The 72,089-nt window shown below is 38.4% G+C and overlaps 1 long non-coding RNA gene across 1 annotated transcript; it reads right to left on the bottom strand.

Annotated features, from left to right (window-relative positions):
- Window positions 1-13,905: 13,905 nt before the first annotated feature.
- On the bottom strand, window positions 13,906-50,108 carry LOC134520188 (uncharacterized). The gene is made up of 3 exons (XR_010072371.1): window positions 49,988-50,108; window positions 32,149-32,226; window positions 13,906-14,024 (listed from the first exon to the last, which is right to left on the bottom strand). It is a non-coding gene; the product is annotated as an uncharacterized LOC134520188 (long non-coding RNA).
- Between the last annotated feature and the right edge of the window lie 21,981 nt (window positions 50,109-72,089).

The following is a 72,089-nucleotide window of genomic DNA, read 5'->3' as shown; positions in this document are numbered from 1 at the left end:
TGAGCTACTTGCACTCCCCATCTCGGTTGCCTGACCCCTCTCTGCAGTTTCACCTCTCTCCTCCTCCTGCAGGCTTTTCATAGCTCTCACTCACAGCTCAGCAATTTTCTCTGAGGCCTGAGCCAAGGTTAAGTACCAGAGCAGGGCTTTGTGTCCTTGGCTTTGCATCCCTCCTGCAGGGAGGAAGGTTTGACAGAGGTTACCGCGTGAGAGAGCCACAGTTTTCACTTCAGCAAGAGGTACAGTAAGAAACGCCACAGGGAAGCGCGGACAGGAGCCATATGGTTGGAGAAGTCAGGGTATAAATCATATCTATTACACTAAAATAGCTCAAGGAAATATGTTTTAGCTTTAATGGTAAATGACTGAGAAAGTTGAATTATATGCTAAAACCATGTAAATGTTTACTAGAACATTAAGAGGAAATATTTTTTCCCCAATTGATATTTTCAAAAAAGCATTACCCAGACACAGATTCTTTGCTCATATTATGAACATGCTGATTTTGAAGGTACTTAGTCCAAAAAAAAAAAAAAAGTTGAACACTGTACTATTATTCTGAATAACTAGAAATAGATACACAGCGATGAGCTTTTTTTAGAAGTGTTGGGAGGACAATCTAGTAATTTGGCAAGAAATAAGTCCTGGTGCTTGGACTGTGAGATCAGAGGTTTCTCATTTCTGCAGGGAAGCAGAGTCTCTGCCACGTATTTGGTTGCTAATATTGTCCCTTAAAGATAAGTGTTAATAAGTGACAATAAACAAAACAGTACCTCAGTGACATATTTTTTCTTTAACCCTTTCCTAACACGTTTTTTTTTTTACTTTTTTTAATTGGTGAAGGTAAGTTTGCTTTGTTTTTATTTTCCCTATATTAAAGATCAACAGCAAATAATGGAAATTTTGCAGCAGAAAAATTCCACATTAAAGACTGAAACTTAAACAGATACTGTAACCAAGCCGAGGACACTTGGTTACAAATGGTCTGCAAAAGGATAATGTGTTTTTATTTTATCTACACAGATTAATCTGACTGGAGAAGGTTGGAGGGACTGCACATACAGGACTGTGCAGAGCAACTGTGGTCTGTTCTTCAGGTTAGAACAGGCGTGCAAATAAATGATTTACCTCAAGGAGGAGCAGAAGTTGTAAGGAAGATTAAGGGCAGCAAAACCCAGTGGGCTGAAGGGCTTTGGGGGTTTCGGCCCTTCCTGCCCCATAGAGGCAAGAGGCAGCTGCTTCCAGGGCTGTGCAGGCTAAACACAACCCCCCGATATGTATATACAGACATGGTATGGACAAGTCTGGACACAAATGGATTAACAGAAGCAGGAGGACAGTACCTTTATAAGAACCCACAGAAACCACATGCAGCAAAAATAAGGACTTGTGCTCAGGCAAAAGGTTCTTTCGCTAGTATCTCCTGGGCTTTAAGTCCCTTCACACCTGTGGTCCAGACCACTTTGCCTACCCCACAGCTAGTCTGGCACGGGGGCCACTAGCATACCACTTGCACGCAGATAACAGAAGACACTCAAGATAAAATAGCTAGAGTTTGGTAAGAATACAGGCTGACTACAGTGAGCAGGTGCAGCCTTGGTAAGGCCAGGGTCCTGCTTACAAGCAAACCTCCCTTTTCGTGCCCTGCTTCTCTCTATTTTCCAGTGGTTGCTCCTCCCCAAACCACTTTGGTCACTCCCGTTCCTTCCCTTTTGCCCTTTTCACAGAATGGCTGAGGTTGGAAGTGACCTCTGGAAGTCATCTGGTCCAAGTGCCCCTGCTCAAGCTGCAGTAGGATTTTTGAGCTCTATTTAGAGGGCGAGTGGAGAGACTTCACTCTGGTCTGCTGCAGGTACAACAAAGTGCCTTCGCAGTTGCACATCTTCAGCGACTGTTTCCTCAGCTGCCCTCTAAAGCAGTATGGAGAAAAACATTGCCCTCTCCTACCTGTTTTGCTTGTTTGAAGAGCCTCCAGGAACAGAAAGTGGACATATGTGCGCCTCTTTGGGCTAGCGAAATTGCAGTGTTAAAAAGTGGACATGGAAGCTGCTTACTTTTCAATCAGAAATTCGAAGACATCGTTGCACTTACCTCACTCTCCCCTATGGGGAGGGAAAAAACAATTGTTAGTGCTTTGAAATTCCACATGAATTCATTTCAGTTTTGTCTTTATGGCCCTCTGAAAAATAATTCAAAGAGAGCAGGGAGAGAAGGTTTTACTTTTACGGTTCTTCTATATATCTAAACTGACATGAATGGTAAGTGGCATAGCTATGATTAGAATGAAGAGTATGGGAGATAGGGTCATCATAAAGTATTTATAACGGCAAGTTGTATATTTTCGCTGTCAGAGAAGAATGGATGGGAAAGCAGTAAAGCTGAATTAAGTTAAAAATATGAAATGTCAGTTGGTGTTGGGAATACTTGATGCCGGCTTGCTTTGAATAAACAAAAGGAAGGACAAAAGCGTTTGAGAAGAAAACATCATAGTTCCTTTCTTTCCAGTCACTTCAGTGAATTTTTCTGAATTAAAAGTTACACATTTTGACCTCTATTTTTCTGGTGCTTCAGATGATCTACTAAAGTTCACATATGCTAAATAAGTGTTTCAGACTAGACATAAGGGAGACTTTTTTAGGATGAGGGTGACGAAGCACTGGAACTGGTTGCCCAGCGTGCTGGTAGATGCCCCATCCCTGGACACATTCAGGTTGGACAAGGCTCTGAGCAACCTGAGGTGTTTGAAGATGTCCCTGCCCATTGCAGCGGGTCGGACTAGATGACCATTAAAGGTCCCTACCAACCCAAACTATTCTACGATTCTACTGAAACACTAGATGTTGGAAATGAGAAAAAGTGAACATAAACTTTAAATGCTACATGAAATATTTTTATGTGTTAAAAGATTAGAGAGTAGATGAAAAACCATGATTAAAATGTTTTAAGCGCTGGAGCAAAGAGTTCTGCAAGATCTTAAAATATTTTACTATTTCAAGTGTAAGCAGCTATGCAGCAACATATGCTACATATCCTAAAGAACCGGGCCTTAGTTAATATCTTAACCGGTTTTTTAGAGCTGCTTCTATGAGCCATGTAGACTTTCTCATTTTTAAAATATACTGTCCATTTTTCTTTAGAATATTTCTTTAGGAAAATATTTTTATTTTTTAGGGAGGAAGTATTTTGGAAAATACAAATATAACCAAACTTGCGTTGCTGCAGGGACTTTGCTTCCCCTTCCATGCTAGTGATGCAGGCCGTGACTGTGCAAGGGAAGATCTGGAGGCAAGTGATTGGCAGAATCTCCAGATGACTGTAATTTGTTGTAAATTACAAGGTATTCTGGGGACAACAGGAACAGGGATAGTAGGGCATATGAACTAATGTATGCTGCCTGGCAGACCCTAAAAGGATTGGCTGTATTTTGTCTTTTCTGGTAGAACTAAAATTTATCTTGAAAACAACTGGCGAGTAGTGCTAGCTGAGGTTTTTCGAAATACAGCGTATGTATACGTGTATGCACATGCATGTGGGTCTGTGGGCATGGGAAGGAGATGCTTCTGAGACACAGTTTTCCTGATTTCACTCTCTACCAGCTCTCCCTGAAATTGCAGGGGGCACAGGCACAGCAGTAAGTTAAAAATAAAGTCATGGATCTGGGAGAATGCGGAGACTTATCAATTTAATTACCTTGAAAGAACTTTTCAAATAAATAACTGCATTCTCAACAATACGCAGTTAGTTATTTGCTAAGGTTTGTAACAAAGGCTTTATAGACTGTATGTCAATTGGTCATTCCAAGCTTCCCAGAATAATGCAGGAAGTATGAATATAAATATTACAATTTTCTGGTTATAAAACAAATTATCTCAGGAGTTTCCCAAATATTTTTTTTTTAAAAATAATATTTTGATAATCAGGAAAGATACGCTCACGTTGATCGCTCGTACACACATGATTTTGCCAATTACTGTGAAACTGCTAAGGAAGCGCTAAGCAAGTGTGAAAATATTTGCAGGCTGAGAACGGAAGCGATTCACAACAGAATGGCTGTAGCAAAATTCTGGAGAAGGACTGAGGTAAAAGTGTTTTGGGAATCATATTCAGATTTTTTGAAAATATGTAAATCAGCAACCATAATGTAGAATCAGCTATGATACACTGTAGCCTATATCACAAATACACTGCCAGATATTATTCTGTTGGCATCCCAGCTGTCACTTCCAGTAGGCTAAAATGCCAGTTTTGATTAAAAGCTCTATCTGATACAGTTCAGGGGAAACATAAATGATGAAAACTCTTTCTAAACTTTGAGCATTCTGTTTGACAGATGCAACAGTAAGTGACAGTTTCCTCCCAAGGGGGTTAACACAGGATATGGCATTGGCCATAGTGTTACACTGTGAATATATTCTGGTTTTAATTGCTGTTATTTTATTATACTACTAGGGATTAGACAATCTATGTAGTTGGAAAAAGTGTATCCTTTGGACAAACTAAGTATTTTCCATTAACAGCAGTAAATCCCTTCATAAAGATAAAATTACAATGAAATCAATTACATCCGGAACTTGTCGGGAATGTCCGCTCATATTCCCTAAAATATTTTATATGTGTCTTCTGACTTCATTTTCTTGGAAAAAAACCCCATTCATTTGAAAGAGAAAGCTTTGTGGCCAGGCAGAGAAAATGCTGAAAGGGAGCACACAACAGCTAGGTTTGACACTTAATACTGGCACCGAGCACGGAATTTCATCCTCCTGTGCCTTCTGCCTCTTCAATCTATTCCCTCTCTTGTCTGTTTAGCCTGCAAACTCTTTGGGGCTGGGCGTGACGCTGGATCTCTTGTACTGTGGAATTCACCCAAAGCTTAGTCCTCACTACTGAATTTTGTCTTGGCTTGACCTCCAAAATTGAGAAACAATTTGTGTTATCAAGAATGTTCAGAATCCTGTTTCAGGAAATTTCTTTTGGCAAAAGTCTCTTTTTCATGAGTGCTTAAAAAAAAAAAAAAAAGGAAAGAAAAGAAAAATAAAAAGAAGAAAAAAGTTTCCTTTACTTGGCTTTTATTTATTTTTCTGCTCCAGTGATGCTCCTGGAGCTCATTTACTTCCTCTCGTACTCCCAAGAGGGTGCCTGCTCTTTCTCTCAGATGCACAAATCCATATTCCTTCAGCAGTTGGGGGCCAGATCTTGCATCTATCGCTCTTCATGGAGAAGGCTCAGATAAGATTCGTGCATTGTCAGGCAGCCGTATATTTTGTGGAGGCTCCTGCTGTTTCAACTACTGTGTTCTATAAAACACCCTGATTGTTTCTTAGCTTTTTTCTGAACAATGCCATTGACAGCCAGGATTCCACTGAGGAGTTTTGCACAAACTCTCATCATACACTTTATTACTATTTATAAGCATAACTGATGGTGTTCTTGCTGGAGAACAAATATTACTGGAAGATTTATTGTGACGAAACTGGAATTTTGCTGTTAGTTGCTAGAGATAGAGGGGTATAAGCATTTACTAGTCTTATACGTAATGGATTATTTGATTCCCCAATCACAGCAGCGGAATCTGAGCCAGTGCTTAAGAAATTGTGGAAAAATTTCCGATGGTCTTTGATGGTCTTTTGTTGGAGCCCGAAGAAGAAAACTATGTTTACAGAAAGTCAAGAAATTATAGGATTATTTTTTAATTAATTGTGACACTCCAAATGTTAAGTCATTACCTTTTCAGTTGATGTTCAGTCAAACATCCTCATGTTAATAATATTAAATAAAATAAATGCGGGACACATTGAGATTGAGCTAGATGAATCAGCGCTAATATGGTTTGAATTTGCATTTTTTTTTTGCTTTATTTATTCAACACCGCAATGAAATTTTAATGGAATTTGCCCTTCAAAAGGGCAAATCCAGACTAACACTGTTAATGGTAGTACAGAATTATGATTCAAAAAGTCGCTTAATTTTTTCTTGTTTATTACCACATAGTGTTTTCATGTGAGATAATTTTTTTATTAATGACCTAATTGACCTATTGTCAAAAAAACCCCCCCAACCACTCAAGACACCCAACACAGGAAAATCATCCCAACACGTTTCTAATCAGACCATGTTAAAACATGTAGTTGCTATTAAAGCACAGGATTAGCTGTGTTAATTCTTCGTACGGTACACCTTTTTATAATCTGCTTGTGGTATAAGGTTATAATGAAGGTTTTAAAACTTTGTCCTGTAGGTTTTGTCAGCTCCATGTAGCTCATCATAACGCAGCAACTGCAGTCTAATGAGAGTGGAGAATTGTAATTCCCTTGTGCACCAGTCTGGGGAATAGGTCTTATTCCATGTTACTGGTTGTTCAGCACATGCTGCAGAAATTTATTGTAAGGAAGAGATGCACAGTCCATCTGAATACACCTGCCGGCAGTGGGACACCTCATGGTAGTCTCAATTTGATGCTGAAGCTACCACGACAAAAGGACTGCGAAGGTATTCCTGCAAGTAGCCCATCCAGTTGGCAAAGAAAAATTATCTTCCCTAGTTCATTCTGTGGATCACAAATTCTCAGGTTTGTCTCATGGATATTCTGGCTGGAAAGGAATGCAAGCAGCTCTGCGAGGAACCTGATGCCATTGCTCATGTAGGACACTGAGGTCTAAAATTGTTCAAAACCCAAATTTGTTTACAGTTACAGGGGAAAAGGCCATTTGGCAGAAGAAGCCTGTACTTTAAGGTTTATTAATCTCAGCCTCCCCCTTAATTCTTCTCTGCATCCTTCAATTAATTCCATGTACAAATAACCAGCTGTCTTGAACTCATTTATTATATTTGCTTTAATGGCTTTATGGAATCACTTTAGGTGTATTAACTGAAGGGAGTAAGTGTGAACACTTGAAGAATGTCATGCTGTTTTGGCCACGGAAAGCTGTTATTTTAATGGAAGTCTTGTGGTTATAGCCACATGAATCACAGTCACAGCACAGTGATACCTTTTAAACAAACAGATGTATCTTCATCTCCTGGCTGGAGGACAGATTAGCTTTTTTGTGTTTTAATTTTTTTAATACAAAGATTGCACTTCATCCCAGTTGAAATAATCTCCATCTACAACATGAGAACCATTAGTTACAAGCTTATTAATTGATTATCTCACTAATTAAAGTATGATTGCTGTTGTACGGCTTCAAATTAATTTTGAACTACTTGAATTGAAAAAAAAAATACACACAGATTACATCTATTGCAATTTTGAATACAAATATAATAGCAAGAGATATGAACGACAATTACCAGTTTAATTAGCATCTCAGCACAGAAATTAAGGTAGATATAGCACATTACGTATCAAAATGTTCATGTTTGGTGTTTTGGTAAGCGTATGAATTATCCAGGATAATTGTCACTGTAGGAAGAAGATGGCTACAGGAAATCTGGTCTCCATATCGCTGTGCTGTCAGTTGTTCACTTGTTTGCTTCACTGCACTGAGCTAAATGCCTATGTGTGCAGAATCTTAATACATACTTATTAATTATTTTTGGATTCGGCCGTAGGAGCAAACTACAGCTTTCTTATTAAAATGCTTTCTCTAAAGAAGATACTCGCAATAATCTGACTGTACTAGGGCTGCTCCCAAAAGAAATGAAAAAAAAAAAAAGAACAATTTACTTGAGTACTGAGATACGCTCCTGTTTAAATTTTAAAACTATTTTCTCTTCCTCTCTCCCAAGCAAACGTGCTAATAGGGATGAGCTGTGACATTATAGGATCTCCGATGCTGAACTTTGCCGGTATATGCGTATTTAAAGCAAAGTCCTAGTACCTAAAAGAAATGAATTGCTAATTCTGTACATGGCAGACCTTCCTTTAAACAACCGTCCTGGAGGTTGGAGGAAGGACTTGGTGTAACCTCTCTGAGCTTACAAGCTCCGTGTTGCTTAAATCCTGCACTGCTTATCATCTTCAGAAATACAGAGAATTTTATGGAAGACATTTTTTTTTCTGACATTTAGGTTGACGATTCCCATTCTGGGTTTTCTGGGCGGGGACTTGAGTGCGAATATTTTAACAGAAGACGTGTTAGTGAGGAGGGGCGCAGCAGTCAGTGGTGCACAACCATACCATACACCACACCGTAAGGGTTAAGGTACCGGTGCAGCGCCCGTGCTTGGCAGTCGCACACGCAGCCTCATTCACGTGAGCCATCAGGGAAAAGAGTTGAGGGGCAAATGGTCTGGAGGGCAGCCGCAATACGCTGCAGGCAAGCTGGAGGCACGATGGAGCCAGCATTGGTTTGGGATGTCTTTGGTTTCTAACAAGATCCCCAAAAGTTGGTGGTCCTTTATCAGACAGTGTCATCCCTATGTCTCATCTCTCTAATGAGTAATTTTTCTTTCCACCTTTCCTCCCTGTTCTGTCTACTAGGGTGGCAAAGTCCAAGACCCCAGACTGGGAGCTGCGATGAGGCTTTGTTTCTGCTGCAGCTTTCTTAGCGCTGCTGTAATACAAATATAACAGTATTTCTAATGCTGCAACTTAATTTTACATATGCTGCCATTCAGTTCTTGCAAACTTAAAAATATATGAAGACCATTAAAAAACTTGAAAAATATGTATCCAATTGTAGCGTATCTATATCCAGTTTTAGGAAGGTTTTTGGAAGATATTTATTAGGCCGTTAGTTATGTTTTAGTTTTTCCTATGCCAAAGCTATCAGTTCAGTTCTTTTCAAATCAAACCTGTGTAAATATACAAGTTACTACTGGTAATCCAGCGAAACACCTTAGTGAGTATCTTCAGAAAAGAAAGTGCGTCAGCGTTCAGACAGTCATTAATCTAATGAAGCATTTGATAATTGCAGACAGTCAAAGTGTGAGTCTATAGCTATTCCCTTTAATACTAAAAATCCCCAGATACTGAACCATCATATATATAATTATATAACTGAATGCTTATGTAAATTCAATAGACTGTTTTGTAAATCTTCTGGTCTCAGAAGGTTACAGATTGATGATATTTGGTACTAAGTTCTCAGATCAGCACTTACAAGGCATTTCTTAAATCTTTCTTGCCACTTTCTGTCTAGTCAATTGGAAAAATCTGTCCTGAGAGTAATTGAAAATTGCCCCAGATTGTCATTGAGTGATTTGCAGAAATATCCTTTGATTATAGTCCCAGTCAGTTTTATATTATATTGGCCCTCATGCTGCACTGAGGAAAAATAAATAACTCGTCAGCTGTGGGCAACCAGATAATTGGTGTAGTTTATTCAAAAAAATTACATCTATTTCTGTAGGCGATCTTCTGCAAGGTTAAAAAAAATCAATACCACAAATCATGTTTCAATGGAAGTATGACAGCCTTACAAAGTCTGCGAAACTGTATCCAAATGTTTATTTTCTTCAGCAGTATAACTTTTCTGCAGGAGGTAAAAACAGCACTTTGTACATTCTTATGCTCTCCCCCTCCCATCTTATAAAAAATAAAATAAATAAATAAAATATGAATACTGTTTTAAGATAACTAACCTTGCAAATGTTGGATACGTATGTCCTGCCCTTTGTATACGTAGTTCATACGTCCTACTCGTCCTCAATAGCCCAACAAGACTTTTGTTCTGGATTTGCTGGGTAGTAACAAGGCACATCATCACTGAGATAGACCCGTTTTGGGATGCTGTAGAAGGCATTGGACAATCAGACTGACATAGTTCTCTCCGCTATTGACAAACTTCAACGCCGAGAATAATCTAATTGGTCTGAGGTTCTTAAAGGCACATACGCGCCAAAGGAACTTGTTGATTTGGGGACCTATTAAAATCAGTGCCTCCTGAATCCTCTAAGTCTCCTGAGTATCAACACATTTGAAGTGCCAGCATCAAGAAAACAGTTTTTACTCCTAATTTAAGTATTAGATTTGCCCAATGGCTGATAGTTGTGAAATAATTTTCTAGATGTTCTATAACCATTCGATGTGAGGAGATATACTGAAAAATATTATTGTGGGGAAAAAACAACAACAAAAAGGATAATGAAACCCTGACAGAAAAAAAAAATAATTGTAATATCAGGTTCTCAGGCAGACAAAAGCATTAGTGAGAACAGAAGCCTAAAGTTGCCCATTATTCAGATCTGTGTTGCATGTGTAGCAGGAAATATCTTCAGAAAAAAAAAATATCTCACAGCTACAGCTCAAAACATCCTTCAGATGAAGGAGCAGCGAACCAAGGAAGCGGAGGTCTTGCAGGTCCAGTCTCAGGCAAGCCAGCTGCTTCAAAGTGACAAATGCAGCTAGATGCTAATGGCATTGTTTAGAATTAAATGGGAAAACATTAATATTTCTCTTGGGACAACTTTCAGTATTCCAGCAGGAAACTTTAAGGCAAGATCTGGCATATAAAATGCTGGTAGAAAGACAGATAGTTTACTCTTAAAAGAAATAAATCCTGCGCCACTTCAGTCTCTTTTTTTAGCATCCGGCATTCACCAGATGCTAGTACTGAAAATCTGCCCTAGCATTTCGTAGGCTCGCTTTGGCTTTCTTTTGAAATTGTCACAGGAATGTATGCAAAAAGCCCATTTTAGCCTGCACAAATTGCTGTAGCTTCTATTTTTGATATATTCTGAAATCTGGTTTGTCCTGCCACATATAAGTACACAAATCACCAGATAAAGATGTACACCTTCGGAAAAAAATCCAGTCTAAAAATAAATTTATTATAACAGAAGAGTTACTTATAATCAAATTTAATTGTTAGTATTAATATGTTAATGTGAATTGGTATCTTGCTTTATTTAGTATCATAAGGCACTGATGGGACTGGATGACAATAAGGGGAATGTCCTGAAGATTTTCCCTTTTCAGTTTGGTGGTAAAAATCTCTCGAAATAAATTTAAATAACAATGACAAAACAAACATACTTTTGTTATTTGATACAGCCCATGGTGTCTTGGGAAGTAATAATAAACAAATTAAACTCTGAGGCAATAATTATAAATAAGCCCAGCACTTGGATATTATAAAAGAAAGCAAACGTCTGAGGTTTTTTTAAGGAAAAATTGCATATATCTGAAGGAATTACAAGTGATGATTGAATAAATTAGCATAAATGTGCTAAATATATTTGGGGGAAAGGGGGTGTTAAAATCCTTAGGGAACTACAAACTGGAGAAGACATTTAAGACTAGAAGAACCACCAAATCCTGAACTTCCAGCCTAGAAGAACAAACTGGTTGTTGAGTATGACCAAGCAATTGCAGGTGTTGCTGCCCAATTCTCAAACTTCAAATATCTACTTCGTAAATGTGAAACTGTTTATTACTTACATTCACTTTCCACAAAGATAGACATGGTAATTACAAAACTGGAAGAACTGCTCAGACTTCTGGATATGAGGGCTTTTACCTGCAGAACGTTTTTTTTATAACCCTGACAAATGCATGTCAGAATGCTGACAAGTATATTGTGAAATAATTAACTTCTTAATGTCTTCAGTCTTTCTCCATTCTTCTTCCCAATAGTTTAACTGTCCCAGGTCATGGAAAACCTGTGGGTGCCTTCAGGAGAAATGCCTTGCACTTCTGTCCTCGGGGAGCTAGATAGGTGCAGTCCCATTCCTAACTTTCCCTTATATAATGCATATATTAGGACTTTCAGTGTCCCTGAGGTAATACCAGAAATGTGACCAACCATTGCACGTAACCTTCCATGGAGGGAAGAAGGAGGTAAGTCATAAGGTCTTCTATTAAATCAAATAATGCCTTTTAATAAGCTGTTTTCTGTGGCTTGCGATGGTGCAGTTAGCAAAGTTCTCTGCAGTAGCTGTCCTCTACAGACACGTCTTGTCTCACCTGTGTGAAATTTAATTAGTAGGGTGTCATCAGTAATCACAGAGTGAAGTGGCTCTTGATTCTATGTAGCTTGTGTACTCCAGAAGCAGGAAATGTATTCTGTCTGCAACCTCGGCCTTTACAAAGACATCCTCCAGTGCCTATTTCCTGACAATGATGAAACATTATCAGTTCTTTATGGGATTTTTGCTGCTGCTTTTTTTTTTTTTTTTTTCACATCTGAGAAGATGCCTTTAGAGAGAAACAAAAGCTCAATATGAGAAAAATTATGAGGATTCTCACAAGAATGGTGGATACTATAGAGAATGAATGTTGGTTTAGGCTTTGGGGCAGGGAAGTCAGACTTCCACATGGATATGGAACACTTAAGGCTGTTTTGGAAAAAGCTGTCATTCTAACTAGAGTATTGGAAGAAGCAGGAGAAAAAGAATTGGGCCTTGCTCACTAAAGATGGGGTTTTGCTGACAGTCTCTTTGAGCGTAAGAAGTTCCCTCTGAGACAACGCAGAAATCCACATTTCTGGGAAACTGGCAGGAACGGAACTCGCAGACTAGACACTGCTGCAGCAGCTGAGAAGAAAGCCTGGACTAACATGAAAAAAAAGCCCCAAACTTGTGGAAGTTTTGCTTAACCTCGATGAAATCCTGGTGTTTAGGGAAGCACAGAATTATGCCTTATTGAGCAGACTAATTCAGGTATGTCTATGGGTGCACAGAATACAAAATTACCTTAAAAACTTCTAAAAATACATGAATTTACTTCTTGCCATATCAGTGAAGAAATAGCCAGAGATTTACCTGTCATCTTCTGGTTTTGAAGTATGATGTCCTTCTAAATAGGACGTGTTTCCATTCATTATTTAATTAAAGTAAAAATTGAATAAGAGATCGAGAAATTAATAAAACCAGAAAAAAAAATTGTAATAAGGATTGCACAGGAAAGAGTTCAGAAGCATGTATTTCTCCTTCTCTAATTGCATTTGTTTTGTCTGACCTATTTCTCAGCAAATGCTCTACTCTTGAACAGTTCTGCTGGAGAAGATGGCTAAACTGCGAGAGGTATTTCTTAAATAAAACCCCATTAAATACTTACTATGTGACCCAGCAACCTGGATCTGAAAGAGGAGGTTCATTTCTCTTTTTGTTATGATGTGGCAGACATACCTCAATAATTTTGAATCACATTCTAAGCTGATGGGTAAGTAAACAATAGGAGAATTAGTCCTATAAAGCCTAAACAAAAGCTCAACATTTCCAGCAGCTGGAGTACAACAGCTTCTGCTGCTTTTTCCTTTGCTATCACAGTCACTGTTATAATTTGCTGGCAAGGACCGGGGTAAGTACATTGCAGCCAACATCCTCCCCGTAGGCATTAAGCAGTTTACCTGAATGATGTACATCGCTTCTGCCAGCTTAAGGCCTTGAGCCTTGAAATATTTTTCCTTAACGTTTGGTCCCTTGCACAAACGCGCGATATGCTCGCAGCTGCACCAGAAAGCCATCTCCCCCACAGCTGGGGCCAAGAAGTAACAGCTGTGCCAAGTGGCACGTATCGTGAACAATTAGGCAAAGGGATCACGTTATTTAAAGCCTTCATCCCCTCGGATGCGCAGCCATCAGAAAATAATGAAATGCCTTCCCACCAAAGGAAAGTGTATCTTGCAGTCTGATTAAGCAGATGAGTTGGTTTAGGAACAGGTTGCGGTGGCATTCACCTCCCCAGCACTGATATCTGTTGTAAAGCTGGATGTGTGCTCCAGCTGCCTCTGAGAAGAAATCCACTCCTAAAACCTTCACTGGGACAGAGAAGAAACAAAAAGGAGAGGTTAAGCTGTTCTCATGACCTTTCCAACCCAAAGTTTAAGACAAATGGAGATAGCGTGGGAGAGTAAATATCTCTGTAGCTCCCAATCTCTACATGCACAGAAGATTTTTTTTTTTTTTTAAATTATTGACAACTTTTGAAACACTCTTCACCTAGGCTACCAGTTCAGCAGCTTCATCAACAACTGATTTAATAGAAGGATGAACATTATCGAATGGATATTCACTGCAAATGGTCCTTACCAGAATCTCACCAAATCCTCAGATGTCGACCTAGAAAGTCCTGTGCTGGAGGTCAGGGGCAGGTCTGGAGGAAGGGATCCTGATCCTCAGGTCACTTTGCTGAGGTACCCTGGCTGTGAAGGCAGAAGTAAGCCATGGGTGGGGAGCACGAGCAAGGTGACTGCAGACAAATAGGCAGGACAGTGGCAGACAGCTAAAAGATACTTGAAAATACAAGCTACCGTGTAAGCACTGACGGCTATTTTCTAGGCATAGGTATTCTGTTCAGTTTGAGGATTTGATTTGTACAACTGTATTTCAACAAATGAATAGCTGAAAGGAAACATCAGTTCAGAACAGTAAAGTTTTCATATTAATAGTTATCTTAATAATAATAATAAATAAATAATAATAATGATGATGATAATGTGCCAGATACACTTGTCATGGCTAATATTGTATTCCAGCCCAACCAACCATTAAAACTGGCAACTGTTAATAATGGAAAAATAAAAAAAGGTAAAACTGTGGAGAAGTAGGAAGCTGAAAGGAATACACAGGTGCTTACTGGGAGAGCTGTTATGCATGTACATTGTCCTCTAAATCTATAGTTACGAACAACATTTGGCTGTATCTTGGATTGTATAGTACTTGACACCAATCCCACATAGTATTAAGTACATGCTTCATGTAAAGTGCAGGAGTAGAATCATAGAATCATTGAGGTTGGAAAAGACCCTTGGGATCATCGAGTCCAACCATCAACTCCACTCTACAAAGTTCTCCCTTACACCATATCCCTTAACACCACATCTAAACGAGTCTTAAACACATTCAGGGATGGTGACTCCACCACCTCCCTGGGCAGCCTATTCCAGTGTCTAACCACTCTTTCTGTGAAGAATTTTTTCCTAATGTCCAGCCTAAACCTACCCGGCTGCAGCTTGAAGCCATTCCCTCTTGTTCTATCGCTAATTACCTGTGAGAAGAGACAGCACCAACCTCTCTCCAATGTCCTTTCAAGTAGTTGTAGAGAGTGATGAGGTCTCCCCTCAGCCTCCTCTTCCTCAAAGTAAACAGTCCCAGCTCCTTCAGTCGCTCCTCATAAGATTTATTCTCCAGGCCCTTCACCAGCTTTGTTGCCCTCCTCTGCACTCGCTCCAGCATCTCGATATCTCTCTCCTATTGAGGTAGTCAATCCAACTGAAAGCTACACATACCTGAAAACATTTTTTCTAACTATAGAAATGTCTAAGTGTTTTCAGGCACAAGTTGTTTTTTTAAATTAAATTAAGTGTTGGCATTTCCACTTAGTGGTATACAACTATCATAAATTATTAGGAGAAGGATGCAAGTGATTATGAATTTTGAAAACTCAAATGTACAAGGTGCCCTTCCCTAGACCCAGGGAAGTGAATGCAAGGTTCTTCACCTGGTGGAACCAAATCGCTAGCACCTTGTGTTATCTTTATGAAGAAATGCAATCCCGTAGCTGATAGAAATAGCTTTGTGTACCAGAGATTGATTATGATATTTCTTGTAAAGCAAACTTTTTTAGTTATTATTGAGTCGCAGTGTATGTTTATAAAAACCAATTTTAAATATTTTTATATGCAGCCTTCCTTATAATATAGAGTATGCTTAAGAACTGAAATCCAAAATTGATCTTTTTGCAGCTATGTTCTATCTTTTCCTTGTGAATTTTTCACATTATAAACTGTATAGCACCTGATGGTCTTACTGACAACGCACGCTGTCCTGCCTCTGGCAGTACAAAATCGAAGAACAACAGATTTTTTCCTGTTAATTTTAGTAACAATACCATTTTGCACTATGAGCTCTACATTTTTTACTCTTGAAGGTGATGTATGAAGCAGGAAAAACAGTTCGGCTTTCAGATACTCAACAGAGGTTATGCTGGCAGTAAACAAAATCCTCTTGTGAACCTCTACAGGAAGGCAGTTTGATGCAGAGTTCACTGCGTCTCACCTGAGACATAGGTTGCTATCAAGAAAACTGCAGTTCCCAAATATCTTAAGGAATGTGAATGAAAGATGATATGGAAATATTTGGAACTGCAAGTCGTTGTTTCTGCGTGTTTTCATACTCCATTGTTTGCAGTATACTTGTTACAGTTCTTTAAACGTTTACTGACCTGTTAAAAATGCAGTAATTAAAATGTTTTGAGCTTCAAAGAAGCATATGGCAGATGTGTAGTCTTGTTTCTGCAGACTAAACATATATTATAATTATATATATTATTTGCCTGTATTCGTTTTTAAAACATGTCAGCTTTATCTAGTATACTATTCAACAGGTGTGTATTTCTGAATTAAGAGGAAAAACATTGAAAGAAAAAAAGCACAGTGAGTGGCTGCTAAAAATACTCATAAAAATGCTGCATAACTAAAAAAAAATAAACATTAAAGGCATAATAGCAATAGTTGTAATAGGCAATAGGCATAGTAGTGTTTCCCTCGGTTTGTGAATTGATTGAATAATTATCAGATAAATGCTCAAAGTAGTACATAATGAAAATTGTATTTGTTTTTGTAAAAAGATTTGCTGTTGGAAAGATTTCTAAGAGGAAGAAACAACTGCCTCAAACTACCACGATGTAGTACAAGGTCACCCATGTGAGTATTTCTGGTGTAAGGGATAGATCTTCAAAAAGAAATGCCAGATGGGGAAGCATCTTAAACTTAAGTCTCTCCCCATTACTATAGTTTCAGAATATCTTTGAGTCTTTGTCATGGTTTGGGCAGTCTTTTTGCCTGTTTGTCATGCAGGATAGAGTTTTTGAGCAGTGACAGTTTTCATCCCAGAAATATTGTTGCAGGCATAAGAAATACTGTGGAAGATGATGTGGAATGAAAGAAAGTAAAAGACAAAACTGTTTGAAGTCCAAAAAAGCCCAAACAATATTGAATGATGACAGAGGAAATTACACAGTGGTCTTGAGGCCTGAACATCCTTTGATTAACCAAGTGTCTACGCTGAGTAGCAAATCAATTTTCTCTCCCACAAAGTTATTTTGAGGTTTCATAAGTGTGGTTTAAGTTCCTGAGTAGAAAAAAAATTGCCTTCAAAACCTTTTGAAGAAAAATAAGTGGAAGAACCCCTAATTCATCATGAATCATCTGATAGCGCAGCAATTAGGTCAGGTGGGATAGGTGAGGCCAGTTCAGACCAAATATTTGAACTGCAGGTCCCCATATATGTAACAAGTACAAACCTTCATTCAGTGTCTCCATTGGATCCAGGAAATATTTTACACTGCCAGCTTTATTACCCCTTAAAAAAAAAATAAATTTAAATGCATTTTTAAGGGCTCTTTGTTTAAAGTCTCAGTCAGCTCTAATTTTGACCTGAAGCAACTCCATTATCTTTTGCAGCATGAGTGCATGAAAAGAATGAGGTTTTTTTTACCATTCTTCAGGCTAAGCTTGTCTTCAAAGTGTCCTCATATCCAGACAGAAGAAATGTTTCATCTAATCAGCTCTTCTTTGACATCTCTGTTCCTTTTTCTTTCTTTCCCCAAATTAGGCTTCCTCTGCCAACACAGACTGCTGTGATTCTGCCTGGCCTCTTACGTTACATCCACTCCACCTGACTGAGCAGAGCAAAGAGTGAGTTGCTCTTGAACTTACCACATCGTTCTAAAATACTGGTCTTATCAGCTTAATGCTGCAATAATTGTTCTTTTTTCCTGTTTGTGCCATGCAGTTCCTTTGACTGCAGGACAATCCCCTTATTTCCCCTTCCATTATGCTGAAAACGTTGATGTTCCAAGTTATCTCTACTTATTAAAGTCTGTCATCCAGAAGTTACCAGCTGCCATCCAAGTAGGTCAATCATTTATAACACATTTAACTCCAATCCTTTATTTTCCTTCATAAGTTCAAGGTCACCTTAAACCCGGAAAAGGCCTATAAAGCGGTGGAAAGATGAATGATCAAGGAAGCTGTGCATTCACTGTTGCTATAGGCTGTTTTTTTCCAAGCAGAATGCTATCAAAAGTGCTAATAATGTATAATAAAAAGACAAAGCAATTCAGCAAAATCCTGCACTGGGCAGTCAGGTCTGCCTCTGCCAGGAGTTTCACCTCTGGTCCAAGAAAATGCCATTGCAGCTGAGTACCATTTTGCCCTCATCCTACCCGGAGCCACAGTTCAGAAAGCAGTTCTCCACAGCTTTTTCTGGCTCCTCCCTAGACTCTGCGAGTGAAGCCAACAGGCTATTATTTCTAGCCTAATGAGGAAGCCAGATGTTAACCTGTTATCGCTGTACTGAGGAATTCAGCAGAAGTATGCCGCTTTTTGCCTGAGTTTCAGGGACCTAGTATTAAGTAACGCTGTATTGACCCACGAGGTATGTATATTTGTGCCATTTTCAGCTTCAGTGCTCCATCCTGCACTGGAGATTGCAGGGTTTTTTTAAAAGTTTGTACCTGGTCTGGAAAGATGAGAGCTGTGAATTGGCAAATTTTCCATGAAACTATCTTCTCAAAACTGTCAAGAGTAGGTTAATCTACAAAGGACAGAAGATCTTAACAAAGAGTGGTATCTCAGCAGCACAATAGGGAATGAAATTCATTGTGACAGCTGCAAGGTAAGGCACACTGGAAGGAACAATTGATACATTGATGGGATCTAAATTAACTGTAAGTACTCAGGGAAAACCGTCCTGGCTATCATTGTGAACAGCTCGGTGAAAATCTTTGCCCGGTGTTCAGTAATGATTAAAAACCAAACAAGACGTTACAATGTGCTAAGGAGAGAATAGAGAATACTTTTGAAAACGCAGTAAGGCCATTCTGTAAGTCAGTGTGTGAGCTCACCTTGAACCACGTGCTCAGTTTTATCTCTCCATCTTGAAAAGAACGTATCAGAAATAAAGAACAGGAGCTCTGAAAGTCTATCTTTTGAGGGAGATTGGTGGGTCAAATTCATTCTTTGATTTATACCCTGTGCTGTCCCTTTGAAATCAAATGTTTCTCCAGGTTATAAATCACTACGCAATACGACCTATTTAATTTAGGGAAGTTGTGCATGAAAGCGCTTATGATGGAGATACACAAACTAGTGAATGGCATACTGCAGACAGAGAGGCTTTCATTGTCCTTTCTGAGCAACCTTCGCTCGGAAATGACCAGCCACACATAAAAGCAAATACAAGAGTATCATTTTTACATATATATAGGCATCTACTACTTGCTCCATTTGAAATATATCATCTTTCCCCAGCTTTTTCTGCTTTAAAAATAATTCAGGGGTGCAGGAGTAGAGGAGGAAGAGTATTTAAACTTCCGTAGCAGAGGTAAGGACTGAGAAAGAGTATGACAAGTTGATTCTGGAAAAATATACCTCAAAATGAAAGGCAACTCAGAACAAGGCACAGGGAACGGCAGGACAAGGATATGCACATCATTGATACAGAAGCCAAAGGTAAGGTCAGGGAGCAACAGAAAAGAAAAAACAACCTAGGAGCTGATAAACAGAGTACCTGGACTGAAAACAATTTTGAGAAACTTGAGTTTTAGGCAACATTATACACTAAAACAGAGAAAAGCTACAGATTGCACCCACCCGCCCCCGTGTTGTGGCAGCAAAAAAACAGCCGGTCACTGACCAGATCAGTCGGTGTCTTTGATTGGGTTTTTAACAGCCTCTGCAGCCTGCATTTACACTAATTTCTAGCTAGGGCATGGTAGAATATCTGGGCACTAATTAGAAGTCTTTGTGTGCTTCTCTGTTTGAAATGTCTGAACCGAGTCAGAAGCTCTTGCTTCTGACTTGCAAGGCAGAATGAGGTGGTTATTAGTAATGAAAGCTGATCACAGAGGGAGATACTCAGACTGTGAATCTAATTCATAACAGGCTGGAGAGCGTGATTTCAGCAGGGCAGAAAAGGAACATTTCATTCTCTTGTTATATGCCTTGGCAGGGGAGAAAGCCCAAATGGAGCATGTCACAGAGACTCTAAATCTCTGTGCCAGATTATGTCATTTACCAGAGAGAAGAGGTATGTTGGGCAGTAAAAAAAAAAAAAGGAAAAAAGAAAAAAAAAAACCCTAAAGACTCATCTCTCCTGGTTTGGTTAATAGATGCTATGACCCATTTATAATGATGGTTCACATTCCTGTCTCCACTGAACCAAGGCAGAAAGGGGCAAGACACGGTACAAGCTTTGCCTTCCCACATCACTCTTTTTCTTTCGTGAGATCTCAAAATCTGAGTGATCCCAACTCGGAGAGGCGGCTGTTCTGATTGCCTTTGCATGGGTGCATACGAGATAAGAAAGTGTTTCCCATCCGTGTTAAAGGAAAAAACACAGTAGGCACTATTTTCACATTTAGTTTGGTATCAGGTAGCTGTTAAGTAGAATTTAATAAGGCTGTACATTTTATTTTTCTCTTTGGTTTATTGCTTGGCTAAACTGTTGGATTTAAAGAGCCAATAATTCTGTTTAGGAGTTGGAATAAAGACCATGTACTTCCTCCTGCTTTCCCACTAGGTCTTGGCTCAACTATTTATTACAGTGACAGGTATATTCATCAACTGCGTGTGTGAACAAATTTCATCCTGTGGGCTATGCATGACAGTTGGTTATGGTCACCGGAGTCACACGGCCATGTGGCTCACTACTTGGATGACATACCCTCTGTAACTGCAAAGAGAGCCTGAACAATTCCCAGCCACTTCGGTTTGCTCAGGGGTCTTCAGGGAGAAAAAGGCAGTAGAAGAGAAGCCAGCTTCCAGAATTTAATGAGGGATGTAGGAAATAGTTTCCTTTTCTATTGCAGGACCATGATATTATATCTGTGTAAACGGCCTTGGTTGTCAAGTGAGGATTTGCATAGACTTTATAAATATTAATGATGTGTTCTCTTGAGAACTGCTGTAAAGGTGAAATAGCCCTTGTGGCGTTCTTAAACAGTGTCCCTTACCAAAAACGATTACACAAGTGCATCTGCTGTGTATGCAGAAGACTATAGTTAGACATCACTTGATAACTCTTGACAAATGGACAATTATGAACATTTCTCAAGGTATCTTCCTCAGTAAGGTCACAGGAGGTTGTGCAAGCTGTCTATTAACTGTGCATCTCCGCTTTTCTTATATAGTGGGAAGCACATTTTACATACACTTTTTCAATGTTCATGAAATAGTTTTAACTTTTCAGCAGTAGTTTTGGGAAGTCAGCCAGAGAAGTTTTGCATGACAATAATAATTGCTCCAGTTACTAAAACCAGGCACAAGCCTGACAAAATATTAATAACATCAACACCTCTAGAGTGCTTCTGTTTTGTCTCTCCCATTCTCCTTTCTTTGGCATATTTATAAAGAAAGTATGACATCTTTGCAAAAAGAAAGGATTTGCTTAAGCAGTATTCTACTGTCTTCAACACAAATGTAATTAGGATAAGCAAAAAATAGTCATCAATGTTATTACAGTGAACATAGCACTCAGACTGTGACAACGGAGCTCTTGTGTGGAAGTGTCTAGACAACAAGCCAATAAACCTGGTTGGGTACAGCTCACACTATTTAAAATTCTTTATAGAACAGCTTTGTGAGTAAGATTTCAGGAGAAACAAGCAAAAGGTGAAAAATCTCTGCTATAAAAGTTTCAACACAATTTCTAGAGAGGGCAAGCATAAAAGTTTACAGTTCCCATTATGGCTTTCTCTGAACCAGACAAACCCTTGAGATTACGGTAAGGCAGGCATGCCAGGGTTATAAATATATTTATAGGAAGCACTGGTGCAGTGAGTAAATGGGCTGATGCTTCCAGCACGCTCCCAGGAGTAATTACACACGGGCTCCGCGGCTTCTCCAAGGGCAGGCATCCTGACTGGAGTGTCCCACCGACAGCAGGTAGCAATGAACTTTCATCAGCCTCCGAGAGTGCCCTAAAGCAGATATGTCATGCAGGCTCTTTCTTGCAGCAGCAAATAACTACCCAGCCAGATACACGCTCTGTGCGAATATATCACCTACGCATGTACCTATTGAGGTCCCCAGGTACAACCAAGCAGCAATGAAGCCAGGAGCAAGTGGGAAGAGACGAAGAACTTTATCTACTTTTGTGACTGCTATATGGGGACATCACGTGGAAAACTTAGTTAAGTAGACTTATAATGATGAGTACTCTTTTTTTTCCCCTGATATCCTTAAAATAGTATCTTTCCTGCATGTTAAGTTTCCACATGGTAGACATTTAATTCAGACTAATTATTCTAGTTTAAAACTGGACTGTTTGCATGGAAAGGCATTCTTGTAGTGAAGTGTCTAGACAACAATCTAGATACAATCTAGGCACAACAATCTAGAATATAATCATTAAGGAAATGTTCCTTGCATTTAGGCTCCCTCTGAATTGCATTCAAGTTGTCAAGTGGATCTGAAACAGCAAGAGGCCAGGTACCGTCCACGTTCCACCGGGAACCTGTGGCTGTGTCCTACAGCATCACAGGTTTGACTGGAAGGAAAGAAAAACTCACACTGTTACAGACCCAAAATAAATCTATTTATACCATGAGCCCAGACAGAAACTGCCCAACAGCATTGGTTACTCTGACAGTTAAAGGAGCATTCTGCTGCTTGTTTGCTTCAATGTGCAATTTATCACTTACAGAAACATGCCTTTGTAGCACTTTGTGAGTTTCTGTTGTCTGTTGGTTTTAGACAGCCATCACGTCATACTGGTGCCAGGCGTTTTTTGCCACCAGCACGTGTTGGTTCGATGCCTTTGATGCCCTTCTGGGCCATCACTTGTTGCCCTTGTTGTCTTAACTGAGGCTAAGGGCCGCTCTGAGGTCAGGTATGCCAGCTCAAGACTTAAGATCATTAGACAACAGCCTAAATGTTAAGCAGACTGTCAGTGGAGTGGGAAAGAGCAAACTGCCTCTTTTCTGTAAGCCAGGGAATTAACCGTTCCAACACAAATAATATACTTCTTTTTTCTTACTTGCTCAGCCTTTTCTTTTCTGCTGTTACTGCTAATAGACAGATGGCGCATAAGGAGTGGTAATGACTCACTCGCAGACTCCAGCACCATTTTTTTTTCTCCCCCAGCCATAGAACTAACTGTGCTGCTACAACAAAATACGATTTCGCTTATTCGCCTGAGAAAAACTGCAACTGCCTGAGCTATAATATCATGCCTTTCTAGCACGCTAATGCATCCTGACTGAGGCCTTTTATCATACTCATAATAGGAATAAAAAAGAATAGTTGTATCACATAAGGGGAAAGCACTTCGTGTAATGGTGATGTTTTTCAGCTGTTACCGTAAGCATCCAGGGTGAGTGGTGGTGTGTTTGTACAGACAGGGAGAAGTCTCGATACTGCAAAAACCTTCTGGGAGCTAATGTACTATACGAATTTCCTAGTATCGCTATGAATAACATTTTGCCTGCTCGGAGTCAAAGTGAGTGCTGTCTTGTATGAGTGTATTAAGCTCCTTAGATATTTATGCCACTCAGGTAATCTCTCAATATCAAAATTTCCAAAGAGCTCCCTTATAATAAACTGATTTGCACTTGTGGACATATTTTTTTGTGTCCATTTCTTTTCTCTCTATAGGAAGACTCAAGCAACAACTTAGTTAGTAAAATAAATGGAATTATTATGGGAAAACAATTGCTTATTTGATCCATTATGCTAGGTCATGGTAAGGTCTGCATTGCTGTAGGATTTAAACAACTCATAATCTTGAGATTATTATCCCCACAAACCTTTGAAATATATTGATATCCCACACATTTTACAGATAAGGAAGAGGCAGGATGAGGTACTTTGAATTAAAAAAAAAAAAAAAAATTCAACACTGTTAAGTATTTGAAAATCAGAAAGTAATGTTGCTCAAGATAAAGATGATTGAATCTCATTTAACAAGACTGTGGTATTCACGTGTCACACGTAGCATTTTCATGAAGAGTTTACTGCTGGTAAAGAAGTCATTTTCAAAAGCATTAAGGAAATTAATGAGTTACTTCAAAGTGTTTCAGAATTATTGGAGATAGACTAAAACTCAGCAGCTGGGCAAAATATAAGGGAAACTTCTGGTACACAGTAGTTTGTTTATAAATTTTTCTAGAAACAAAATCGATGCCAATGTGAAAATTGTTCTCTAAAAGTATAGAGGGAGCTATATGGTAAAGTAGAAAAAATGGTTTACCAGTTTCATCTGTTACCTTTTCATATTTTGAACTGGGTTGTTAATGATCAGCCACGTAAATCACAGGTTACTGTTGTGACTTCAATGGTTTGGGGTGAGGTACACAGGGTAAAAGGTGGCAGCTACTATGGTAAAATTTTAGCAGTTTAAAATGTAGTAGGTATGAATAACTTTTTACACGCAACCCTTCCTACCTGGAAAGAAAACTTCGAGACAGGGGACGTCAGCAAAAAAAAAGAAAAAAAAAATCATGTGGAGTCTTGTTTACCAAATAAGAGCTGTAAGACAGGAAAACAGGGCAGAGACAGATTACATATGGAAAACTATATGCAGTTGACAGATCCTCCAAATATCAATAAATCCTTAAGAATCTGGTTTAAAATGCACTGTGCTTGGGTATAATCCTGCCTCAGCCAAGGATTCTGAGACAACTTTGAGGCACTTCTCAGCCATTATTTTCTTTTTTCCACAGTCTTTCTCAGTGGACAGGTTTCTTTTTTTTTTTTTTTTTGCAGTGGTTGAAGAGATCTAGTTCTTAATTAGTATATCAGTGGGGATTTTGCAGGTGAAACTTTTGCAATTCACACATTTGTCTTCTTCAGGAGGGTTATTAGACTAGAGCACAGATCATTTGTCTCCTTTTGCAGGTTTTTGACAAACGGTTCTTTGCTCCCTACGGGAGTGTGGGAATTGTAAGATAGGCAGAAAATTGCCCCTGCCTGAGCGAGTCTGGGAGAGAAGGAATACATTTGCAAACAATCTTAAAACAACAAGGCAAACTCCAATTTGCAACGTTTAATAAAGCATGTGAAATTGTAGAGGAAAAAGAGAAAAGGAGCTTTTCTTCATAGGCCATTAAAAAGAAAAATGATGGCTTAATCTTGAAATAATTTACCATTGCTGCTGACATTGCTGCACCCTTTCTGAAAACAGAACATTTGGGTCTTTCTCACCCTGAAGCTATGAAGGGTAGACAACAATTTATTTTCTTTTGTCTGGCCTTACTGCTGGAGAAATGGGTCCTGCTGATGGGTACCTTTTTCTTAAAAAAGGCTCACTAAACCAGTGAGATGTGATGCCTATGCACATTGTGCTTCTGGGATCCATCTTCTCAGTTTACCGGATCTTGTCCTTTGATATCTCAGGCATGAGCAGCATCTGCCAGCTATTGCAACAGCTTCTATAACTTCAATCAAAGTTCTTGTTGCTGAAGCTTATGCAATTTACTGTTCTATTTCATCACAAAACTGGAGATGGGATTCATTAACAAACCTGCTTTCCAATAATTCAGTGCCTGCAAATAATTCAACATTATAAATTCACTCAAGTCCCTAATTCCTAAGGAGGAATTGTCTCACTCTTCGTGGTTTGTGTATGTTTTAAATCCGTCCTAACTCTGGGTTTCACAAATGAAACCCAGGGATGATGGCTGTCCTGCAGAAGCAGGGTCAGATCACTCAGAGACAAGTAGTGTTCTCAGAATTCTGCTTTTGCCACAGTATCTACTCAATTTGAAGTCAATTCATGATTGTTTTTAGTAGCAGTAGCATTAGTTACTAATGCAGATTAGTCTACACTTTGTGTCACAACTTCACTGATGATCCCCAAAGAAATGTGCTTTCTTTCTGCTTCCTAACATTGCTATTCACATGGCTGGGTTGTGTTTTTCCAGTACAGCTTTGCTTCTTTCTCCATCCATTGTTGTCTTCCCTACGGGCCATTCACTGTAAAAAACTGCAGGGCAATTATCACAACAGTAGGGTCTGAAAATGAATGGTAACATAAGATGATGTAATGGAAAACTGCTTTATAGACAGCTCCTGTATCTCCACCATCAGACAAATACCTATATTTGACATTAAAGCAGTATGTTTTGTGCTGGTTGAACATCTGGAAGGCAGTATCTTTTTCTTCATTAAATTATGCTGAAGGAACTTTTGGAGGAGCAGTAAGTCCATCGATGCTTGCGTGAGCTATTGCATGGGGGTCCTATATTTATTGCAGGCTGCCATGTTACCTTCTGCTTGGTCATTGAAATCACTTGACATGAAGTTTTTATCAGCTATCAGAAGGTTGTTGACCATGCCATTTATTTAAGCAAAGAGTTATTCTGACACTTTTAGTCACAGCTGCATAAATGTTGTGATGATAATAGTAGAAAATTTTATCTCTTAAAGTGGCAACTGATGTTTTATTCCCTGGAGCAAACTGTCAGGATTCCTAAAGGTCTTATATTAAATTGCAAATCGAGCACCATTGAATTCTAATCTTAGTTGCTCATGTTAGAAAGTGTAGTTCTGAGCAAATATGCATTCAATTAAGGCTATGTTTTGGATTTTTTCATCTAAGAAAATAAGCTTTTTCAATTAGTTCAAAATTAAATCAAAGCATTTCCAATCCAGTTTTCTGAAATACAGTCATAAAAAAAATAATTCAATGTCCTATGTACTCTAGAGGCTTTTAATTAATACTGCATTTTCTGTACACAGAAGGTTGCATATTGTTTGCCTGCTAAGGAAAAAAAGCAGCCGATGACCCAATAACTCAAGTCCACCATCCTTTTCATTAGCTGCTGATCAGAAACGCTGGGACTCCTTAACATCAATCCCTAAAGCTATGATTTAACTGATACAAATTCAAAATAACCTAAGTTAACCCTTTGTGGGCTATTGCACAAGAAATACCTCTTTCATAATATATATTTAACTCACAAGGAAGGCATATTTTAAGTCCTCTCTACCTGGTCTGCAGAAGAATGATAAGTCAGTTTACTGAGGAGTCATTTGACTTGCTTAGTCCTGAATTTTCCTGTTTCCTCTCCAGGGTGTTGGCCATGACTGCAGCTACCACAGAAGAACATGATAGGACTTCATTTTGAGAGAAACTTCATGATGGGAGATTTCATTTTTGAGACACAGCAGATTTCTATAAAATCCAAAGTGGCAGGAATAGGAATCAGCAATTATCTTTTAGTACAAATCTTGGGAGCATAAGTTCAAGCCAGGAGATCACAGGAGGTCTAAAGCATACACTTAAACCATGGTGGAAATGTTAAACTTCATGCGAGTGCAGGGGGAGCTTGCAGAAGAAATAATTATTGACAAAAATTTAAGATGTGCAAGCAAAGCGGACATGTTTAGAAAGCTCTTTCCTGTATTACAAAGATTTCAGTCAAGAAGGAAGTCACAAAATGTGGACTGGAGCTCTTAATCATTACATGACACACGACCCAGTACTTGCTGTATTGCTCTCCCACCCTCTATCCCAGCTGCCAACGCTAAATCTCAAGATGTGATTTCCCCCCCCGTTCAGTAAGACGTCTTTCCAGGTGTCTAAGTAGGCACTGGCTATGTCCATATTGTGGGGAGATGTCCACATAGCTGAAGCACCTAAAAATCATTCCTGTGAGATCGTGGGGTCGGAGGGAGCCTACAGTGTAGTGTGTCCCTGTATCTTCTCGGTGAGCTGCTTCCACATCTGCTAGTTCAGCTATAGCAAAAGCTATAAAAATGCATTACACTGAAATCAGGTAAGTTGTACAGTCGAATATTAAGTTGCAGAAGCAATAAAATTAGATGACGTATACATGGTAATAAATCCTTCCACATGATTTTGGATGAACTATTACATACACACTGTAGCTACTTCAGCAGCCTAAAGTGGCTCTATTTGGTTTGTAAAGGCAATGTGGATATTCATTTATGTAAATAACAAATATAATAAATACACCTCTTTAAAAATGAGGAACTGATAGTTTCATATATGCATTTTTCCAGGATATTTTAACTTCTTCAATAAAACTTCATTAAGATAACATATCTAAAAGTAGGTGCAAAAAAGATTAAATTAAGATTTTTGTCCGTTGACTTGCACCAGTTTCAACACAGGCCTATTCTCAGAATGATTATTCCTCTACACAGTATCAAGAATGAGCTAAGCTCTCCTGATTGCATGCTATTTTAAGTCGCATATAATAAAGAATATGTGAAATCCCAGAATAAAGCTCAGATCTAATTAGCACACTGATTTTAGTGTTGAGTTCATTTTCCTTTCGGTTACAACTTTCTAAATGCTCCAAACCAGATGCATCTCATGATTCCTCTCCCACTTACGAGAATGCATATAGCTCTTTACCACTCTCAATTGGCACTTTCAGTCACTCTCCTCGATGCCTTCTCATTAGAAGCGCACACACAACTCCAGTGTGGATCTGACCAGGAAAATCAAACTCATTTCTTTCTTCCTCCTGCCAAATAGCTGTTACCATTCCAGGCAGCTTTGCTTTCCACACTGCTACAAAATCAAGACCGTTTCCATATTCTTGATCAATCGGTGTCTCACAGAATAAAAGCATTCAATACGAAATACAAGGATGTGCTCTTCTAACAAAAAACTGCACAATATCTCCAACATCACAATTTTTACTAAAATGACAAGGTTTCTTTGCAGCTTGGGGTGCCTCTTGATGCATCATAATGTTACAGTAGATGGAAATGAATAAAAAATTGTACTCCCTCAATACCTAGGGTTTGATTTTGTGTTTTTATTGGGAAAATATTTAAAGTTATCAACTGCAGATGTCCTTTTCTACTTCTGCAATCACAAAGGATTGTAGGAATCCTTTAATGCACTCCTTAGTTTAGCTTCTTCCAGGCACCTCTTACACTGCCCACCCAAATAACTCAGGAGAGATGTAAAGTTATGCCTTCTTAGGAGGAAGTCCATTATTAGCTCGCTGAATGGGGGGGAAAAAATGAATGTGCCTTGACAATTGCTTATTAAAAGTGGTCATATGATGGGATCATTGCTCCCATCCTCTGATAACTCGCCAGCTGGCACTACCTTTATCTCCAAAATAAAATCCAAACTGCAGCAGATACGTATTTCTAATCAGCACAGTAATTCAACATCCTCCCTATTTCCCCCAGGACCAATTAAGAAAAACATCAAAAAGTGTAGTGACTTTAATTAGCCAGTTATTCAGCATGTTTTTATAATTAGCCTGCTCTGTAACCACCACCCTCATCGCAACTATAATGATGGACTAAATTAAGCTATAGATATTGACCATCTTTAATTAGCAATTCCAAGGCAAACTGGATTTAACCAAAATCTAGTGGGTCAATGGATGTGACTGCAGATCAGTAGAGCCCTACAGCAATCTGAGCTTGCCTTCACTGAAACCATAGCTAGGAATTTGAAATGGTCTCCGTGAATTAAAACACTACAATGCACTCTCAGGAAGACAGTATAAAAATCAAGATTGATTTAAGAAATCCTATTAGTAAATGTAGAAATGCAAGATGAAAAAAAGAATTCCTTTGTGGAAAGAAGTATATGACTCGTGTGTTAAACAGTAGATTATTTTATTTGTTGATATCTGTACTGTTAGCACTTAAAAGCACGATGAGCGAGTCCAGTCACACAAACATGTTCACATCCAGCATGAGGTTCAGGACTGACCACTCCCCTGGTGCCACATTCATGCTAAGGAGCATTAACATTTGGGAATTTTAGGAGATACATCAAAGCTTCAAGCTGAATCTTACCAAATCCCACGTAATGCCAGCGAAGTCGGAAGTCAGTGCTGAGACATCATAACTACCCCTACTAACATTAATGAGACCTTTTATCCTGAGTCCTTTAAGGCAAAGAGGTGTCAGTTTGCACCGGTTTCAGCTGGGAGAGGGTTAATTTTCTTTACAGTAGTTTATATGGGCCTATGTTTTGGATCTGTGATGAAAACAGTGCTGAGAACACAGGGATATTTTCGTGATTGCTGAGCAGCACTTGCACAGAGTCAAGGCCTTTTCTGCTTCTCACACTGCCCCACCAGTGAGGAGACGGGGGGTACAGAAGTTGGGAGGGGACACAGCCAAGACAGCCGACCCCAACCAACAGATATTCCATAAGGCATCATGATCAGCCATAAAAGCTGGGGGAGGAAGGAAGAAGGTGGGGGGGGATGTTCAGAGTGATGGGATTTGTCTTCCCAAGTAACTTTAGAATATGGTTTCACTGTGAAGATCTGCACAGTAGACAGTAGGCATATAAATCAAGAAAATAAAATACTATTTTATAAAGCAGAATTTCTACTTCTCCAAGAGACTAGAGATACTACAGACCCAGATTTTATGGATTACATTTTCCAGAGGAAAACCACAGTAATACGCACACACCTAGCAGTCCCACTGACATGTTAAAGCGCTTTACATTTCTATTCAAGCACAAAAATAAAAGAAAAAAAATATTTGTTTACAACATATTTCACTGTAGCTAACTCCAGGACAAAGTTACACACAAAATGCATTGCTAGGAAGGACAGTCAGGTGTTCCCACTTGAATTTGCCTTTTGGAGTTACCAATTATTTTGTTGGGTTTTTTTAAGTGAAAGTGGTACAAATAATGGTTTATTATTAGCAGGTGAGTGTATATTGCATCTTGAAGATCTTACACCCTTGACCATGTAGCTATAAAGAAATTTTTCTCTTACAAAGTTGTAGCTCCTCTCATTCCAGATGACCTTCATTAATTTTGAATAGGAATCTTGTATCAAAACTCACATGTGTTCATGTTTGTATTTGCAAATTGTACAGCCAACACTGAGGTATACTAATCAGCCAGTAGTAATTTACATGCAATTACAATACTGACAAATATTGAACAAAGTCACAAAGGATCACCTGTAAATGCACATTTCCTCTCAGACACTGATAAGCATTTAAAAAGAAAATAAATAGCAGATCTTATCTTTCAGCAAATATGAAAATGCAAACTGATGCAAGTTGTTTGCTCCTGACCGAGGAACGTGACAGCCAATTCACTAACCTATATTCAGAAAACAATACTTAATTTTATAGGCTTTTCACAAGGAATGCATTTGAAATTTCTGTTGCATCAGTATAAAAATGGGAATGAACACCTGTTTCTCAAAGCACTTCAATCAGTTCTTATTTCCAAAGCTAACATCTCTGTCTATCAAAACATGAAGCCTAGAATATATTAGCAAAATATTAATTATGGTTTAAATCCTCAAACATATTTCAATACCTAGCTGCCACCAAAGTGGTAATAAGTGTCATCCCCTAACAAAAATCATTGTGTAGCAATGCTTGAGGCATACATGTAGTAAGACTATTCTATTATTTATTAAGGAAAATTACTAAAATTAATGACATAAATCATGTTGTGTGGAAACCAGTAGAACACAATATACTAACAGATCAATTCTCTAGTGCTAATTGGGAGAGTAACACGATATCAAAGCCAACTAAAAACCCCTGCATCACTATTAAAACCATCTGAGGCTTGTGTATTAAATAATATAGATGGATCATAAAGACTTTTTTTTTCTAAACATACCATGAGTTTTCATGAATCCTGAAGAGACTTCCCAATAACCAACCAGAAGGCTTTATTTCAGTAATATGAAGTGTTTTCACACAACTAATATGAAAAGCTTTTAACAATCTACATTCATCTAACCTGGATATAAACTCTAAATTGTTAGTGATGGTTTACTGACATATGACCATTGAGCTCTGAGAAAGAAATTATGGTAGTGATGTGAACTTCAGTTTTTCCTTTCTGGCAGAGAGCTGTTAAAAATGCTTTATTACATGTGTTTGAACAGTGTAGTGTCCCAATCTCCCACAACCACTGCACATTATCCTCTCTGTTCCCCCATTGCCTTAAAACAGCAGTTAGAAGTTGATGAGAAATATCTAGGAATAATAGTTAAAGATCGATTAGAAACCCATGCAGCTAGGAAGACTAAATATTTATTAAAATAACAACCATTCAAATAATAGTTCAAACTTCATTACTCTAATACGTTCTTGAGCTTCTATTTTCTGCCTCTCTTCACTGTAATTGCAAACTGCAATAGTGACTGTGAATGTTTCACACTAAAGTACATAAAAAACAAAGCTTTTCCATGACAGTGACAGTGGTTGAGATTTTGCAAACAGATTTGAACCGTGTTATTTTTTAGTTGCCTGCACACTTCTAAAGTTCTTTTCTAGTGTAAAAAGACAAAAATATCCCATTTAGCTAAATTTAGCTGGGACTTACAGCATGTGTCCAATCCTTTCCCCTTGCAGTCAGATGGACAAGTGGCCATAGGGGTGATGTTCCTCTTCAGTGGCAGACCTGGAAAAGAAGAGAAATTGGGAAGCTGGGTGTGAGGTAAGACATGTTTTTGCAGCAAGAACAGGGCTTCTTTTTGGAATTCAGTGCAAAAAGCGACAGTTTCTGTAAGTAGATGTGGCCACTATAGGTCAAAGTGGAAGTGTCATGTGGTAGTAGAGCGGCAGTTATGGATTCTGTCCACGTCTGCCTTGGTGACATGCAAAAAGTGTGCAACCAGTGTTGCTCAAACACATAACCCAAAGGCCTATTCTGACTCATTTAAAATGGTAATTTAAACCAAAACCTGATGGAATTAGAAGCCAACAGATCCAAGTTTTGACATCTATAAACACGAAGGGTAAAAAAATAATTCATGAGCATAGCACCAAAAGGGCAAAAAAGGGAGCAGCTTTGCTTTGAATGTGACACACAAAATGTTCAGAAACCACACAGCTCATGATATTTAAAATTCAGCAAGATAACATTCTTCACCAGGGGGAAAAGAGTACAACCGCTAGGTTTACGCTAACACGGTTACCTTGTAGTCAGGCTGCTTAGCGCTCGCTTAAATGGTTCACTGGGCAACACACAAAGGGTTTATGCAGCTGTCAGACTGCGTTGACTGGGAGAAGCCTTCAGCATGCACCGAGGTGGCATCTCAAACTCATGGCCCCTGAGCTAGAGTGAAGCTCTTTGGGACTGTGTCAGCAAGATACATGGAGGCCACAAATCCTTCTCCACATACATCCAATTTGGGCTTGGCATGTTGACATGGCATTTTTTTCCTTGATGCTTTTCTCTCTGTACATTATTAAGGGGTGATAAGATCAGCCACCTCCTCCAGCCATTCTGGCCCAGGACTCCTCTTGGAACCCAGTATAGACCAGTACTGCCCAGTATAGTCCACCCACAGGACTCAGATCACACATCAGCACTGACAGCCACATGCCCTCCTTCTCTGGGGCACCGACAGGGGGTCACTAGCACAAGCACACCCCCCCAGACTCTCAGGGTTCACAAGCACACACACGCTCATGGGTCTCCCAAGTCGATGCCCCTCACTAAAAAGACTGAGAAGACTATATTCAAGCATTAATTCTTCATTTTCCATGAAAATGACAGCGTTCTTTAGAGCAATAGTTTTGAACTATTTGAGAAGTACATTCACTACAATACCTACAGAAACTCAGTCTGTCAATCTGAACAGTGATCCTTTCTGTCTCGCTGACCATCTTTCTATAAAACATACCATTAAAAGAATCTTTACTGCAAACAGTTTAAACCATAAATGAGATTAAGTTTTTGATGCTTATTTTACTGAAGAAATGCCTTGTTGAAATATATCTTGAAATTTTAAAAGAAAAAAATAATCAAGGCATTTTATGTTAAATGGTGGGGAAAGAGACACTTGACTCTCTCGCTCTGTTTCTGCTTAGCCTTTCGTTCTTCCCCTTTGTGGGGAAAAAAAGAAAGAGTTGGAAGAGCTGAATGCACAGAAAATTATTATGTCATCAAAACAAACTTTATTTTGTTTAATAAAAAATAAGTAAAACCACTGTTTAAGGTAATCATTGGAAGAAGTAGGCAATAATTCTGAATGCTTTTAAGATGTGAAAATGCACAGCTGTTCAAAATGTTATCCTAATGTTAGGTTGCTATAGTACTCCTCTATAAAGGTTTCTTATAACCCTTCTTATAAACAACAGGAGCACCTCATAAGCCACGTAGCAGGGCAGGCCTGGGGTGGTATTTATTTCCATAGCAGTCACTGATGGAAAAGCCACAAGAGATACTTCAGCTGATACCCACATCTCAAAACCGAGAATAAATACGAATCCTATTGTCAATGGATATCCTTTTCATGCTTTATGCATAACCCACATGCGGAAATGCCAACTACCTGCTGTTCAGCAGCCTTCCAGAAAGTTTCTAAGGGAAGCTCTCATCTTGATGAAAGAAGGTAATTTTGCAGTGATGATCTGGCCTAATCTTTGTATCATTGATCCCCTAAGGCCAGCTCATCCACCCAGATACACAAAAGACAGTACTATCGGCAGAGTACTCATTTTTTCTGGAATGTGTGGAAGTTGAATGGAAATTGCTACTTTATTCTTTCACCTAATAAGAATGCTTTCAGTGCTTGTAAAGGGCACTAGCACAGGGCAACAAGTGATACTGGTACATCAGGTGATCAGAAACGTGACATGCATAGACATCCTCATCTCTCATCTCCCCTGATTTTCATTCCTCAATTCTTCATTGCAATGTTTCCTTTGCCCTCCCTCCCTCTCCCCCTGAAAAAAAAAAAGCAAAGGATACTGAATTTTAGTCTATTAGCAGCATAATGTTATAAGCAGACTAAATTAAGAGGCATTTGTGGGCAACTTCAATTTGGGTCTTTTATGACAAACAAACAATACTTCAAAAAGTACATTAGGAAAAGTGAAACTATTTATGTAAGTATAAAGATGTCAAATGGATTCGGCTTAAAGAACTTTCATATTTCAAATCTTTTTTCTTTTCATGCCCAGCAATTTATCTCTGATCTTTAAAACCCACTGTATTTCTCTTGCTGGATCTATACCTTAGGGAAAATATGCTAATCAACGTGCTTATGCTTCCCCATGTTCTGAACTTATTTCCCTCTGTCAGTTCCATGCATGATTATAATTCAACGACAAGAGAAACAATTTAAAACTTCAATTATGAAAGCATTTCTTTGTTAATTCCCTCCCGGCTAAATGACTTCCTCTCACACTAGGAAGTTAAACATCTGACAGCATGACTGAGCTTCAGGAACTTCAATTTCCATCCACAAAAACCTACTTTTCTGACTGCTTTTCACAGTGTAGTTGGAATTTTTACTGATTTGCTACCTCTGTTACTTATAGATTCAAGGATCCCCGAGATAATCAACCTGTAGCCAATATTCACATCTAGGCCAGACCTCTGACTCTTTGTTTTAATTGACTTTAGGTTGCATGCATTTCATTAACTCAGCAGGTGAAGAATATAAACCTTTTGTTGGGGTTGTTCCTTTGGTCAGCATCTAGCTCACTTGGCTGGTGAGACCAAGACAGATCAGAGCAGTACAGCACAAGGCTACTGGAAGGATTAGACAATAACAGTAGGTTGCATTTTGTGAAACAAAATATTCTAAAACAGCTCAGAAATTGTCTCTATCAATATTGCAAGGAGAAAATCAGAAGGTAGAACACAAGGCGGAATGAAAAATTATGTAATTGTTACCTTCATATAGGTAAAATTATGTGCCATGATGACAGTATTATAATTTAAATACAGGATAAAAAGTGCAGCAAGTTGACTGGGTTACTTTTTTTCTTTCTTTTTTCTCTAAGATCATACCCAAAATATCCATAAAAGAGAACAACGCAATTCAAAGGCAAGTGCTAAAAAAATAGGAAATAAAAATTATCCTCATTTATTTACTCACCTTTATTTCACTGTTGTAAGTGGATACTAGAGCACAACTTGCAACAAACACAAAATTTACATGCTTTCTGCTAAGAATATTTAACTTTGATTTAAGGTAATTTGTTTTAAATCCTAATGAGATTGACATTTAAAGCAGGTTCCTGCCATATCTGTTGTTTCTGGCTTCCCCAAGACAAAATAAATTGTGGCAGGTGACTCATAAAATGAGTTGACCTGCCAGGGCAGAACAGATACTCTGAAACGTTCCATGTGAAATGATGTTATTTTTGAGATTTATTGGATATAGTAGCAAGTTTTTCACTACTGCTTGATTTGGGCCAAGGACAAGACATGGAAAAGACAAGGATTGAGGCTCCTGTGTGGAGACAAAGAGGAAGTCAGACAAAACACCGGGAGGCCTGCATGGATAAACAAGGAGCTCCTGGACACACTCAAACAGAAAAAAGCAGCCCACAGAGGGTGGAACCAAGGACAGGCAGACTGGGAGGAATACAGAGAAATTGTCCCAGCAACCAGGGATCGGGTTAGGAAAGCAAAAGCCCATAAATAAGAAGCACGCAAGCCTCTTTTTTTTAATGCCACTGTCATCTATAATAATTAACTTTATGCACTATAAGGCACTTGGCAAGCAATGTCGTTCTCAAATCAGCAAAGAGCACATATTCAAATAATAACTGTTTTTCTCTATCTAAAGATGCTGTGTTCCAGTTTAATCTGATTTCAGTTTAAATTCATGTCCAGCTTATGTATACTTTTTGGATTTGTTTTTTCTTTTTCTTACATGAATTGAGTCAGAGTCATCCGTCTGCACAAAATCACACCTTTAAAAAGGAGAGGATAGAAAAAGAAGCTCAATGGATGACTTTTTCAGTGAAAAATAATCAGGGAAAAACATCGTTTAAAACATGTAAATCTTACATGTTTTTCTATCGGTATTAAAATTGATTAAATTAATTAAAAACAGTGATTTCTCTTGACTGAAGCATGTTGGGAAAGTCTTGGTTACCAAAGCACCTTGATCCACCTCAGGAAGATCAACTGCTAAGATAAATGCATTAAACAGAGGTGTGCTGAAAGCAAACAAAATTGCAAAATAAAGAAATCCTTTGTCAGAGTTTACAAGCTCAGAACGACATTAAGCTTTGTATACAATTTGGCCCAAGGCTTAAATACCTGTATGATTACATACTGGGGTTAGAGTTCCCAGTGAAGCAATGTTGTGTATCTGGCAGCATTTATATTGATTTTATCACCAGATAGCTGCAATGTGACAACTGATGGATTGTAGGGAACACACTTCGTTAACTCTGTATGCCTGTCTCTTGCAAGTAGACTTTTTAATCTGCTCACTTTCTAACACTCCATTCAATAATTTCTCTCAAAAACCTGTGTGTCTGGCTGATCCTTTAACAGTCTTTCCAAATGGGGAAATCAATGGTACTAAATACTCATGGACAGGGATGTAAATAAGCAGCTATAAATTTATGTATATACATTTTAAAGTATTTTTGATCCAATGACAGAATATAGGAGCCTGCATTTTTTTGTGTTGATGATTAATCTTCAAAAAAAAATGTATTACTGTCTCCACTATTTCAGTAATATATTTAATTGTAGTTTGCTTGAAGAGAAGAAGAAAAGCAAGCAATTGAGGGTAAAAAATTATTTACGTTTAAGGAACTTGAAATTACATTCTGCACTTCGTCAGATCAGTTGTAACCAAACTTTAAACCAAAGAAATGAGCACCAGAGATGACAAATTAATAATCCAACTAATTGGCAACATTATCATGTTTTGCCAGGCATTGCCATGACACTGGGAAAAATTTCAAATTAGAGGCACCTGGTGATGAAACAGACCTGAGCCATTTTCTATTTCTAGTTTATGTGTTTTTGCTATTTGAAACACATGCATTTAATTGCTTCAAACAGTGGGACTCCAGCATTATCCTGATGACTACTGAACTGTTAAATTGATCAGAGCACTGAGAATATGTATATGTTTTTAAATCAACCTACTGGCAAATTTCCTTTGCCTTAATGTTTTCCCATTACCCTTAATTAAAACCCTTTTCTTATCCATTGCCTTCCAATTTACATCACTAAACCCCTCTCTTTCTCATCTTGGTAGTGCCTCTAAAATTTACAAAAATTAATCGCTCCTCAAGCTTTTAAACACTTTGGGCAAAAGTCACTGCACATAATTTCACTGGGAACAGATGGAGCTGCACCAGGAATGAATTTGGCTGCTTACGAATTACTGAGTGACCTGAGGACTAAACTATTTAGCACAAATGCAGGCTGGGTGAAGAAGGGATTGAGAGCAGCCCTGAGGAGAAGGACTTGGGGGTGTTGGTTGATAAGAAGCTCAGCATGACCCAGCAATGTGTGCGTGCAGCCCAGACAGCCACCCGCATCCTGGGCTGCATCAAAAGGCCAGCAAGGTTAAGCAAGGTGATTCTGCCCCTCTACTCTGCTCTGGTGAGACCCCACCTGGAGTACTGTGTCCAGCTCTGGAGTCCCCAACATAAGAAAGACATGGACCTGTTGGAATGGGTCCAGAGGGGGGCCATGAAGATGCTCAGAGGGCTGGAGCATGTCTGCTATGAGGACAGGCCGAGAGAGTTGGGGTTGTTCAGCCTGGAGAAGAGAAGGCTCTGGGGAGACCTCATAGTAGCCTTCCAGTACCTGAAAAGGGTCTACAGGAAAGATGGGGAGGGACTCTTGACCAGGGAGTGTAGCGATAGGACAAGAGGTAACAGTTTTAAACTGAAAGAGGGTTGATTTAGGTTAGACATTAGGAAGAAATTCTTTCCTGTGAGGGTGGTGAGGCACTGGAACAGGTTGCTCAGAGAAATTGTGGATGCCCCATCCCTGGAGGTGTTCAAGGCCAGGCTGGATGGGCTTTGAGAAACCTGGTCTAGCAGAAGGAGTCCCTGCTCATGGCAGGGGGGTTGGAACTAGATGATCTTTAAGGTCCCTTCTAACCCAAACTATTCTATGACTCTATGTATTCTTGTTTTGCAAATATGATTTCTCCAGCAATATCAAGAAAGATAAAGAAGCAAACCCAAAGTGTTAAAGATGCTATAATCTCTGTGAGGCATAGCCTCAATTCACACGTCCACAACTCCCAGTGACAGTGATGAGAAGTCTGCCATAGATCAGGGATAGTCATAAACCTGTGTGTATTGGTTAGTTGAAGTATCTATTTATCTAAATATTTGATGTTTTTTCCCTACAGACATTTTTACGACCTGGTACGTGTGTTGGAATAGAATTATTGCTGCCTTATTTTAGTTTTATGCCTTTGTAATGACATTAAAAGCAACACTTACTCAACGTAAAACTAGAGAAAAAGTGATGGTGAATCAGGCCCAATTCACTTTTCTGTAATTGTGCTCTTAAAAAGCGGGGAAGTATTCAAGGATGAAAGAAGCAAACAATTGCAAAAACTAGTAGCTTTCCCTAAAAGATCACAATTTCTCTTCTTTCGTTTTGGGTTTTGGTCTATTTTTTCCCTCTACAACATCTTGAAAAAGATTGGCTTGGAAACATAAAAACAATCTTCTTGAAAGCTTTACTTTGACAATAAAATATATATATAATACAATTGCTGGAAAAGCAAAATGACAGAGAAGAAATATGCCTGATTAATTTTAAAACATTAAAAACAATCAATTGAAAACCTTTTAGAGCAACACCTTCTGATGAAACATAGCATTTTACAACATCAAAATAGCCTGTAGATATATTTTTGAACTAAGAAACATGGAAATGTTCTTGGTAAACTGCAGACAAATTGCTCTGAGGTTCTGGAAACACAGAACTACACTCGTTATAGAAAGGACTGTGTATTACTCGATCTGGTCCAGCAGAAGGAGAAAAAGTGTGACATCTGGCTTTGTGGGCACTTAAGCACATTTCCCTCCAAAAAGCTGTCAGGCAAAACCAACTTCCTTTTCATAATTAAATTACATTATATATACTGTTGAAGAGTCATCTCTATTGGTTCTAAAACATAATGAATTGTTTTGAAGGCCCAAAATGCTGTCATTTTACAAAATTACACGTTTTCCACTTTGTACTTCACTGTTATTTGCAAAATTAATCACAGGGAAGATCCTAGCTTTACTCTGTCACACAAAAAAATTCCTGTCATTTAAGCAAATGGCTTGCTAGAATTGATTTATAGATATTATATAATGTAACATAATGACACGTAACAAAATTTCATGACACAGTGAGGTTAATTTGAATTATGATTTGTTCTCAACTGGTAGGCAATGGGAAATACTTGTGTTCAGGAACTGCTGCAGTATTTTACACCAGCATTTCAATGAACTGTAGCATTCTGAAAATGCAGCAATTAGTTACCTGAATATAGAAAGCCTGAGTGATCTAATGGATTTTAAAGGCATGTGTTCTTTAAACACAATTACTACAATACATACTGAAAATCTACTTCAAAGCAGTTAAAAAGGTAGCAGCTCTTCAGACAGAGTTTCCTCTCATTTTTTTTCCTGTCTTCTGTATATAAAAAAATAGTAATTGGTAAGCAATTAGCAAGCATTTTTATACTTGGATCTGTATATTTGTCATTTACATCATTCCAGCAATACCTGTGACTTAGCAGATTCTGTGATAAAGTATTTGGTGATACTACACACCCACAAGCAATTGGGGCGTATTTTATTCTTTAAACAAGGGATTTTGGTAGATCACAGAATGATGCATGAAATCTGATTCAGAAAAGTAATGTAATAAGCCTTTAGAGAAAGAAAGAAGAAAAAAACCCCAACAAACAAGACAAGTCCTTTTGAAAATGGCAGATTTCCAGAGGTCACTCCAAAAATAAAGAATCAAAACACTACTTTTCACTATGTTCAGGAGAGAAATACTGCAGAAAGAAATGTTTCCGCAGCAAAACTTTCAACAGAGGATCTGGAAATCAAAGTGGATTTGAATTAAAAAAATGCTACAATTAATTCTGAATTGAGCATTTGGGAAATTTCCCAATGCTGTGAAATCCTCCTCAAGCTGATGTACAGTAGATTGTGAGTCTTTGTATTACATTTCCATTATCCTTAAAAAAATACAACTTTTAATCAGGTCATAATATCAGAACATTTTTAAGAGAGGATATTCAAATTCATACAGGAATAATTTCCACAGGCCTGATACGACACAACAGCCTGCATGTCTTTTACATCATTGAAAGTCCTTATTAACTCACTTCAAAACTCCACAGAAGGAGGTTCAGATTGGGCTGGTGGCAAAAGCAACAGGGATGAGGAGAGGAGGGTTTGCCAAGAGGGAAGGGATGCTGGAATAGATATCCCCATGGGTTCATTTCTCCTCCTTACAACCTATTCTTCTACTGATTTGCAAGTCTTTTTCACGTAACTTACAACTGTAAATGTGAAAGCAAAGTAATACTGATTTCAGTTAGGTGCCAAGAGATCAACAAAATACAGGTCCTTAAAACCTAAGGAACAGTGTGAAGCAGTCAAAATAATAGGGAGAGGTCAGGTGCAAAGAGATCCAGGTTCTTTCTGTTTCAATGTTAATACCCTAGAATCCGTAAGAGATATATAAATATTTCATTGGAGACTGAACCACTTAAAGTTGGAGAATAATGACAGGGTCTCTACCACAAGAACCTGCATGGGTTTTTTTCAAGACATTACAATTCATGTAATGTTTTAGATCTAGATCTAAGAAATACCTACATGCTGGAACTCAGTAAACTTCCACAATCATAAAACTGGTGCTGCAAATGGAAGCAGACCCTGAGAAACTGTTAATGAATGTAATAAAAATGGCAAGAACTTTGAGATCTGGGAAAAAAAAAAAAAAGAGCTCTTGTCTTCTTCAATGTTTAATTTTCCCTATAACTGTTTACAAAATAATCCAAACTTTACATTTCATTGTCACTATCATTTAAAGGCTTTGCAAGATGAGATGGAGTCTCTGTCTACACTAAATAAGACATCTCTGAAAACACAGCAACGCAGCACAGGGGGAGGTGAAAGCCAAAACAAAATGTGAGGTCTGAAAGACAGCCTCAGCCACTGGCAAGTTTTGTGGCTTGTTTGGCTTTTTCTCTCTTTAAGTACTAACCTTACTAAATGTGAATTATATGAGGACTTCATGCCCTTAACAAACAAATGAGTATGAGAGGAAGAAATGGAAACCAGGCCTGGGGGAAAGTCTGATCTCTAGTTCCTAATAGATACACAGAATGCAGTGCCAGTATAATCAGACTGAGTCTCTTGGAGAAGAGAGATGTGTGGCACACCAATTACCGACAGCAGGGAAAATTGAAAGAAATTACATTCAGGGGAGTGTGAAATGTGAAATTCAAGGAAATAAATTAGATGTTGTATGACCTCTAGTGTAATATGTGGAGAACTAATACATTTAACCTAGTTGTAATCATGTCATAGCCAGACTGCATTAGGAACTTTTTCACTCTCTGTCTCTGCTTTCAACTTTTCAAAATGGAAAATAAGACAGCAACACGGGCAGGTCCAGAGCTGGTTCTGGAAAGTGAAGCTGCATAAAGGAGCCAAGCTCAGAATTTGCTAATCATGCACTACTCAAATTAGATATTAGGGTCACTGGAGATTTCCTTGAAGATGACAAAAGACAATACATCTACTGCAAAATAGCATACATTACATCAGCCAGCAGACTACAGCATCTACAGAGTAAAAATTATCTGTGTGGAAATATCTTTACTAGTATCAGAAAAGGGGAAGAAGTGGTTTAAATTGCTTGAAGATATGATCGGAGAGCCTTAAGTATAATAAGACTTCTTTAAAGAAAGCATGGATTTTGGCTATCATCTGTCTTAAAGGCGGCTCTAAAAATGGTAAAAACTCTGAATAGAGAGAAGGAAAAGACTTTGGGAAGCATCTGATGGTGTGATCACACAAACTTGGAATGTCTCCCTGATAACTTGATTTAAGTATTTCAAGACAGTTTATGTCTATTACTTCTTGTCCTAACCATCACAGGCTTGGAAAATAGTGTCTTTTGCAAAGAGGAAGCCTTTTATTTCTTCTGGTCTTCAGGGTGCACAACTGTCATTCTTTCATTTTTTCCTCCTGATTCCTGCAAAACAGTCTGCTTGTGCCCCGTTCAATCCATGTTCAAAATATGGTTAAGACTATGCAAAAATGACTTTCAATAGATACGAAACACATCTTGAGATGGATTTCTAACATTAATATTAATTTCTGAAGGTACCTGTTGGAAGTGGCATGTACCTTGCGAGGGGAATGTGGGGAGGAGTTCATAAAAGATGCCCTATTTTGTGATGCTGTGACAATGCACAAGGATGTGTCTTTTGTCTGCGGAAATCCCCATCAGGAACAGAAACAAAGGCTTTGCCCCTGCAGGGAAGTTGTGAAGGTGAGTGGCACAGCCCAGTTGCCTCAGAACTTATTTGTGTGTCACTAATTAGCTTAGTTAATAGACTGTATACAATCACTTCAAAGGCTTTACTATGTTAATGGTGGTTGCTAATTGTTATGTATATGTCTGGCTCAAAAATCAAATTTTGAGGACCTGTACCTTTCAGAAAGGCTGGCACAAGTGCACCTTAGTGCTTACTAATTAGAGGCTCAACACTGATAAACTAGACTTCACTAAAAGACTTTCTTGGCCCTGAATGATTCTGAGCAGCCTGGCTCGAGTGGCCTGTTGTATTTAACTAAACTTTGCTTGATCACACTTAAAACAGGTAAAAAAAAGCAATGTTTCTTGTTCTCATAATTCTTGCATCACAAAGATATCTTTTCTGACATTGGAAATATAATTTTCCTAAGCACATTGTGCATAATTTTGAAATAAATTGTATCTAAAATATATCACAAACGCACACAGTATTCAAAGGATTTCCAATTACTTTTGCCTGAATGTCTGCTTGTATTATTTGGATGAAGCATGATTATCAAGTTAATACATCTTTGCGAACTGTTTCTTCACAGATAAGAATGTAACTTTGGTCTTGAATTTGGAAATTATGCAGATTGTATATGTCTGTCCCTTTCCTTGTACCACACTGCTTTTTTTAATTAAAAAAATCAACTGTCACCATCAAAAAACAGACCAATTCACTCATGCAACCCATTCATTCTTCCATTTCTCAAAGCCCAGTCTTCACAACAAACTCTTCTCCTCTCAAAGGTATACAGGCTTTCATGTCCTCTCTGGAGATTTACACAGCGGCACTGGGTTTGGCAATGAGGTGGGTGAATGGTCTTCCCAACTCCCAGCAGCAGCTGCTGCACTGGTGCAGGTTACCATCTACTGCTGACCCCAAGGATGTGGGATGACCAAACTGTCCCCCTACCCCAGACGTGTCATCAGCTGTGTTTTGTCCTGCCCATCATTATGGGTCCTTTTGTGTGTCTTGGGCAGAGGTACAGGAATCCTGAATTCTGAAAAGATGGGAAAATCCATGACTTAACTAAGCATGTCTCTCTGAAATAATCTGTTCTCAGATCTATTTATTTTTATACCATATTTTTATGTCATATAGCAAGTCAACTTTGTTTCCTCTGTGTACTCTTTTGTACAAACTTATCCTGGTTTGCTGGCAAAACACAATTTAACACATGACAAATCCAGAAACTAATGTATCTGTGCTTCTGTGTAACTACCAACCTCATTTGGAGCAATTTAGCCTGTCTATAATCTTGAATACTGATGTACAAACTTCACCCACTCACTGATAATTTTTTTCTTTAGCTTTCAAAAGTTCTGTGGATAAAAATCAAAATATTTTTCTTCTGAAGACCATAACAACACTGTTTTCACTAAGATAAAGGCAGCATCACAATAAAGTAAATCCACCAGGGAAAATAAAAAGATCAGCATAGAGAAAAGAAAGAAAAGAGGGCAAGTAAAAAGTACAAGATCGCGTTGAAAGAGGGCTGGAATATAAAATATGGCCAGGACATGGGAGACTATAATTTCACTGCAGCCTACAAATGGAAGAAAAACATCAAGCTTCAGGGGTAAGAAGAGGCCCTTAAAAAAAACAAACACAGAAGGAGCTAGAAGCAAACTTAGCTCATGGCAAGATACTGTCCACTACATCATTCTAACAATGGCAGTTTCTATTTCTAACTTCTGTTGTCTAATTTGGAAAATCTGCCTTTTAACGTGTTTAAACAGAACTTTAGCGATGCTAGTGAGTAACTGATTTTCTTCATCCCATGCAAAAGAAAGATGATGCTCAGAAGCAGCTTCCATGATCCCCAAAGCTGTTGGAAACGCCCCATGATGCACGAGGTATGTTGTAGGGACTCTAGGAGACAACACTGGAAGAGAAATAGCCTTCTGAGGGAATGATAATTAATCTGACAGGCCACTTGGTATCCAGTGGTGAAAGCAAACTTCACTAATTAATCAGTGTGACATCCAGAGGTCATTCACCAGCTCTTCATACATCTTTGCTTCTCTGAACATGAAGGTGAGAAAATGCATGATGAAGTTGAGTATGATGACTTCCTCCTTAGCACTGACCTCCGCGGAAACATGCTGTTAAAAGGCTGTCAGTTGTAGTTTCAGTAATTTGGACTGAAGAATCGACAGTAGGTGGTGCTGTCTGTCGGCTCATTCCTGCCTATGCACTTTATTTCCAGCCAGAGAAAGTGTCTGTTCTCAGCACATTGGCCTTTCATCAGAAAGCACAACATTCTTCGGACAGAGTCACAGAGCTAAATGTCTCAGTAAAATAATGAAACAGCACAGAGAAAGTATCACAGCCTGAGACACATTTGCATTAAAATTTGGAAATCCTCACACATACTGTATGGTGCTCCTTTCTGGTTCTAGGTTTGTCAGCAGTCTACCTGTAACAGCAGCCGACCACGTGGATTTCTCCCTCTCTTGCAGGAGGCTAGTCCATCCCAGCTACAGGACTTCGCCTTTGTCCTCGCTGAATGTGCTGAGATCCCTCTCAGCCCATTCCATCAGCCTGTCCAGGTACATAACAACTAAGTGAACCGCTTTTGCGGGTTTCGTGTTGTTGCTCTGGACTCCTTAGATAACATTGACCCAAAGATGCTTCTGATGAGCTGCAGACTAGAATTTTCCAAAGCTTATCAGCAGAGTAAATACAGTTGGTTAGTTCATGAGTCAGCAATTTGCTTATAGAAATGTGTGAAACTTAGAAATTCATCTCTCTGAACCCATTGTTTGTCTCTGACTATCACACATAGAGGGGATGAACATGTTTAGCTGTTTAATGCTATGTTAGAAGGCAATATTGAGGAGAGCATACTTTTACAACATTTTATAACATTTTTCAGTATCAGATATAGAGCAGCACTATCTCCAGATGCCACTATGCCTATTTGGCTTATAAGAACATATTTTCATAGCTAAATGTAAAGTCTCCAAGACATATGAAAGAGCTGTAGCCGCACTTCAGAACCACTGCCCTTTACCTTGTCCACAGTAACGATGACTGGCTGTAACCATATTGAAAGCCCTAAAAAAAGTTATGAACAGCTATTTTTGTGAACTGTGGTGAGAACAGACATGACAGCAGTGAAAGGAAGTGACATTAAGATTACAAAGGATCCACACCAAAATGTTCAAATTGCAGAAAGATGAAAAACATGTAAAACATTTTTCACATTCACTGTGCATGTACATCAGCCCTTGTTTTCCTTAACTGAGGAAACTGAATATGAAGTCAGACGATGTGAAGTTGTCACTTAAAGACAGGAGCTGTTAAGCAAATTAGAAGGTCTGAGAAGGGCTTTACATGGCCACATACTCTTTTCTTCAGAAAGACTGAAATTTGTTGCCTGATCTTGTTAGCTGTCACACATGTCCTGTCAAAGGGACTGGTATGAAGAAAAAATATAGATTATAGACTGTTATAGATACTTAACTCTTTTTGTTTGTTAATTCACCAGGTGCTGGTGAAAATATAAGCCAGTTTTGCTAATTAGAATTTTCTTGCCTTTTAGAAGTCAGGTAACAGGGACCATTCCCTGTAATGCGGATGGGAAAAAAAGTAAATTAATATAATTTGGATCTGTCTAATTTCCTTTACATTAAGCTTCAGGACGCTAAACAGCTTAACTTGTAAGGGTATGAGGAAGCTAAGGAAAGCACTTGACCCAGTGAGTAGAGGAGAGAGAGAACACGTTATGGGGAGCCCTGAGGGTTTAGGATTTTTCAATTAAGAGAGAATGTCAAAGATAATTTGAAAGAAATAAGGCATTCCAAGCTTGCAGAAAGGATGTGGAATACCCTCAAGTGAAAGAGCTCCGAAGCAGAGAGTTGTTCCTTAAGGACTACCTCCTCAAATCTGCTGTAATGTAAAACAGCTATAGGGGAACTAATAGGATATTGTATTAGGCAGCTACTCTCCTTACACCAATCTTTTGCCAAACTCCATCTTTTCTCTTCCATCAACATATGGGCAACCTAGAGATCCTTATCTACCACTCTTCCCCAAGGAGGATGAATATTGATGAACAGTTATTGTGGGGATTTTTTATCATACGAGTAATAATAACCATAACTGCCACATTAACAAAAAGGCACTTTGTCTGCTTACTACTGTGCTTACCTATAACTACAACAAATCTGGTATAACAACAAAAACTTGACTTCCATATGGTCATTCATGGAACCATTTCTGGAAAGGATTCCGTGCCCGCCCGCCCCCCCCTGCCCTGTACTGTCCCTGATAAAATATATATGCAGTAGGGCTGAATACAGCTAAAATTTCAGAGTGAGCTGGGACTACACTATTAAACATATGTCCAATTTTCTGAAGTTATATTATCTAACCAATTTTCTGTAAGCTAGACAGATATGTTATCCAGTCTGTATAAAACAATTACAAACTTTACAGTTGTCTAGTTATGACTGCCTTCTGAATATTTCAGGAGTTCTTATTTGCTATTTTAGCCAACTAGTTTGACTTGTGGTAGGACTTTTAACTGATGCATAAAACACACAAACTGAAACACAGGAAATCTCACTTAAACATAAAAGTTCTTTACTGTGAGGGTGATCAAATCCTGGAACAGGTTGCCCAGAGGTCTGTCTAATCTCATCCTTGGGGATACCCAATTGGACACAGTCCTGGGCAACTTGCTCTAGCTGGCCCTGTCTGAGCAGAAGAATTGGACTAGGTGATCTTAGGAGGTGGCTTCCAACATTAGTTATTCTATTATTTTGTTAGAAATGTCAGATCTTAGATGTCAGTACTGGGTGTTTCTTCCAAGAAATCCCAAGGTCCACATTCATCCCACATAGCTTCAGGCAGTCCAGATAAAAGCCTAGATGCTTCTGCAGTTAATACCAACACAGAGAGAAGTGTGTCCAGAAGAAAGCTGAAATCTGCTCTAGCATAAGCACTCCAAAACAAGGGTAGGTACATGAAAAGCAGCAACATTATTCTTAAATTTTGAAATAGCTATTGCTTTTAAAGGGATATCTAGAAAAGTTACTTATCACAGGACTAGAGTTTTTGATCTCATATTCCTAGTTTGAAGGAAGACAAATAAATCTCATCTCTTTCTATCTCCATCTGCTCTGAATACTTTCTTGTTAAGCCTCTAGAGCTGTGTCTTTAATTGGTACATGAATGCAAGCTACATATCAAGGTGGCATCACGAGCAATATATATCACTTCCAAATGCTTCCCTGCATTTCAAATTGTGCCACTTAATTGACAATTCATATAAAAAATTCTGGTCACATTAAACACAGAATTCCTGACTAATTCAAGTCCATGTGCAAGTTTTATTAAGCATAAGTCATATAAGGTTTATCATTGGCTTATAAAAACTTGTATCTTGACAGAAGGTTAAAATAACATCTTTTTGAAAGATTTTTCAAAAAGTTGTCAAGGAGAAAGGTATAGGATTGACAGAGGGGATATACATCAACTTTTTTAGGCTATTGTGATACCACCAGGTTTTATATGAGACAGGTGTGAGGGATAAAATTAGTCAATTACTGAAAAATAATGAGCAATGCAAAGATGACTTGTCTTTGTTATAGCCCACAGCTGCTGTTGCACATCATGGAAAATAAATATCTCAATTATCAACTTGGCACAGAGAATAATGTTTGTGAGTCATAATTAAAGCAAGTTGTTTGAACTGATTTTGCTATGCTTTATGACCAGTAACCTGCAGGTGAACATGAAGCCTCACTTTTAAGACCTGCTTCATAATTTAGACCAGATTAACATTTAACATACTCCTCATGCTCCTTTGTGCATTTAGCAAAGACCTGGCAGCCTTGTTCCCATGAGCAGGAAAAATGCAGAAAAAAAGAAACCTTTGGTTTGAAGAGGATATTTTTAAAGGCCCCTCATTCTGTCATATTTATTCATGCTACTTTCTTACTGCATTAAAGACTTTAAAAAGTCTTCTGAGCTACTTCAATTTATTTGTCTAATTACCTGCCTTTTCTGGAACTAGTAATATAAAACATACTCCAAACACTGGAATGAAATCATTAATCAAATTGCAAATTTAACTGTCACAGGGAGCAACAAAAATTGGCAGGAATAGATGGTGGACGGCATGAAAGTGTTTCTGGCAAAACTTGACTTGACTTGTGATGCTTTGCAAACAAGTCACTACTTCATGCGATTACTGTTACTGTTTCTCATCTCTCAGGTATCTGGGTAGGAACAAATAGGAATACATTTACTCAACTGCCAGCACTGCCCAGGCATAGGAGCTTTTGTTCAGCCTGGAGAAGAGAAGGCTCGGAGGAGACCTTAGAGCCCCTTCCAGTACCTAAAGGGGCTACAGGAAGGATGGGGAGGGACAGAGTGGAGTAACTGGACATAGGGTAACAGCCTCAAACTGAAAGAAGGTAGATTTAGATTGGATATCAGGAAGAAATTCTTTCCTGCAAGGGTGGTGAGACAATGGAACAGGTTGCCGAGGGAAGTTGTCAGTGCCCCATCCCTGGAGGTGTTCAAGGCCAGGCTGGATGGGGCTTTGAGCAGCCTGGTCTGGTGGGAGGTGTCCCTGCCCAGGGCAGGGGGGTGGCACTGGGTGATCTTTAAGGTCCCTTCCAACCCAAACCATTCTGTGATTCTGTGAGACAAGGTGACAGATGCTCTCCCCACATCTCACTCCAAGGAGAGGAATACAAGAGATAAAGAGATTTGTGAGTTTAGAAAAAACTAAACTACTTCAATGAAATAATAATAAAACACATACAAATACACACAAAACCCTATCAAGCTCCCAGGGAGATGGCACTGGGGAAGTTCCAGGCTGGACGCAGTGATAAATGGGAGCGGGAACACACTGACCGGGGTCAAACAGCAGATGAGCTGACGGGGTCCTCCTCAGCCATCAGCCGCTGAAGACAGGGAGCCGTCGGGGCGGCAGCCCGTCGGAGAGGAGCCAACCCCACCCTTCGCTCCCTCAGCTCTTCTCCTGAGCATGGCGGATGGGCTGGAACACCTGATTGGCCAGTTTGGGTCACCTGACCTGCCCACGCCTCCCCACAGGGGCAACCCCTCCACGGGGTCAGAGCCGGGTCAGCTGACCCTGGTTGCCATGGCAACAAGTGTGAGCACGGGCCCCTCCCCGCACAGGAAGTGGGCCCTGCTTCACCCCGAAGCAGGGCGGTTTTAGGGCAGTGAGACAAGCTAAACTTTCCATTTTCTTAGAAAATTCAGGCTAAAAATTACCAGTTTGATCCCACATTTTGTATATAATCAATCACTGAAAATATTATTAAATTCTATTGTGTTCTCACTTCTGAGACATTCCCACTCCTTCACCCCTGTGCTGTTTAACATCTCCTTCTTCCGAAACTAAAACCTGTGAACTGGAAGTCTGCATATAGTTTAGCTGTCTCATGGCAAGTTATCTGTTAAGATGAAAGCATAAATCATAAAATACCAAGGAAATTAAACCTTAATATTTAGTCACTTTCCAGTCTACTTGCAGATATCTTAGCAATCTACTCAAATAAAACATGCATTGTAATTTAAAAGGGAATATATTTCAAGGGAATTAATATACTGCTCTGAAATCAATATATTGAGTAATATATGCCTAATACAGTGCTGGTGTGTTAATCCTTTGGGAATGGCGCATTAGCAGCCTTGTTTAGGTTGAGTAGTCTTTGCATGAACATTATTCATTCAAAGCATGTAATTCACAATTCATGTCAGACACGTGATATCATCACTTAATGAGTATGAGCTTGCTTAAAACAGAAGAGCTGGGTGTATCATAGTTCATTTTCCATCTACTAAGCAAATGAAAATTATACGATAGTACGTTCGACTCCTCTAATGACTTTTGACCTAGTTTAGGCTTAACTGAATTTAACCAAATTTTCAGAAGAAAGAAGTCAATCAGAGTTCTGGATACACTCTACTGCAACTTGGGGAGCCGGCTGGTGGAAGATCCAAGCTCTGCATTTTGTTTTGATCAGAACATTTATTCCTGAAAAATTAGCAAATAATGAGATATTTCCCAAAACCAGCTCTGTCTCTCCAGCAAGACTGAATTACTGAGGACTTGGGTTGCTGGTAAGAGGCTAGGGGAGAGAAAAGGGTGAAAGAGAAAGAAACTTTTCACCTTGGAAAGCATCCCTCCAAACTATACACATTTATTGTCCAAAAGATTGAATAGCAGGCTGATCCTTGGCAGTTCCATGGCGCTTTTATGCATCAGTGTTATGAAAGATTCAAGTTACGGTGCCTGTCACTATTCCTCAATGTCTTTGATGCTGGCTTGCTTTACAGTTAAATAAAAAGCAGCAGACGGAGACTCAAAGACTTGTAGTCTGTATAAAGACCTGTTTTCAAGCTGAAGCAGCACTAACAGATGCATGGCTTGATTCCCACTTTAAACCAAGGGGAGCAGGAGTACTTTTTTGAAAAGATATCAAGGGCTTGTTTGCCCTGAACAGCATGACAATTTTGGTGTTCAGAGAGTAACCTGAATCACATTACTTGAATGAGGTGCAAAGTGGTGCTGTGTAATAGAAAGATGGTGGAATGCGTGCATACAGACAAGCACAAATCAAAAACAGCATCATACAGGTACTGGTGGCGATAAAAGGATATGTCGCGGTTTGGGCCGGGCTGGCCACTGAAGCAAACAACAGAAGCCGTCCCTGGCCTCTGTCTCCAAGGAGAGGAGGGAGACAGAGAGAGAGACTTATGAGTTTAGAAAAAAACCTAAACTACTTTAGTGAAAACATTAATACATTAATAAAATAATAATTTAAAAAAATATATACGATATATACAAAACTGTATCGAGCTTCCAGGATGACAATCATGTCACTGGCAGGCACTGGGGAAGTCCCAGGCTGGACTTAACAACTGCGAGATGTGTCTGATTTGGGCTAAATCCAGTCATGCAGATTAATTATTATGCTTGCTCTGGGATGTGTCTTAAATGTCACTCAAGTCCATTATGTTAGGTTGGAAATAAAAAGTTAGATTTGGAATCGAGGCCATAATTTTATATTTTTTCCCCAGTTTTTAACTAAAGCCAGGTTGCCATATGTTGAATTTCATACCCATAGACAATATTGGGGATAGAAAACCCTAGACTGTGTAAATAGACAAAACAAAATGGCTCCCATTACAGACAGTGGATGAACATTTATTTGAATTAAACATTTAAATGTGGCTAATTAACTCATTAACCTTTACATTAACAATTATATTTCACACTGTGCACTACACTGCTGCTCTTCTGTGGTTCATGAGATTCTTAATTAAACCTAAGTCTAGTGGTCTTTCAAGGATTTCCCATTAATTCCTCTATTATCATCCACAAACTGGGGGAAAATATTCCTGAAGACTTTGTCTTCTGACAGCCTTGTGGTTACGCTCATCCCTGCAAAAGCAGTGGTTTGCCTTTAGTCTTTCTGTTAGAACCACAGAGTCCTGCGGTATTTAATTAGAGAGTCTATTTAAAGAATTTATGAAGCAAAAGGCATAGGAAGAGTTTTGTGACAGTGATTAAGGTTTCCACTAGCTCAAGGTGCCTGCCTTTTCACAGAGCAGTGTTCTCCTTTGCCACCTCGGAATGACTCTTCTGGGTCCTGTTCGGAGTTCTGCAGTGTTCAATCCCTATTAATATTCCTGTCTTAATTCCTAACTTCTGTGCGTGTCTCTGCCTTTCCTTTCTGAGTTGACTTCTAGATGAGGATCAGGATCCTACTTCAATATCTTGAAATCTTGTATTGAAAGCCTCCTTTGGTTAAAAAAAGACAAGCAACTGCAATTATTTGAGCTGCAAAATGTCCATTGCTCTATGTATTAAAACTGTCGAATGGTTTGCCCTCACGGTACCTGTTAGTAAATCATATAACAGCTCTTGCTGAACTAGTACAAACACCAGATAGCTCCAGTGCCCTAGTGCAGGGCTGATCAGCTTCTCCTGTGGGACATAACCCTCAGCAACGTCTGCACCACATTAAAGCACAAGGTTTTCCACAGGAATGTAAACCAGGTTTATAATACTGCCACATCACACCATTCCTCAGATGTGAACATTGTCAGACAGAGTCTCTAAGGGACAAAACCTCTTAAATCATCTTTTCCTGGAATCATAAAAAACAAAGAAAATGTTAATTACTGAATCTCAAGATGTATTATAGCTTTTTAAGTGTAACTATTCAATGACAGAAACAATTTAAGAAGTTACTGCAAAAATGATGACATTAGATTTATGTCTTCTCAGTTTTTGCTCTTTTTCTTTTGGCTTTCATCCAGTTCATCAGGTACAGTTTACTGCCAGACTATCACTCTGTTTCATTAAAATAGCTTCTGTGTCTCTTTTTATAATTCATTTTTTCTGTGCACAGGTTGTACTATAACATTTCAAGAGTTGCTGTTTGTTGATCTGATTGAAAATATCGGACACTGCTCCATAAAACATCACGAGCTTCCTGTTTCTGCCATTTAACGCTCTTCACACTTCTAATAGTTATCTAGGGATGCTTATTCTGCCAGTTTACGAATCTTCACGCTCATTTCAAAGTACACTGTAAACAGTTCCTGAATTTGGGAGACAGGAATATTGACACTTTTATCTTACTTTTCATAGAACAGTTTGGGTTGGAAGGGACCTTTAAAGGTCATCTAGTCCAACCTCCGCTGCAATGAGCACCTTCAACTCAATCAGGTTGCTCAGAGCCCCGTCCCACCTGGCCTTGAATGTTTCCAGGGAAGACGTATCTACCACCTTTTTGGGCAACCTGGGCCAGTGTTTCAGCACCCTCATTGTAAAAAATTTCTTCCTTATTTCTAGTCTAAATCTTCCCTCTTTTTGTTTAAAGCCATTACCCCTTCTCTGATCACAACAGGCCCTACTAAAAAGTCTGTCCCCATCTTTCCTGTAGGTCCCCTGTAAGTACTGCAAGGTCACAATAAGGTCTCCCTGGAGCTTTCCCTTCTCCAGGCTGAAAACCCTAAGTCTCTCAGCCTGTCTTCATAGCAGAGGTGCTCTAGCCCCTCCTCTGGACCCGTTCCAACAGGTCCATGTCTTTCCTGTGCTGAGGACTCCAGAGCTGCACGCAGTACTGCAGGTGGGGTCTCACCAGAGCAGAGTAGAGGGGCAGAATCACCTTCCTCGACACTTCTTTTATTGCACCTCAGGATATGGTTGGCTTTCTGGGCTGTGAGCGCCCAGAAAGCACCCTTTTCATCACTTCCAGGTGAAAAAAAAAAAGGTATTTAGAGTTCTGTTTTGTGATTCTAACCCAGAATCACAAGCAGAGAGAATATAATTTGCTGGTACAGAAACTGCGTATAATATCAAAATAAAACAATGCACAGAATTGTTCATAGAAAAACATAGACATGGGCTCAATTTAATACTTCATAGGAAAAATGACAAGCCTCTTTAATGCCATGTTCAGATATTGGCTTGGAGCAGGCTCCAAAGGAAACGAAATACTCCCTAGGGACACTACTGAATATTCGAAATGTTAAGCACCAGCCCATGTTTCCTAGACCCCAGCTGCCGATGTTCCCTTGACCTAGCTTGACTTACCCGACCAGAGTTACCGTACAGAAATACTGAAAAACAGAGTTTGTGCTGACAGGACAGTGCAAGCCAGTGTTTCCAAAGGGAATTTTTGTTTTCTGTGAAAAGGCCTTTCTGTTCTCCATCACAATGATCTTGCGTTGTTTGAATTTTGCACCAAGCTACTCACAGTGTAAATGAAATTTCACTTCTGTGCTTTTGTTCTCTCTCTCTCTCTCGCACCTTATTATTTTTTCTCCACGTGGCATCACACAGAGCGTAGTGGAATGACAGAGCCCGGTTACAGTCTTCGCAAAGCTTCCATAAGTGACCCACTTGTAGTTTTGCTAAACGATATATTCCCATGCTTGCCTACCTCATCCTACCGACATTTGGAGCCAAAAAATGTTGTCCATCTTGTACACTTGCTAAAGTGTTACTGAGTAGTACATCACATCTGTGTGACAGACTAATGAACTAATGGCAAGTAGAAACACGTTTATTCGCACGGTATTGTCCCTTTTAAGGGACACTTTGTTCACTTTGCGTTACATTGATGAATGTACTCTGCATATAGATCTGTTGCCAGTTTTTCTTTATGAGGATTTAATTTTATTTTTGAGAGATTGGAGAAAGGTTGTCTGGCTTTCTTTCAACTATGGATCCTTTTTTTTTTTTAAAATCCTATTTCTTTTTAGTCACAGAACACAGTTACTGAAAGGCTAATAAGGATGCAGTTGCATTTTAGGAGTGCTAGAAAGATTGACCTCTCTCTCGTAGAGACAAAGGACCTTAATGTACTTTCAAGTTGTGACAAACTATTACCAAGAAAGAGTATGGTTGAACTGACTGAGAGCCCACCACAAGCTGATCCTACACAGATCATTATCCCAAAAAGAGACAGAAAACCTTCCTGCACATGACCCCAAATCTTCTGTCCTTCCTGAGGAAACACCTCCTGCCTTTTTTGGGCTGAGATCTAATGAAAGGTTCAGCCTAAGCTGCCAGACTATTGTGGTATTTCATCACTGCGATCCCAATCACCATGTCCTATGGAGGTCAGAAAGTTAAGGAAATTATGAAGAAGCAGGTCTGTAAGGTTTCCAAAAAAAAAAAGAAAAGACTTCGCTGTGATTTATTTATGTAAAGTTGTAATCCAACCTTTTATTTCATTTACTCAGGGAAAAATATCTCCATATTTTAGGTATTGTAAGTTTTTCTACCTACTGAACATCTCTAAATGCAGCCAAACTTACCCTGCTGCTGTTTGAATCTCAAATGCAAGAAATGACACAGGATAAATACCTCTGGTTTATCCTCTACTTCAAGGCAGAGGTGCAAGGTAGCAACAGCAGCAGCTGCGGGAGTCAGGGAGTCAGTGACTGTAGACAAGGAGAGGTTTCTCACTACTGTCTCGGGCACTAACTTGGGCTCTGTTATTGGGTAATTTTACTAGTTAGGAAATTCTCCTCTCTACTAACCATATTTGTTTCATATTCAGATGACTCGTCACTAAACAAATGAATGGAAATGTTTTGTCTAATCAGATTATTTTGGTTTTAATTAGAGAGAAGAATTATTTAAAAAAAAAAAAACAAAAAACCAACAACAACAAAAAAAAACACCAGGAAAGTCAGAGACGCAGTTAGCATGACAAACTGATTCTCTAAATCCAAAGTCAGGCTGGTTTTATATTTCAAACAAACAAATACAGCTTTTTTGGTTTTCATTTAGCTTTCTTTCTAATGAAAAGTCAATGTTCATTATACAGAGCAGAAAATAACAACACTATGCCTAGATGAATCTCAAAAGCTCAGTATCATTAAAAATCCCATTTTGGGAGGATGTAAGGACCCAAGAGTGAAAAGAAATGCAAATCTTCTGTCTTTATTGAGTTGTCTAGCAACTGGATAAAAAAGAATATTTTCGAGTAAGTTCTGCAAATCCTCTAGTTTTTTTGTGTCAGTTTGTTTAAGCGCCATTAGCCAGCTACACAGAAACTCTGCAAATAGGATCCGTACAACTTCACAGCTTCCAACGTGCCTCCCTGGGTTTTGCCATCAGCGTTTTATAGCTTTCCATGTTGGTGATTTTCCTCTTGGAGCCTTGAGCTGCTGCTATGTCTCATCTCAACAGTCCAGCTGGTCTCTGCAGTTTCACCTTTCTTATTTTTCTGCAGACGTTTTTCATAGCAATATGATCCAAGGTCATATAGTCGTGTCATATCAGAGCTGGGACCCGAATCATTGCTAAACAGAGCTAAACATGTTGTGGGGTCTGGCAAGGGAGAGGGAGGATTGGTGGGTTTGGGGCTTTTTTGTTTGTTTGTTTGTTTATTCGGGGTTTGGGGGTTTTTGGTTTGGTTTGGTTTTTTTAAAGTTTAGTTTTAGACACCAGGATTACAGATAAGGAGGCTCATATAATCACGCTGGCTTTTCTCCTATGTTTTCCAAGGATTTCTTTCCTTTTATTCTTTTGCCCTTCAAATTCCCCAGCAGATAACTTTCCTTCCTTCATTCCCACACCTTATACAATAAAGGTAGTTTTCCTTCCTTCTGAGACTGTGCGTAGAAAGTTTCCTGAGATTCTAACAGACGTGTGCTGTAGTACCTGAAGAAAGGAAAACCGTACTGAAACAAAAGAAACAACGTGTTGTACAGCGAAATCTGAACTAAACCTGTGCCTAGACAACAGTCGTTCCCCTTTTGGAGACTGTTCTGCACAGTCTCTCTGGCAGGATGGCATGTCAAAACCTCAGTCTCTGTTCCCCCCCTTTACCTTCAGCCCCCAACTTTCAATTCAGGTGACTGTTCCCTCCTTCTTTCACTCTTCTCCCTTAGGGAAAAAAACCACACAGCTGCAAGCATTGAGGATATGGATTCTCTCACCAAACAGTCCTTGCAGGCTTTCCAGTTCTTTTCAAGATTGTAATGACTTGGGTAAACAGCTGAAGATCTGTTTTGTTGTGTTTTTTTTCCCCCTGCACTCCCTTTTCAAATAAGCATCACTTAGTTTTAGGGCTTTCAGCTCCCTTGTTCTAACCTAATGGTTGTGCTTTCACACGCCAAGGTATTAGCTGGAGGTATCAATCTGAATTTCACTTACTGTGTTAAAAAAACAGGGCACATTTTTTTATAACTCCTTCTAGACTGCATGTCTGCTTTACATCAGATATGATTTAATAGACTTTTTAAAGCTGGCCTGTCATCTGCCTTCCCTGAACATGAAAAGAAGCGTATTTACAAGCTACACACATTAGAAAGCCTTTCGTTGTCTCAGAAATCTCTTCCTGAAGCACCTACTCAAATAGACATGCTTTTTGGAAATCTTAAAGCCGCTTCCCTTTGTACAGCTATCTTAAAGTTTCTTTGCTGTTTTCTCCTTTGCTGCTTATCAGGTCTGAGAACAGTGTATTACACAGGCACCCTACAGTATGTGAGGATTTCTGAAATACATTGGTTTGCTCCAGAATCCATAATTTATTAATCACTGTGCCTGATGCTGTTCCTGCCACCTATCCTCAGTCACAGCCTGAGCCTCTTCAGAAGCAGATTTTCCTTTTTTTCTTTTTTTTTTTTAATATATATTTTGTGTCCTACAGCAGGAGTGAAGTCAATCAGCTTCAATCAATGCTGACACTATGAAACACAAAAGCAGTACATCAAAACAGGAAGATTTGAGGGCAAGGTTTCTTTATGAATACACGAATAATAAACTCCAGCTGTGTCCTGCCAGGGGCTACATCAGCTACACAATCTGTTTTATCGGTTTGTTTGTTGGTTCAGGGCTTTTCTCTGTCTGCGTGTATCTGAATTCAGTCTTACATAGCTAAATCGAAGAGTTTGCCTATAGAAAGAGTTCCGTCTTCAAGATGGAAGATCCATAAACATAAATGAGTTTCTTTCAATAGCTAAGTGAGTAGCAGATATCTATTTATTAGGAACAAACTTCACAAACAATCCTCTACAAACCTCCTTTGAGGAAAACAGAATCTTTGCAAAAGATACAACGATCTGCCGTTTCTGGACAGAAACTGGTTTGGATATCCATCAGCTCTTTCCTTTTTAGCAATTTCTCTAGAATATGCCTAAATCATGGTTTGCAAACTGTGGCATATTGTGTACCCGTGTTTCAAGGGCTACAGGCATTGATGTGATTTGCTGACAGTGCTGTATTCCCTTTCTAGGAAGGTCCGCGTGCTATTCTGAGTGTCCGCAGCCTGAAAGTGGATGAATGATTGCGCATGCCGTTCTCTGCTGACCCCTGATGATGGTGGCTTTGAGATATAATGTATAGAATAGCCACTGAAATATTCAGGATGAGGATAACAGGAGTTAGTCCGTGGATAAAAATTGTTAGTTTGGGCTGAAGACAGATTATTCACACAGCAAAATACAAATAAAAGAGACTGAACGAAGGAGGAAAAATCTCAATAAAGTCTTAACTCCCAAGTAACTATGTGAATACAGTAAATTTTGAAAGCAGCTTCATGAAGTTCTGTTCTGTCTGTGTTTCTCTAAAGGTCTTTTACTTAAATAGGTGGAAAAATCTAGCACCTGAAATATGTATTGCGCATCCCAGGGATGTTACTGCACCTCCTTAATGATTAGTTATTTCTGTTTTTCCAAGGTTCTATTTCTAGTTGTCCTTCTTCAGACCAGAGCTTTTCCCTGTGCTGGCAAGTGTTGCATTAGCTGTCACAGACTTTCCCTCCAATGACGCGGTACTCACTGGAAAAAAAATGAGGTGAGAAAAGTAAAAATCACTCATCCATCCTTATTTTGACCCATTAAAACCACTTCTCCATTGAGAGCTATTTTCATACCTTAAAGGTTTACAGGACACAGAAAGATGAGGATTACATTAAATTTCTTGTAAATTTACATGTACATTTTTTATAACATATTCCATTTTAGGGGATACTTTAAAGGTATTTCAGGGAAATGCCTGATTGCGAAAGTTTTACAATAGCCTTGTTTAGTTTAAACCTGTGAAAATGTGTCTCTGATATGATTTCCAGTGCTTTCAAGTTAGCTTTTTGGAGACATTAGCCAATTTGAGGACTGTTCTATCAATTAAGAGGCATGAACAAATGCATGGAGAACATAATGGTTTACTACAATGCGTTGACTCTCTCCACTTATTTTTGTCACTTAAGTAAGCAATAGAGTTGGTTGAACATTTTTTTAATCCTTTAATTTTAATAAAAAGTTGTTAACAGAAGTGTTGGAGAAAAATCTTTATTTCCTTTGGAAATACCCTTTTGGGATATTTTAGAGAATGTTTTCAGGAGGAAATGCCAAAAAATATGCATTTCATACTGAACATTTTTATTCCATGTCCAATGAATATTACCTTACCACTTTTTACGGATAAGTGGAGAGGCAGGCAGAAATACACTATCTTTGTGTCACATGTTTATACGTTGCTTTTGTTCACACAATGTATGGTATTTTTTATGGCTACATCATCATACATTTATATGTTATAAAAGCAATTTATTCAGGGTCGCTAGGAAACACTACCTCGGTCAGGAAGAGGACTCAAGCCAATTGCCAGGCTTCCCAGTCCGAATCTGTAATTACTGGCCATTTCTTTCTTGCACATTATATTAGCTGTGAAATATTCACTGTGATTAACAGTAATGACCAATCTTTCCTCTTCTAGCATGCAATAGGGTTTTTTGTTATATCCATTAGAAATTATTAAAGAGATTGTGTGAAAATGAAGAAAAAAATCTAAATAAAGAGTTAAGGTTCATTGAAATTAATTCTTGATCAGTTTCCTCTCCATAAACTCTCTAAAATAATTATCCACACAGTCCTATAAAAGTCCATTTTATTACAAAAAGAAAAAAGATCACTGTAGAAAATACAGTCAGCTAGGTGAGAATCCACACTGATTCTGAATAACTGAACTCCACAGTTGCAAAGTACAGGAAAAAGGTAAAAGCACCTCAGCAAGTTAAACCAGATATGGATTTACTGAGTAAATTTATAACATTGTATTCAAACATGACATTTATAAATGGGGTTGTGCAAAGGTGCTTATATTTGGGGCCCTGTGAGAATAAACAGTAGGGAAAATAGTTGACCTAATGCCGATTTCTTTCCTTGAAATATCTCAGACCCGAATTTGCAGACTTGTAGAAAATTATGTAAGAAACTTAATCTTACACATAAAGGTCTAGGACAGCAGAAAATGTGTGCAGTGTGTTATACGCAGAATAATGCTCTGGGATCCTGTGCAGAAAGGACAAACTTAAAAGTATAGCATTTGGAACTTTACCTGTGTGTTTATTCTTTGGCACAAACAATATCTTTCCAAATACAGGCTGCATGACAAGATTTACTAAGTGGGAAGTTCTTCTAGTGAGAGTAATTTTGATATCTAATTAATTACAAAACAAGAGTTATTTATGGAATCAAGGAATTAAATTATTGTGGTCACGAGGTGTGCAGAGGCTTCATAGTTCAGATATCCTGATCAGTTAGATTTCAGCCGGAATCTTGAATCACGGACATGAGGTAAGAGTTGATATACAGGAACACATCGGATTTGGGAACTTGAAGAAAAGCCCAGGATTTCTGGATGTTGGGAAGCCTTGATGCCCGTGACCTGAATTGAATTATTTTGTTGGCTTACTCACTGCCTGTTGCTGAAAGTGGTCTTGGGAGGTTTTGTTTTGTTTTGGTTTGGTTTTGTTTGGGTTATTCTTGGAGGGTTTTGGGGGAAAAAGAAGTATGATTCTGAACAAGGTTTCAGAGCCTCAAGCCTAAAATACTTTTCATTTCATGTCTTGAGTCATGACAATAGGTTTTCAAACTTTATTAGGGAATAGAAATTTTGATTTCTGACCAGCCATAGTGACTAGATGCTCCTCTAGACAATGTAAAAGGGCTTTTGATGAAGGCTGATGTTGGAAGTCTTGAGAGCTGGACACACTGTACGCACTTCTGCAAAGCATCTGGATGACAGTGAATCTTATGATCTTTCAGTATAAGCAATAAAATTGTGAGCAATAACATTCCATAAAATATAATTGATTTTAAACGCTAGTAACTATGTAATAGTAGCGATAGTATTTTAAAGTATACTACAGATACTCTTGTCTGCAGGCAGTGAGAAAGGCCTAATTAAAATGGACTGGAACAGTGTTTGACCAGCATGTGATTTGACGTATTATAAATTCATTCCCATATTAATTGAGAATAGTCTTTTTTTTGTGGTCTCTGTATTAATAATAAGAAAGAGGGAAAAAAGACATGAAGGTAATTTATTTGCTCTTTCTACAGCACTGACATTTTTCACCTTAATGAGCACTTAAAATGTAAATTATACAGTCAGCTTAAAAAATAGAACAAAAGATATGTGTGAAGCTTTTTCATATTTTTCACATCAAAATTAGCTGCAATTATGAAAAAAAAAAAATTTAATTGTTCCACACCAGACTTTGCATGTAAGTACCGAGCATCATGAGATACCTTAAAACATTGAGGGTTCTTGTTGATATTTTCCTTGATTTAGACCTGAAAGTTATGAACAAGTTTTTTTACTTTAGCTGAAGACAGAAAACTGAATCAAGGATGCTTTTAAGTATTTCTTTTTTGTGTTTTGGTTTTGAGCATGCTTTTTTTTTTTTTTCAATATGAATGTCTTATTGAACCTAGGCCTGTCACCTTCTACTACAATCTTGCAGAAGAGACCAGACCTCAGGGAAGTTGCTTAACCTCCCTGCTCAAGCTGCCTAACTCCTTTTATTGACATCTAGTGTATAATTACTCCATGGTTTATAAACCGCTTTGAGGATTTGAAGGGAAAGGCACTTTAGGAATTAGGCGGTATTGATAGTTGTTATTATTATGCACTTATTTCATAAACCTCAGAAGGTTGAGATTTGTTTATAACTTCAGCACTTTTCACCAATCTGTAGTTTAAATACCTCAGAGCTCCATCCGATGGCTTTTTCTCCTGACTGCTAATTTATGCTGTTCTATTATCTGGCTTACGAAGAGAACATGATGCCACCAAAGAAACAGTACCTTAAAAAAAAATACTTCCCATTAGAAACACTTCAATTACTACCTAACATTCTTAGCAGCCACCTCCAAAGAAAGATGACCAAGCTCTGTTAATATTATACATATTATAGATTCATGTTCCTGATAATATGAGGGTTATCAATGCACTTCTGTTTTGGAAGATCGTGATTGCCTTGAAATTACTTGGCAACCTTCATAAAAAGGTTTCATGAGGCTACAAACATGAAAAATATGAATATCTGAGAAAGACAATCTATTAAGGAAAAACAAGTAAGTGAAAGATTGCCTAAAGACTTCAACTCCAGGAACCAGTTTGTTCTTTGTTCTCAGGATTTATAATCTCTGAGAAAGCAGAGTCTATCAATAATTTTTAGGAAAAAAAGTATTGTCAAGTTAAAAAAATAAATAGTTGGATTTCTTTAATAAATAATTTTATTACTATATTTAAAAATTAATAATATTATGGATACAACACCGTAATTGTTATCTTATTCTCATCTTCTAAATTAATCTCCTGGGAAATTTCATATTTTTACACCAGAAATATTTAGCACTGTACCTGTTATAAAGTTCAATTAGAGTGTTCTGGAGTATATTGTAACACACTGAAAACTTTTCCAGAATACTCTTTCTCAAAGAATACACATAATACTGAGGGGACGCTCCTAGAAATGAAGCCTGATCTCGTGATCAAAACTAACCAAAGGTACTTCAGTATTCTGAATACATTTAGTTTTTCTGCAGAAATTCCCTAGAACTCTAATAAATGGCACTTCTTCTCCATGTGCGTTTGTTTCCTACCAGTGAAATTCATGTAATAAAATTTCCTTCCATCATTTTCCCTGTCTGTTTAGCTTGGAGGCAATGGATGTCTCTTATTATGTGGTTATAAACTTAACTGATCCCCACCAGCAGCTAGAACATAAATCAAACGGAAATAACAGCAAGCATAACCACATTGATGTGACTAATAAAAATGGTTGCTGTAAGAAAACTGCACAATTTTCAAGCCAGTTAGATCGTATCAACAGATTATTTTTTTCTGCTTTTTCCATGTTAGACATTATCCATCTCATCTAACACATCTCCATCTTTAATGGCACAGTACTTCTAGGACTAGTGCACTCTATCACGAAAATAAATCACTGATTTAAATGTAGCTAAAAAATGCACTTCAGGCTATATTGAAAGTCTATCTTCAGTATTGCTCTGAGATTCTCACTTCTAAACTTCAGCTGGCGATACACTAGATGAGTGGGAAACTGCTTCCTTTTCTAATCCATGACTTATAAATACAAGGAGAGTGAGGTACTGAAGACAACAATAAAATAGTCCTTAAATGTGGGTCATAAAAAATTGTGATTCTCAACAAATGAAAATTTATTTTTGCTATAAATCTTAAAAGTTATTTTAGTTTCCAAATGTTTATAACTAACCCATATTTTTTTCATTAAAATATATGTATATTGTTTAATTGCTGTTTCATACTAAATACTTGTTGAAATATTTTCAATCAAAATTTCATTATTTTTTACAACATTGTTTTATTTCCTGAATAAACTTTTTGAGAAATTCTGTATTTATGTGATTGCCTGGACTAGGGTAATACTAACCTTTTGTATTTATCAAGACACAGTTGTATTTTTAGCCAACTTAAAAATAAATATTTTCCTTATCCTGCTCTCCCCTCCCACACAAAATTAAGTTATTTGTCTCTTACATAAAGTTATTAAGTTATTTGTCTCTTACATAAAGTGCTGCTCAATTAATTAAAAATATAGATGAGAAATTCTGTAGAAAAATTTGGACCTTTCCTTATTAAGTGTCATTCTTCACCTCTTCCTTTCATGCCTTTGCTCATGCTGGAGCCATGGTTTTCTTCTGATGACTTGATGTTTCGTGCAGCCAATTTAGGTGTAATTAATTTTTTTGCGGAACGAACACCTAATCAGCACTTTCAGGGGCATCTGCAGCTCTGGGGTCAGCTAATTACCTGTCAACATTTTGATGATGTCTGTGTTGTGTCATGTACGATGTCTGTGTTGTGTCATGTACTTTATTCCTAGCCTATCCCAAGCAAAGAACTGAAAGGAAAATCAATCACGTGTTGTTTTCCTAGCAGCTTTTATTAAATGTACCAAAACCTGGGGATTTTTCACTTATTGGCTTAAAGCTCTATTGCAATTTCATTTTTTAAAAATTCTGTATACTAACATATACATGAGTGAACGTAAGTGTTTGCACATGTGACTGTACAGACAGCCCTGCAGCCTTATGGTTCCAGATACCCTGGAGGCTGCTTTGAACTCTTTAAGGTGCGTATCACTAGAAAATATTGAATTGCTATAGAAAAAGCATTTCCTTTCTTCAAAATGCAGGAGTGCCTACATCAAGTATTTGCTGAAAGGAGAAAATGGATAGAAAATCTCAGGACATGATCAATGTCCTAATTTCCAGCATGAACGAACTCTCCAGAGTTCTTGAAATGGATGCATATTTGTCTTCTGACTAAATCAATATTTTTTCCTACAGAAAACTATTGATAGTCTTGAGATTTTTTATAATATAATTGCACAGCTTTCAATTACTCTCTCTTTTGTTGATTTCATGCTGAAAACAGAATCTGTTTTTTATCATTGTTGACTTAAACTGTAAAACTCTAGCATTTTAAAAATTGTTTTTTGAGATTGCAGGAATATTAAAGGTCCCAGAATATTTGCAATGCATTGTCAAATATCGGTTGCTGGGACTTCTGTGTTAGTGCATATCACACAACATCCTCCGTTGTTTACGAATCATTTCTCATTATCGCTTTTGTGCCTCCATCCATTCTACTGTATTGATGAAACCTGGGAATTGAAACATGGTGTTTATTTTGTGGGATATTGATATGTTTGGACAGTTAATTCATGGGTGAATAATTTCACTACTGCTGCTATTTGATCAGTACACAAGTGCTGATCAAATTTCTCTCATGCTGTCTTCTCAGGTTGACTAGGAAGAAGTAACAAAACATAGTTTGATCTAATTTCTCGCAGTAGACCCTAACTATATTTATGTTTCAAAAAATCGTAAATCAAAATAAGCTCAGTTGCAAACACCTTGAATTTAAGAGTTTAAAATGAAAACAAATGTAAAGGTTGAATGCAGGTTGTTCCTCACTTTCTCAGTCTTCATACAAAAATATATCTCTTCTCAGGCTCTTAGTATTACGTGTAGGTGGGGAATTGTTTGCATTTAAACTCGTCATGTTTGTGTTCATGTTGTGTCACAAACTAGCAAAGGTGAAGTCTCTGAAAGTTGAGGACTGTCTGTGATTGATCACAGTACATGCAACTTCATCATCACAAGCTACACAACAGGGAAGAGGAGAGGAGAGGAGAGGAGAGGAGAGGAGAGGAGAGGAGAGGAGAGGAGAGGAGAGGAGAGGAGAGGAGAGGAGAGGAGAGGAGAGGAGAGGAGAGGAGAGGAGAGGAGAGGAGAGGAGAGGAGAGGAGAGGAGAGGAGAGGAGAGGAGAGGAGAGGAGAGGAGAGTTTAATTTAATTGAAAGGGATCTACAACAATCACCTAGTCCAACTGCCTGACCACTTCAGGGCTGACCAAAAACTAAAGCATGTTATTAACGTCATTGTCCAACTGCCTCTTAAACACTGACAGGCATGGGGCATCAACCACCTCTTTAGGAAGCCTGGGTTTGACCACCCTCTCAGTAAAGAAATGTTTCCTAATGAGGGTGGTCAGACACTGGAACAAGTTGCCCAGGGAGGTTGTTGCTGCCCCATCCCTGGAAGCGTTCAAGGCCAGGCTGGATGGGGCTTGGAGCAACCTGGTCTAGTGGGAGGTGTCCCTGCCCAGGGCAGGGGGGTGGAACTAGATGAGCTTTAAGGTCCCTTCCAACCCAAACCGTTCTATGATTCTATGATTCTAATGTCAAGTCTGAACCTGAATTGCCTCCAGAATTTCTAGTGGGACAAGTTCAAAGAGGATTATCACTTCAGCACCCCACTGCACACACCTAGAGAAGAACAACCAACCAACCCAAAAACTGTCGTAAATGATTATTGTCAAAGGTCAAGCCAGAAATTGAGGGATGCCAAAACTGAGCCTGATTGTGGAGCCTGGGTTTTTACACTCTCTTTCTGGGTGCCACGGGACCTTACAGAGTAGTTTTTACCTTCATCTATGCATGTCTGCCCTTCCCACCTGAGCACCCTACGGGAGGATGGTGGGAATCGGGCCTGGGGATGCTCAGCAGTATCGAAATGCAGGGGCTGTTTGCCTGTCTCAGGGTAGCACTGGAGATCTCTGGGCAATTTCAGGGTAGAATTTTGAGGCGCTTTTAGAAATATCTGGGGGAAGGTGTGTGAAAGCAAAACTAGCTAAGTTTGGTCTTCTCAGAGGTAGTGCTTGAGATTGTGATTGAGATTGCCAGTACAGACTCTAAGGCTGGGAACTGCCTCCCAACCACAGGGATCAGCCCCTGCAGGGCATCACTGGAAAAGAGGGGCTGAGAAAGCTCTTAAAGAAGCTGTGAAACCGAGCAAATCTACCATAGTAGGGACACACAGCTTAAGAGAGCTGACCTGCTGTGTATGATACCACCTTTGAATTCGCACATCTACACCAAGCAAGTGAATCACTTTTAAAAGCTGTGACCTGAATCACAAAATTATCTTGAATCAGCACCCTTGAATAAAATTTCTGATATTTCTTTTGCTTTTGTTACTGCTTGGTCACCTCCACGAAATACTTTATCCAAGGAGATGCTGCTTTGGCATTTTATTTTAGATTGCTTTTGCCCCTTGTCTATATAGCATCTCACAGTCGACAAGACAGAATATAAAACAGAAGAATTGCTGGTGCTATTGCTGGTTATATCTCCACTGACTGCAATGTCACAGCTGTGCCATTTCCAAATTAACTATTGTATATACATATATATACATATGCATATATATACCTATATATTTATAATTACTTCAGTTTGAATGGAATATGTCAGAGTAGGTTTTCTCTTAGAAAGACTGCATCAGAGCTTGATTATATATATATATATTTGATGTATGTATAGATATATATGAATATTTATGAATATATGTACATATAATCAAATATATAATGCATAAAATCCTGAATTAGATAATCTAATATCTACAGGCATCCTTTTCCTTTTACTTGTATAAAGAATCTCAGTAGACTAATAGAACAAATCAGATGTCTTAAGTTAGGTAGCATGAAAACCTGTCAAAGGCTAGTTTCTTCTTTGCTATTAAACACCGTTAAATAGTTATATATTTCCTGTTATTTTTTGATGTAAATGACCAGTGTAGTTGCCCTTGCATAGACATTTGTAACAGACATTAAGGTTTAAATGAATGAAGAATGAAGAATGAATGGTAAAGTCTGGATGTGGAAAAATTAAAATGCCTTTCCCTGCTCGGTCTCCCAGTGAGTGCTGTGACCTGGCTGTTATGATGCCGAGACATTAATTGCTGCAAAGCGTGGTCTGTAAAGAAAAGTTCAGAACCATTGTTCTTAGCTTGCCACACAATTATAGCAGGATATTTTTGATCATTTAGTCCATGCTATTTAAGTTTTCAAGCCTTTCAACTTTGTGGGTAGTTATGGTTTCTCTGAGAATAAGGCTACAGATCCTTGTAGACACCGGAGAGTCATATTAAATCAGTATCATTTTAAAAGTCTGTTCTAGGTGAGAAATAAATTGAGTTCGAAATGTTTCCTTGTCAGGACACCGCTTCAGAAATCACCTAATATTGCAATCTCAGCTCTGTTCCAGCTCCTAAAACTTGTTATAGCAGTGGAGTTCACCTAGTTCTGTCATTTAAATGTTGTCATTAGGCTGTGATAGATGAGGAAAGATTCTTAATACGCCATTGCTCTTTTTTTGTTGTTGTTTATTTAAGCTCCATCCAGATCAAAATATTTCTCACTTCACCTCATTTCTCATTACACTTGAAGGGGTTTTGTGTATAATTATTGACTAGTGAAGATAAGGGGGGGGGGTTATTTATTTATTTTTGTTCTGCAATTTGTTACACTGTTTGTCGCTCAGTCAAAAGAAACGAAGGCTAAAAAATCTAATGAATTGTGCGTATATCATCCATGGGTTCCTGTTTCTGATAAAGGAGGTTTTGTTTATGTATTATTTTGCTATCATACACTTCTTTGACTAATCAAGAAAAATAAATAGAAGCCTTAATCGAGGTTTTCTCAGAGATAATAAACTGAAGAGCTTTTAAGGTATGAACAGGGATTTGTTATTAGGAACAAGAGAGAAAACTCATATTGTGTTTAGTTTGGGATCGTTCAACAACTGCCCCTGGAGGAAAAGTAATTAAGAAAACCTGCAGGTTTGCACTGGATGCCTTTTCTAAAGACCAGAATTAACCTTTATTTCTTACTTTTTAGTTAAAATTCTAAATATTATTACCATGGTCTACTTACTAAAACAGTATTGTGCTGCATGTAAGGTTTGATGCAATATAATACAAAAAAGGTTTTCATTAAATGAAAAGCAGGAGTCACTATTTCAATAATACTTACTCTAATCACTTCCTACTTGCTTTCGATAATACTTACTTTAACCACTTTACTTACTTTTAACCACTTTCTTTAAATGGCACAGAAAACTCATCAGTTCAAAACAAGAATTTCTTTTGAGAGACCAATCTTTCTTGAAGTAGATGGAGACAAGTAGCAGTGTTCCTTAGCAATAAATTTATTTGCCCGGGGAACAATTCTTTTTCACAACGTCACCCCACCTAGGAAATTTATCCTGCAGGGAAGACAAGACCATATGTTTCATTAGGATTGCAATCCTTCTCCAGTCAGCCCTCCTGCCTCCTAAGAAAATACCAATGTTCCTTTTCACCAGGGATAAGCATTTCACTTCTCTAGCGCTTACTTTTCCTCCTTCATATGAGTTTTTCATTTCAACCTTTTCCTCAATTAATTGCAAAGTTTGGGAGCTTTGAGCACGGAGAGGGAAGAATCTTTTTTTTTTTTTTTTTTCCCCAGTTAGACTCATGTTGATTGTAATGGAGAAACAGCAGCAGTTTTAAAAATGAAGAATAAAACCAGGAAGGAATCATATGTTATGGACAAGAAAGAGTCCATGAGGTTAGTGCAAAATATGTGCAACTTTTAGCAAAATTTGTGCAATTTTCTGGGCTACTGATAATGACCAGTTCATAGCTGTGTCCTCAGAAACTCTTCCTTGCTCTCTGAGTCACTCTTTGTTTTTAGGAGAATCAAAAAATATCCCCAAGCAAGCAGAGATTTTAAGGGAGAGGCTGATGTATTTCTAAACCTTTCCTGTCCCACACTACGCAAAGAAAGTGCTGACGCTTCCAGCACCTCAAAGAGACATTCCTAAGCACAAAGTACAAGAAATTAAGCCTAGAGGGAAAGGGGACGGAGATAACTGTGCTAAGGGTACTATGTAAAAGAAAAGGACCACAGCTTAAAAAAGAAAAGTTATAGAACAATTTCTTCTAATGTCTACAGAGTCTTTTATTTTTTACTACTCTTACCAACTTTCATCTGACTGGGGAGTTTTTCGAGTCTTTGGAGAGCACACCAAATAAATCTCTTGGAAATTTATGTATTTCTGAAATGGCTGCATATACCTACTATTTCTCACAAGTGATCTGTCAAGTGTCTTAGCTGAGACTTCCCTTACTATTGCATCAAATAAACTTTCTGTGTACTGAGAGTCTTTCAAGTTTCGGAGCTTAGAAAATGCTGCAATGCATCCCTCCTCATTAGTGCTGCTATGTTCCGAGTTTCACAGTTCACATTCATTCCTTCCACAAAACTCTCCAGCTGGGTCTTGAATTACCTTCATCGCCATCTTTTTTGAGTAAGTGGACAAATTTATTCCATTGATGAATTGATCCTCAAAACAAATTTGATATACTTACATCACTGGTTATATATAAGCAGAGAATGTTTTTATACCTGTTATCCAGAAGCTTATTCCCTTGCAGAAGCTTTGATTTTCTGACAAGTTGTATTGTAGTTTTTCAGGCATTCTCTTCACTTTCATTCTGACAAAAGTAAAACTCATAATGAAGAACAAATCTTGTGAAGAGGAAACAGGGCGGTTCTCTGGGCTTTTCTGAAGAAACTTGTTCACGGGGATTTGCAGCTACGGGAATAAACCCAAATTTCAAATTAATTTTACATCTATCAGTAGGTCAAAGTCATTGACTCATAGAATGGTTTGGGTTGGAAGGACCTTAAAGATCATCTAGTTCCAACGCCCTGCCCTGGGCAGGGACACCTCCCACCAGACCAGGCTGCTCTGCCTCACCACCCTCACAGTAAAGAATTTCCTTCTAATATCAAAGTCATTGTTCACAAGTCAAAATTAGTTAAGCTTCACCTATCCCTTGAAAGAGAATGCTTTTTCTAGGAAGATGCTAGCTATAGTTTGACATCTGCATCAATGCTGAGGGAGAACATTATTGAAAACACTGCTGGGCAAGTGTGCTATAGAGTAAGTCTGCAGATTCTCCATGCTCAAGTCATTGAGAATGTTGCTGTGCACTTTTTGTTAAAGGACATTTTAAAGATTTGTTTCTATTGCTCCTTGCAATGTAGCAATTAGCTTCAACGTATCAATAACATACACAAAAAACCCAGGGGAACAACTGCTGTGTCTGGGTTTTCTAAATCCAAGCAAAAGCCTTTCTAATCAAGTTGGAATTTTAGAAATTAAAAGGGAATATTTCAGCTCTCAAAAAGTGTGAGCCAGGTTTTCAAGAAAATTCAGCTCTCGTTTATGGCAGTAATTAATTAATTTCTAAAAATTTTTTTACATGTAATAAGATACTTCTGCATTCATTGAGATCTGCGTATGTTCTTCTGAAACTTTACAGGTTCTGCATCTACTTTATTGTCATCGATTTGATGGAGATTTCTTTCTTGAATGCGCACTGAAATAAGACAGAGTGTACAAACTGGAAGGTTGTTAATGAAGAAACAAATTTATTTTCCGTGAAATCTGTTGTTCTAAGTTAGAAATTTTTTCTATCAGAAATCTGTAGGTCTATGAAATGGAATTGTTTTCAATAGACACTGCTCATTTCTAACATATTCTTAAAAAATCTTCATATTACTGAATTTAATTTCAAGACATTCACATTTGACTTTTCTGTATTTTTCATATTTTTGGAATTTTTCATGTCATGGCATATTGTGCAACACTGCAACCACCAGAGCACCTCAAGTTCTGCTTAATGATCTGCAAGCTTCAAGAGTATGGTCTACATGTGGATGAGAGTCACATCCTGAAGGCCTAGATTTGGATAACAGAATTTCCAGTTGTATGCTTCAGCA

The sequence above is a fragment of the Chroicocephalus ridibundus genome, chromosome 8, assembly GCF_963924245.1.
Source record: "Chroicocephalus ridibundus chromosome 8, bChrRid1.1, whole genome shotgun sequence".
NCBI classification, from domain to species: Eukaryota; Metazoa; Chordata; class Aves; order Charadriiformes; family Laridae; genus Chroicocephalus; species Chroicocephalus ridibundus.
This window is presented reverse-complemented; position numbering and strand designations above follow the sequence as displayed.